At 39.5% G+C, this 58,394-nt stretch overlaps 3 protein-coding genes and 1 long non-coding RNA gene across 6 annotated transcripts in view; 1 reads left to right on the forward strand and 3 right to left on the reverse strand.

Moving 5' to 3' along the window:
• Positions 1–8,900: 8,900 nt before the first annotated feature.
• LOC131368360 (uncharacterized) lies at positions 8,901–11,190 on the reverse strand. Of its 2 annotated transcripts, XR_009207034.1 has the most exons (4): positions 10,876–11,190; positions 10,309–10,330; positions 10,024–10,212; positions 8,901–9,038 (listed from the first exon to the last, which is right to left on the reverse strand). It is a non-coding gene; the product is annotated as an uncharacterized LOC131368360 (long non-coding RNA). The 2 variants fall into 2 exon arrangements; XR_009207033.1 differs by lacking the exon at positions 10,309–10,330.
• Positions 11,191–13,398: 2,208 nt separating this feature from the next.
• On the reverse strand, positions 13,399–18,469 carry dlc (deltaC). Its single transcript, XM_058414493.1, has 9 exons — positions 18,178–18,469; positions 17,850–18,089; positions 17,557–17,617; positions 17,207–17,464; positions 16,318–16,679; positions 15,992–16,208; positions 14,851–15,553; positions 14,642–14,747; positions 13,399–14,538 (listed from the first exon to the last, which is right to left on the reverse strand). The coding sequence occupies exons 1-9, from the start codon at positions 18,235–18,237 to the stop codon at positions 14,533–14,535; spliced, it is 2,013 nt and encodes a 670-aa protein (XP_058270476.1). The 5' UTR covers positions 18,238–18,469; the 3' UTR covers positions 13,399–14,532.
• Positions 18,470–26,166: 7,697 nt separating this feature from the next.
• Positions 26,167–50,081, reverse strand: timm50 (translocase of inner mitochondrial membrane 50 homolog (S. cerevisiae)). The gene is made up of 11 exons (XM_058414179.1): positions 49,863–50,081; positions 46,563–46,722; positions 45,962–45,993; positions 37,509–37,530; positions 34,621–34,679; positions 34,415–34,534; positions 33,717–33,821; positions 32,603–32,701; positions 28,040–28,196; positions 27,838–27,944; positions 26,167–26,958 (listed from the first exon to the last, which is right to left on the reverse strand). Exons 1-11 carry the CDS (start codon positions 50,052–50,054, stop codon positions 26,860–26,862), a joined length of 1,152 nt encoding a protein of 383 aa, XP_058270162.1. The 5' UTR covers positions 50,055–50,081; the 3' UTR covers positions 26,167–26,859.
• A 1,928-nt stretch (positions 50,082–52,009) lies between these two features.
• Positions 52,010–58,394, forward strand: part of tnfaip1 (tumor necrosis factor, alpha-induced protein 1 (endothelial)) — a 6,600-nt gene continuing 215 nt past the window's right edge. The window contains exons 1-7 of one of the 2 annotated variants that reach the window (XM_058414557.1): positions 52,010–52,211; positions 53,615–53,966; positions 54,064–54,233; positions 55,665–55,748; positions 55,874–55,926; positions 56,009–56,204; positions 57,337–58,394. The exon at positions 57,337–58,394 is cut by the window's right edge and continues 214 nt beyond it. In XM_058414557.1, the coding sequence (XP_058270540.1) occupies positions 53,726–53,966; positions 54,064–54,233; positions 55,665–55,748; positions 55,874–55,926; positions 56,009–56,204; positions 57,337–57,555 (963 nt within the window). In that variant the 5' untranslated portion in view covers positions 52,010–52,211; positions 53,615–53,725 and the 3' untranslated portion in view covers positions 57,556–58,394. Of the gene's footprint in view, positions 52,212–52,288; positions 52,434–53,614; positions 53,967–54,063; positions 54,234–55,664; positions 55,749–55,873; positions 55,927–56,008; positions 56,205–57,336 lie in introns of those variants that run through there. The other variant, XM_058414558.1, reaches the window with a different exon arrangement.

Genomic DNA, 58,394 nt, shown 5'->3' on the forward strand with positions numbered 1-58,394 from the left:
TAGATTGCTTTGTTTTACGTTCCAAAAAGCAAATGAAACATGATACCTTATCCTAATTCAGCTTCAGGCTTAACATGCCTGAGGTTCACAGTGGTGGGAGGAAATATTGTCGGAAATATCGATTTCATTTGATATTGAGGCTAAACACAGACTGCAAATTCACAACAAATGAGTACATCATTGGTGTGTACAAAGATAAAAAGGTAAATGTTAGGAGTGGACTACACGGTTCCATTGTTTGTTTGTTTTTATTATTCAATCGAATCAATTACTTATATCTCTGGAGCTCAGGTTCCTGAGACAGTGTTGTCAAAGCTGTGGATAAAGCATCAGTCAGAAACATTTTGTGCTGCAGAAGTCTCTTTGATGCCAAGCTCCACTCCTCTCACAACTCTCCCGAGGTGTGACTGGAGGGAAGGAGAGGATCACTGCTGCGAGAAAAAGCCTTACCCCCTCGTCTCTGTCTGCTGTTCACACTTCATTTAGTCTTTCATGTTCATGGGAAAAGTCTCTTGTAGACAGAGAGACACTTCCCCCCTACTTCCCAAGTACAGCAGACCTACCTCACTTTATTACTGAGAAGAAATGAAAATGTGGATGTTTTAACGTAATCTGACACACAGCCAATACATTTCTGAGACTGAAATGATTTCACTGTGACTCACTTTCAATAAATATGAAACTTAATCTGTGGAAGTGTTATCTGGCCAACCTAAACATTTTCCTTATTATATTATTAACTCACCATTTGGATTTTTTTCCCCTATGCTACATTTGGATCAAACTTTATAAAGTGTACACAGTCTGTCAGCTTTCCCTAGGTAGGTCTGATCCATTTCTATTAAACATTAACTGTTTGTGAATAGATGTGCTTGCTGAAACACAGTTGTTTCTCATTTATGAGAATTTATATAAATTATAAACTAGAGTAATGAATGTAAATGCTTGTACTGAAAAAAGGACAATGAAACCTGAATAAGTAAACGCTTTCCCCCCTGAGTGAAAGTTCTTCAAACTTCTGTTCTTTCAGCAGTTAAATGCATTATTTAACTAATATTTAATTAATATTTAATATTTAACTAATTATTTAACTAATCTGTTATGGGAAATTCACATGAATTACACGTGGTTATCTGAGCAATATTTGATGATGTGAAAATAAACTAATCGTTTGTAAAATAAATAAAATGAACATAATTAATTAATGAAATAATTAAAATAAAATATCATATGGATTAATATTAATATTATTATTATTATTATTATTATTATTATTATTATTATTATTATTATTATTATCATCATCATCATCATCATTATTATTATTATTATGTGAGCAATATGTCATCACGTGAAAATAAATAAACGTGTAAAAAATAAATAAATAAAATAAAAACAAAATAAAACAATATTAAAGGAATGTCATAGCCCGTGTGAAAAATTGTGCAACATCTAAAAATAATGTGTTATTCATGTGTGGTTTGTGTAATGTTTCTGTAAGAGTTGTAGAGTGGTATAGCATCCATAAAAAATGAACAGTATGTATGATGTGTCTCTCTGTATCTGATCAACACCATCACCAGTTTGGCAAAACTGCTTTATTCAGAATTTCTTTCTAAATGGGAAAAAACTGCTACACACCAAAACAGAAAATCAATTGCTTCCTAAATTTTTTATTTGTGTAAAAATAGCTATTATTTCTTCTCATATGCAGCAGCTTAACTTATGTCACTCTCTCCAGAATAGTCTCTCAATGTCTCTTTGGTGTTAGTAAAGGGGAGTTTTGACTGCAGTACTTACTGGATCGCATAGAAAATCTTTTCACCACTATATTTATACTTTGGAAAATCTCTTATGAAATCACATTCACACAATCACATAATATTGAAATCTGAAAAAATTTGGTATTTTATTTATATTACATATTGATCACATGAAAAACATGCTCATGTTTAATCCATGGGATTTTTGGAAGGTAGAAGGAGAAGGTGCATTTCATCACGTAATGCCCTGATATTGTATATTCAAATTAAACACATGACATCATGTGAATAACAAATGTTTTGTGAATAAAACCACGTCTTATTCATATGAAAAAATGTACAAAATGTAAAAGCATGTAAATGTTTTGATTTGTTTTTTCCCATGTGAACATTGTTTGGGTTTTCTGTAGAGGAAGTAATACTTCATATTTTGGACTTTTTATTTTGGTTCTACAAAAATGTTCGCTTGTATTGGAGTGTTTATGTCATTGCTTGCATAAGAAAATAATGAGACAGCAGTAATGAAGTTTTTAGCACAGAGTCACACTCAGCGATTGTGGATTTGTCTCCTGGACACAGACTAAACCATGAGATGAACAGGAATCTGTTGATTAATCGTTGTTGAGAATTGTTGTTTTTTCCCGTCACTGCTATAAAGAGTCACGAAGATTGGTTTGAAAGAACCTTTTGAATGTCACTTAAGAATTTAGCAGCATCATTATTATAGGTTAAACCTTTTGTAAAATACCCAAAGTTTCAGGACTCAGCACTGGGGTCAAGGAAAGCCATCACTTCTGCATGGATCTACTCTGGGAAAATCACCCTGCTGGGCACAATAGATTCTTATCATGATTTTTCTGAGAACAAGTTCCTTCCTCTTCTCCTTGTCCTTCTTTCCCACACTGTGCAATGAATTGCTTATCAGTGCCTTGCTGCTTAGTTAGTAATATACTGATTCGGGGGTACTACAGACTGATACCTGTGATTCAAGGTTGTGGCAAGAGTGAAAAATAAAGAAACAGTTATTCTGTTTCTCAGTGAATCACAGCAATGATTAATTAGCATCCTGTTTAGATACACTTTGCTTATCTCTTGTATCCTGTTTATTAATACAGTCATCAGCTATTTCAAACACACTGACTTTTCCACCTTGAAGCCATATGACTTGTTGAATTTGACAAAACATTTGAAAGAGTTGTTGGGACTTGTTGAGGACTTTAAGAGCTCAACCATCTCTTCTGATTTAAGGTCTTAAGCAGCAGCTTGTCATATTCATGATGACATGATTGAGAGCCATCTGTTTAATTCCCTCTTTTCATGTTTGACCAACACTGCCTTTGTAAGGGAGATGGGTGAGAGACAGGAGGTGCTGTACTGTATGGTTCTCTCCCACCCCCACCCCCCCACCCCTTGGGAAAGAGCAGCTCTTTGGGTCTTCTCTGTCTAGAGGAGAGAGGAGGGGGACAGGTGTTCAGTCAGGTCTGCTAAAGTCATCTGTGTTAATGCGCTCGGTCACGCCGGCTCCCGGACCACACTTTCCCACGCTGCCGGGGGTCAAGAGTGGAGCAAGATAGTGGATGTTGGGCTCCCACAAACCCTTGTGCCAAGCAGTGGACCCTCAGGTAGCATCCAAAATGCTGTCTTCACACCGCACTCCATCACTGGCATCTTGTCCCAAAAGAATCTGAGAGCACTAGTAATATGCTTCTTTTCCTCATGTACTTTCTAACTTAATTCTGATCATATGCAAGGGTAATATCAGAACATTTAATAGTGACCTAACCTAGAATATTGGGTATTTTTAAATATTGAACATTTGGGTTCGTTGGTATATTTTTGGATTCCATGGTTAAAACGTGAAGAAATGGAAAAGACCTTTCAAACGACTTCCCAACATAAAAGAGGATCCAGTAAACACAAAAAAGTGACTGATTCCCTCCTTACGTAAACACTCTTGTGTTCAGACCTTTAAAGACCAAACCAGGATTTCACCATGACCTCTTTGAGCCTGACACCAGGATGTGGTAAAACATGGTGAACGTCATAATGATCAAGCACATGTGTGTGTGTGTGTGTGTGTTCATATCCATATCCATGGGTTGCACACACAAAGCCCCATGGACTGAGAGATAGGAAAAGACAGCTCGTAACTCTTTACCTGCCATTATAACATGTCTGAGGGCACAGCGAGGCAGCAGGAAGCTCAACACTGCTTGAACACGTTGATTTACAACCTCATCCATCCTAACCAAGACCTCAGTCAGCCTCGAGAGGGGCTGTGGAGGGGGATTCAGCTTTCTCGGCCTTCGGTTTTTGTTTTTTCTTTATGTGAATGAGGACTTACCGCTATTGTTTTTTTAGGGCTGCAGGGTATAGACAAGATAATTCCATCTGTTCCTGAAGGAAATAACGAGAAACTGTGAGAAAAGCAATCTAACTAACACAATGGGCATGTCCTGGGACTCTCTGCCTGCCACAAGATGTTCTTGTAGAGAGAATTTTTTGGTGGTGGAATAATAATAATAAATCTGAGCCCTTAGAAATACTACACATTTAAAAGAAAAGGGTCCTATAAGGACAGTTAACGATTCAAGTATTATAAAATACTTATACAACACACTTTACTATAAGATCCACAAATAAGTAAGATCCTAATATTTAACTAACGTTTTTATAACGATGAATTTAATACATGCTGAATAATTCTGAAGTCTGAGACTAGTGAATGTTCTTAATATTAACCTGTTACTGCCGTTAATGTCTATTCTCTATTATCAGTTTCTTCATGCATCACTGTTTTCAGATGAACTAACAATTAATGCATGCATTATTTCAGCGTTATGAAAGAATGAGTTAAGTATGAATATATTACTTAGATTCTGGACCTCACTAGTCGTATGACTGCTATTAAAATATAATTCTTAATTTATAAAATGATTTTAAACATATTTATATTATTGAAGAAAAAAAAACACTCCATAGGGACAAACTAAACAACCCTTCAGGGTGCTTGATAGATCCTTTATTCCCCGAGAGCATTGTATTAATGAGGTCATTCTCACTTACATTAACATTAGAAGTCTCAGAACACACTGGCTCGTTAGCCTCTTTAGGCTTCAGAGTTTCCTTGTTAACAATTGTAGGAAATTCTCAGTCTGTACAATCTGTTATGTTTACCTTTTCCTTTAAATCTCACATGAGACAAAACGCAGTGTAAATCTTGTGCATACCTCAGCTATGTGAGAGGAAAGAAAATGTGCCTTTGATTACGATGAAAAGAAGAAGGCTAGCACTTTGTTTTCTTTTTGAAATGAGTTTTGTTGACTTGGTCCCTCATATGGTTTTTCAGTCTGTTTTGCTACTATACAGGCTACGGTAGCCTTCACCCTCCCCCACATCCCTTTTCCTCTCTGCACATCCCCTCCGCAAGACCACTCAGTTGGGCCTATATTTGTGTTGGTCACTTCCTAGTTGTTCCGACCTTTGACATCTGGGGTAACAGCAGCTGAGGAGTAGAGGGTGGTGTCAGATCCTGACCTCTGAAACGGCTCTGCGGATCTACAGCGTATAAGAATCCACTTTCTAATCCTAATCAACCACAACTTCTGTCTAAGTGAGGCTAAAAAAAATACATGTGAAACAGGTTGAGATTTGGATTGTTCAAATAGAAAAACAAATAAAGTAATATGGAAAAAACGAATCTAATCCTATACACGCTGTGCATGCCGTGTGCAGAGTGTGTGAGTGAACATGTGTGCTGGGTTGTGGGTGGCCAGGAAAGTGCTTCCTTTCCTCGAAAAGAAAGAATGGGGTCTGAGGAGTGATGAGTGTGCCAGAATAAGGTTCACTTCCCTTCCCATGTCAGGACCTATAAATATGCTGAAAACAGGAAACTAACAGGAAAAGAACTGTGGGCAAACGTTAGTCCTAGATAGACACACTAGCCCGATATCGCATGTGCAACCCCCAGGCACATCACTACACAAAGCGGTGCATGCAAATGTCAAGCCTTTTTTCCCACGAACTCGTGTTCATACCTTTGCTTTTGGGAACACTCAGAATGTTTAGAATTTCTTAGCTGATCTCCGGAAAAATGTTCATGCAAGATTAACAATGCATTTTTTAACCTTGAGCTTCTATGCAGAACCATGTGTACTGTGAGTACTGTGCATAAAGATGAGGGTGTGGAGATGATTATCATCAGAAACAGAAGCAGAACAGCAAGTGGGGTGTCATTCTTTACACACTTCTGTTTTATTTTTGGTTGTGTGTTTTGTGTGTTGATTCTGCAATTTGCACCTATTTAAAATGCAATTTAGAACAGAGTCAGATTTATTGCCAAGTACTGTGGGTTTTACACGTACAAGGAATTTGCCTTGGTGTATTGGTGCACAACAATAAAACATATAAACATAAAAATATAAAGAAAAGTCTAGGAATTTTAAGTAAGGTTAACTTTGTAGAAAATATAGATAAATGTGTAAACTATTATAATGTATATAAAGTGAACCAGTACAAACAATTAAATTACCAATGCTATACTCAGATGTAGATGCAGTGAAAACTTTCCAGTAACTGCAAATTTTCTGCTACTCCACAGGATTATCTCCAGATTTTTGTGCTCTCACTTTGGCTGGATTTTGCTGGTGTGCACTAATTTCTATCTGTATGAACTCTGAACTGAAATACATTTAATATGGTGCTTCCAAATAGCGAGATAGCCGTGTATTCCAGGCCACATCCAGTTGTGTCAGCGCATGTGAGCCATTACTGGCAAGGACCAATTGTATTGTGGGTCAAAGGTGACTCAATTATAAGCTGCCAGTTCGATTGGTATTTGGAATCTGAGAAAAATGAATAATGCAAGCAGTAGCTATGTTGCGTTTCAGCTTTAGGATGAAAGTGAGACAACTTTAAGCTCTCCTCTGAGATACAGATTTATTAGTTATGTTTACATTTATGGGATTTTGGAGACACCCTTATCCAGAGTGACGTACAAAAGGTGCTTTGAAGTCTCTATCAATGAATACATAAATACTGGTTTGCTAGGTCACACACTAAGGATACCATCAGCCTCCACTAAGGATACCATCCTGGGAGGAACTATAGCATGTTTTTTAAATACACAGAAAAAAAATATTGCTAGTCATTTATCATGGCTGTGTTACATGAGGCAGATTTAAAATTCTAATTTGTTACTTCAGATGAGTAGAGTAGAACAATTTAGAAGAATTACACAATATTTGGATAAGGATACTGGGATAAGGTTAGGGTTAAGGTTTTCAATGACCTGAATATGTTTCATCTATGACTGGCTAGCTAGTAGGAAGAAGGAAGCATTACACAAAACAGAGGACAGCCCCTCAGGTTGAAGCTGTTCATGCAGTTTCTTTTTTTTTTCGTCATATTTGGACTTGGATTTCTGGACACTGCAAGTTGAAACAAGCAGAAACTAATTTGTAAAAATTGTGAATATTGTGTGGAAATAAATATTTATTGTTCTTGCATCATCATTTCAAAACAAGGTGTTGTAGTCTTGACAGTGCAGGTGTTTAGGGGAGGTAGCTTTAGATTTCACAATACAATACAAAGTCACAATACAAACATAACTCACTCCCAGAAACCCTTTATGGCAGAGTGACGGGAATGAGACAATGAAAGCGCTATAATAAGCCAGCACTGGCACATGCACAGATGAACTCCAGTCTATTGTGGAATATCTGTAGAACATTTACAGTAAGAACTTTGACCTAGATTTGGAAGCGAAAGTCTAAACTTCACTGTGAGCTGTCAAGTGCATTATTGTCACTGACAAAAAAACAAGCAATGTATACACCAGAAGTCAATTCATGCTGTTATGCTGACAGAATCACTGAACAATGATTGAAAATTTGGCTAAATAATGATTTACATTACACTTATACTTAAATGTTATTATTACATAACATAGTTACATGACAGTTACATAAAAGGAAGTTTTTCTGTCAGCATTCTGACAATCAAATGAGTCAAATGTAACATATAAAGTAAAAGAAAGGATGGAATAAAAGTGCGGTGTAATGTGTGTTTTGTGCAGAAGTGCTGCTGACTTTGGACACACAATCGACTGTTGGCAGCTTCCTTGTGTTGTTAGTTTCCCTGCTCTAAGGTCATACAGGATTGAAAGCAGACATGGTGTGATTGGAGACGTAGAGTGTTGAAATCAGCAATGATGAAGTGATGACAGGTGTGACTTTTTATCTGTGTGGCTTTTTTACTGCTCCCTTTTCCTTTTCCCTTCTCGACTTTAACAAATGCACTTCTGGTGAATTGAAACAAGCGTTGGGTTTCCGAATATGATGCATTAAATGTTTTTTTTTTTGTAGTGAATAAAATGTTCATGATGTATAAAGGAAGTTACTCTTGTGCTCATGGGTAAAGTACAGAGGCAGTGAGGTGGCAGTGGTTCTGAACAGTGCAGCGATGACAGCGTTACTCATCAGTGCTGTGAAAACTTTATTTTAGTCACTTTACAAACCTGCATCTGCACATTCCAGGCTAAATATTTATGTACAAGAGCGATAAAAAAAAGCCCTACAAAGTGCCGTCCAACTCATCATCAAGGATATATATGTATATGTGTAGATAATAAGCCAAACAAAAGGGAAACTGTTATGATGGGAAACCATTAACACGTGATAAATGCCCTTAATTTGTTTTGCCTCATGAGCAATGAGTAAAACATTTCTTATGGCACAGCGCTGTCGAATTCTCAAATCGAATAAATTCTGATGAAAATCTATTGAAAAAGCTGTTGATTAATATTCTATAACAGCACCGCCCTAAAAACAGTGCCAGTTGGTTTATATTAATTGGTTGGTTATTATATTAAGTTTGTTTGAACATGTTATCGTTTCCATTGTAGCAGCTTACTCATAGGAACATACATTTAATAATGGATTAATATAAAGTTTAATTTTAAACTTTGAATTGTATATACTCCTATATTCACTCCTGTATACACTCCTATATCACTAAGCTGCTTACAAATACAGTATAATAATAGTAATAATAATAATAATAATAATAATAATAATAATAATAATAATAATAATAATAATAATAATAGTAAACAGAAAAAATATATTTAACCAATTAATTGAATAATGGTCGATATGGTAAAGGTTTCTGTAGGGAAAGGTTTATGTGACATTTAACATTTATAGAAGAAGTCTCAGGTGTCATTTCTTTGTAAAAGTAAGTCTGCCATTTGTCTCCTGAACTTTACATCATCACCTGAAATGTAATTATAAAGCATTGTGTCAGCATATATACCAGATTGCTGTGGAATAAGAAGAATAAATAAATTCATCATCTTGGAGCATTACATTCCAAGCATTCATTATTTTTCTATAACAGTATTCCCCTTCTTGTTTTACTCCTGCAGCTACAATATTCTACAAACTTTAGGTACACTACCAGTCAAAAGTTTGGACACATCTTCTAATTTCATGATCTTTCCTGATGTTTATTTCTTTCTACATTGTAAAACAATGCTGAAGGCGGCCGAAATACACAATAATCTCGTTTGAACAGTTGATATGGAGATATGTCTGCTACTGATGCTCTGTAAAGCCTTCATAACGGCTCTAATCTGAGATGCTGTTAACTGGTGATTTCTGAGGCTGGTCACTCTAAATGAACTTCTCCTCTGCAGCAGAGGTAAGTTTTGGTCTTGCTTTACTGGGATGGTCTTCATGTGAGCCAGTTTCATCATGGTGCTTGATGGGTTTTGCAAATGCACTTGACGATACTGTTCTTGCAAGAACTATTCCAGAACACCTGACCTTCGTGTCTTAAAATAACAACTGACTGTTTTTTGTTGTCATTACATATGGATTACTTAAGTCCATGTGTGTTATTTCGTAGTTTTGAAATCTCTAGTATTGTTCTAGAATGTAGAAAATAAATCCCTAAACAAAAAACATTAAATTAAAAGGTGTGTCCAAACTTTTGACTGGTAGTGTAGGTTTTTTTATTCTTCTATTTGCTTTGTACTGAAATTCTCCAGAAAATCAGTGCTTTTGTTTTGTACTGAAACATGAGGGTGCTTAAATAGATTCCTTCTCAAAGGTTCTTTTTGTGTCATGTCCTTAAAAACAATACAGCATCCACTTCCAAAAGGGTCAGCCTCAGACCTTGATTTGTTTTCGAGTGGCTTTGAACGTGAAAGGACAGCAGGGAGAGGTGACGCAGAGTTATCAGACAGAGGAAACCTTACCTCCTTTTCTGAGGCCTGTTCACTCTGAGTATCTCCTCACGAGGTAAACAGGACCCTGAAGATGCCCCTGCTCCAGCTGGCTGATCCCTGCTGCGTATACACAAGTGCATCCTGTTTTTGCTTGGCCAGAAAGATCTGGATGAACACCTTCCTGCTCCTGTAAGGCCTGCGGTCCAGCTGACTCAGGAGCTGAGTGTGATAAGGTATAATGAAAGGTTTAACTGACAGGGTGAGAGCAGGTGGAAACCACAGGCAGGTGTGTGTAAAGTGTGTGTTCTTCCACACCTGGTACCTGAAGACCATCCGTCTGTGAAGAATGTAGTAAATAATTAAACAGGTGAGTTTTCCATATACACCAGTTGCAGGATTATAGAGAATAGACCTCAGAAAAACAACATTAAACTGTTCCTTGACCTCAAGGTACCTTTCTTTCACCCAGAAATGTGGGTATAGTGTGGAAATTAATTATACTTAAGTATACTTGGGTAAATAATTTGTCTAGTTTTAAATAAATAAATAACCCGATGAAATGAAGTTATTGTTGTGAAAACATTTATTATTTATTCAAAATGAATTACAGAAGCATTTTAAGCAAATGTGACATTTTTCTGCAGCTATTGTTTAATCTCTGTAAGCTTGCTTGTCATATGCATGACTAACATTACATATTTCACAAATGAATTACTCAGAAGTAAAATATCATCATGTAAATATTTGCTATTATCCAGAATTTGATTTGCTAACTGTAATCTATTATGTTAACTACAGGAACCAATGCTAGTGTAGCCTGGCATTAGAAAACATGCTATCTTGATTAGCAATTTATATTTATAGCAAATTAATGAAACTTACCTGTTTTAACATGCTTCTTCAGGTTATATGGAGCTCATGTCTTTTAAGAAGGCAAAAGTTATGCCTCATTTGCTATGAGTCTTTGCTTACTCCTGCATAATGAAACACTTTACTGATGTAGGGCCAGGATCATTCTCCTCAGGTTCAACAGTTTTGTTGGTGCACCCCATGCACCTTTCTAGGTTAAAGAATCATAGTGAAAGTGCAAAAGGTGTACCCTTTAGTCCATTAACTCAGTGGCAAGGAATGGTACAGTTAGGTTTCCTTTTTTCTGAAACTTTACTGAAAATTAGGATGTACTACAGACTGGGCAAAGTCCAGCGTTTCCTTTTGTGCAAATCATATGCTATGTGACATAAAGAGGAAAACAGGTCGAGTTGGCTGGATTTAAATGCTGGAAGAGGGTTAAAGGGGAAACTGAAAGCAGTTTCTGTGTGTGGAACAGGAAAGACCAGAAAAGTCTTATCTACACATAATCTATTATGTACTCTTTGTTCCACTCTCTTTGTTTTTGCTCCATGTCCAGGGTGGAGAGCAACCATGATTAACTCTCTGTGCATAACCACACACAGTGTGTAAACCAGCAACGCTAAGCAATACTGCAAAGACTGTACACAATTCCGCCGTTAATTCAACACTGATTTTACAATACGCAGTCACGGCCATGCCTCGTCCATAGTGCAGTCAGCTTGAGTCAGCAACGAGGTGAGCAGCAGGTGTGTGCTTATCTGCATGCCAGTTTTACACAAGGAGGTTTATTCAAGCAAGTCAGCTGCTGATTAAAGAGGAAAAGAAAATCCAATCCAATTTTTTTAGACATCACCAAAAATCCATTGTTTGTAAATCCCCAGGTATGAAATGTCACGTCATCAACGAGTTTTAGCGTGACTGGACAGAGATGTGGGTTAAATCACAGATCTGTCATATTGCTGTAGCCTAGTGCTGTGGGCCCATCACATAGACCCTGTGTTTTTTGTGGCAACACATAAAAGTAAGTAATGGCATTTAAAAGTACTGTTCTCAAACACAATGACACGTTCTTTATTAATTTTATTCTCTTTATTACCCCTCTATCTTGTTTATGCTTTGAAATGTTCAGACTATTGATTGGTCTGCTACACTGACATTGCATAAAGCACCAAAGGTGGCTCTTCTTGACTGAAATCACCATCATAAGGCATCTGAAGAGAAAGGATCATGCCTTTTTGTGATCAAGGATCCCTTGATTCATTTCCATTGTTCATTTTTCTTTTTAATTTGTAAATTTCATAAATTGTACATTTCACTACCTTGCTTTCTCTGTGCAACACTGATCACAGCAAATAGTAGTCCTGTCTTATGAGCAGACTTGACAGGAATCTGTGTTAAATCACAAAACTGTCCATCAGATCCATCAGATGGCCCTTGTGTTTTCATGTGGGAAAACCTAAAAGCCCTTAAAAGCTCTTTCCCAAATCCAATGACACATTCTTTACTATATTGTACCCCTCTTTTTAAATGCTGATACATGTGAGTGATATAGGGTGGTGGAAGAGATAGTTCTGACTGAGGCGGTTGGTGGGATTGATGGGGCAGAGGACAGGTGCCAGGCTCCCGGGGGAGACCAGTGTGGGAGTCCACCCTCCCCCTATTAAAGACTGAGATTCAGTTTTTCTGTAGCAGCAGCAGGAGGAGGAGGAGGAGGTACAGGAAGGGTAAAGGCTTATGAGTGACAGGTGATATCAGTCTGAAAGCCAATAACATTGAGGACATGACAGTGTGTGAAAAACAGTAAGAGCTTCTAAAATTCACAGATGATTCAAACCGATGTTTACGAAATGAAACTGTCTACGTAATTTCTGTGAAGAGGAAGTGGGCTGCTCTGTGTTTGAGAGTGTTTGGGAAGCATAAATATACACAAGCTATGAGGTGATGGATTAAAGCTGGTTTTTAGAGCCTGGCAAGTTATGCTGTGGAAACTCTCCCAGAGGCTTTAGGGAATTTGCTGTTTAAGATTTTCATCCATCATTCATTTCTCAATAAATAATCATCCAGCTGTTAGCAAAATCTGCACTCTAACCCAAGTATTAAAAGCTTCCTCAATATTTCAAACAGTGACATTACTTTAGGAGCTGAGTCATTTAGTGATGATGCATCCATTGTTAACATTTCCCCCGCCTCAACTCCACAATAACACATTTGTTTATTTCAGTTTTTATACACCCCTATAAAGAAAGGTAGAATAGGGAAGTGGACTGGGAAAGTGACGACAAATAATTTTTTAACCACTTCCATTAAACTGAACAAGACACAAGAGACTGATATAGATTTTAAGATTTATTTTAAGAAAAATATATATATATATATATATATATATTTCTGACTTTGTGATAATAGGTTTATAACATTGACATATATACAATTTTGTTCATAAATACAAATTATTTACAAATTAAATAGAACACTGCATTGTTAAATTAAGAAGGATATGAATATAACATATAACAAGTTGTCTATTTGGTATAAAGTGAAAAAATATATATATTTAAAAAAAACTCTTTAGTGGTCTTTTTTTTTTCTTTTTTCTTTTTTTCTTTTTTTTTTTTTTTTAAAGACTCCGATGCAGAACTTCAACAAACCAGGAAATCTTAACAAGTATGAATCTATTTGCCTGAAAGAAGTCACGGGATGTAGGAAATAGCTTACTGATTGTGGGCTGCGGCAGGATGAAACTATGTGGTAGAACAATATAATCCACCAAACCCTGCTAGACAAACATCTCTGAGTGTGTTAAGGGAAAATTACTATTCTGCATACCGCAAATATATTTCTAGTTTATCTTTTACAAGTTCTAAAGTTACAAATACGATTCAGTGTGTCTAATAAGTACCTGAATACCTCTTCGTTCAGGCATGGCATTTAAGACTAGGCACTTGTTTGGATTGACTTTGCTTTCACTGATAGTCAAGACCATTACAAACATCAGGTGTTGTGTAACAGAACCTGATTACACAATATTTTCAATCATTTCCCATGAGCAGTGTTCAGTGTTCCCTTCCCTGCAGCACCGGTGCTTTGTTCAGTTTGATTTGTTCAGTTTGTCATCCTCATTCTGTATTCCATGGTCAGCCTCTCGAATCGTTCCGCTACATTTACATTGCCTCTTTAGCTTTGATTGACTGGATGCAAGGCCTCATTTGGTATAAAGTGTCTCTTCTTGATTGAGATGCACCATTTTGTTTTCCATTGTAAGGCATCTGGAGAGAAAAGGTCCTGCCTTTTTTGGGATTAAGGATCCTTTGATTCATTTCCATTGTTCCATAGAGTTCATTTAGTTCATTTTTCATTTAAAAGGCTCATATATATATATATATATATATATAAATATATATATATATATATATATATATATATATATATATATATATATATATATATATACATATATATGCAATTTATGAGCAAATTATGCAATTTCGCCCCTCTTAAAGCTCATTCCTTGCCTGCACAACATTGTCCACAGGAAAAAGTAGTCCTCTCATTTGAGCAGCATCAATAAATATTAAATATATCAATGTAATATATATATATAGTCTCTTCAATTGTTCTTTAAAACCATGTAAACATGTTCAGGCGAGGCCTGGTGATGATTGAGGTGCTCCAGATTAGACAATACTGTTAAACCTGATGAGAGAGAAAGAGAGGGAGAAAAAGAGAGTGTTAAAGTCATTCTTAAAGCATTAGCCAAACTGCTCTAAGAGATATTTTTTTTAAGAATGATGCTTACCTCAGTAGCAAATACATGTGGTTCAGGAATGATGTATACAGGATGATACAAGTCACCTTTAGAGAAGCTCAAAGGGGGGACTAATATAGAAGACTCTGAGTTTTTCCTGAAGAGAAGACAAACAAAAAAAAAACAGGTTAGACCAAGTTCAGTTTTGCCTAGTTATGCAGGAAGAAAGTTTAAGACCGAAAGAAGGAGGAAACACTTACAGGTCTAGCTTATCTTTTGTATTTTTCTCATCTTTGGCAAGATTGTATTCCAACATCTTTTGCTTGTTGTTAGCCTTATCGTTACAAAGGGTATCCATGATGCCAGAGCTAAACGCTGCATCCTTATTGGACACCTTGAACGGCCCACCAGGGATGAGGAAAGCTTCTTTCTCTTTGTAGCTGCACTGAGTGTTGGAGATCACTGAGTTGCGATTGTTGATGGTGTCCAGGTCGTTGCGCACTGCGGAAAACACAGATTCGTTGCCACGTCTCATTTGCTTAAGGAGGATGATGGCAGCACACAGCACTAGCATCAGCGTGATGAGGACCAGTGTAAAGGAGACGGCCAGGGCTACAGGGAAACTAGGTGGAGCAGGAGTATTTGTGGTTGGTTGGGTGTACTCGCAGCGTGATCCCATGAATCCTGGTGGACAATTGCACACAGGCCCGGTGAAGTGAGTGTAGCATTTGCCGCCATTCTTGCAGTGCAGGAGGCTGCATGTGTCAGTGCGCACATTGCAATCCTTGCCTGTGAAGCCCAGTGTGCACTTGCATGTGTAGTCATTAATGCCATCCACACAGGTGCCCGCATTGCGACATGGGTTGCGGGCGCACTCGTCGATGTTGATCTCACAGCGCAGTCCTTTGAAGCCAGGGCGGCATTGGCACACGACTCTGTGACCCAGGTCTAGACAGTGGCCTCCTTTCATAAAGAAACAGGGGAAAGGAAATGTTATACATTGAAACACAATTTGTATGCAGAGATGTTATAGCTTATTTATAGGAAACATTAGCAGCAGACTTGTAATATTTAAACAGTACACATGGGAAAAGTGTGTTAAATTTCTTTCGCAATAGGACTCCTGTGCTCATGACAGGTCTATCTTCCACACTATATCAGCATGTGAGACAAACTGGCGTCTTTCCTATCCTGTCTGAGCAGCAATCTTGATTGGGCTGGCAGTCACGCTAAATGGATGGATCTCAAGCTACACATAGTGGGCTGCCTCTCAGGCAGAATATGTTGACAGCTCAGAAATGCCAGTGCAGCATATTTTCTTGCATTTTTCTGATAAGAGCTTCATAGAAACCCAGTTTACTGTGTCTGTTTTCCTATGTTGTTAAGGGCTGTGGGGCTTACCGTTGGCACAGGGGTCACTGCTGCAGCGGTCAATTTTCTTCTCGCAGTTGGAGCCTATGTAACCAGGAAGACAGCGGCAGGAGTAACTTCCAGTTGCTGTCTCCACACAGGTTCCACTGTTGAAACATGGTGTATCAGCACAGGTCATAGCGCTGACCTCACAATTCTTTCCATAGAAGCCCTGGGGGCAAGTGCACGAGTAGTCGTTCACCAAATCCTACAAAGAAGAAGGGTGGAAAAATATAAATGACCTGCCACCTTTTCTGGTACACCAAAAGACACAAGATCAAGATAATACTGTTCTAGGCATGAATGTGGGCACTTACGTTACAGCTGCCGCCGTTCTTGCATGGATTGCTGTTGCACTCATTCGTCTCAATCTCACAGTTGGTGCCAGTGAAGCCAGGCTTGCAGGTGCAGGTGTAGCTCCCCTGGCCAGTGTTTGTGCATGTGGCATCATTCTTGCAAGGTTTATGATTGGTGCAGAAGTTAAGGTCTTGGTCACAAAACAGGCCACCCCAGCCTTCCTTGCAGTTGCACTGAAATGGCTGGTCACAGGTTCCATGCACGCACCCGGGGTGCCGCTGGCACTCATCGCAGAGGGGGCCCTGCCACCCGAGGCGACACTTGCACTCACCAGGGGTCTTACAATCACCGTTCTTCTCACTGCAGCCAGGCGAGCAGATGGCTGTTAGAAACGAGAGGCAAAGAAAAGGGGGGAAATTAGAATGAGGGTTCCTCTTGCACTAAAACAAACACACACACAAACCCCTCCCCTTTACCTTCCCAAGGCGCGGGTACGTCAAGTATTTGTTAAGTACTAAACTAAGCAGCTGGGACGCAGACAAAGGAAACACATGCCGTCTTTTCACGCAACCCCGAGCACATTACGTTAAATCTTTAGTCTTTAGTCCTCCTTAGGCTTGATTGTTAGAGGAACATAAAGAGATTCGAGTTAAGATTTTTTCCATTGACCCAAACGGACACGTTAAAGTCGTTGAGTTAACTGACCACAGAAGCACAATTCATCCAAGCCTGCTATTGTATATTGTAAACAATCAGAGTTACACTATAAACTGCAGATGCGGTGTGATAAACTATTTTATAAGAAAACACAGAATTGAGGGAAATTTGAAACAGAGCGCTTATTCTTTTCTCCTTTTTTTCTTCTTTTCTTAAAACGGAGGCAGTTAAATTATAAGCAAAGATACTCACGCTCAGTGCAGTATTCGCCTTTCCAACCAGATAAACATATCCTCTGTCCGGCGGAGTCGCAGGTGTAGTGACCGAATGTGTCGTTGCGCGGGCGGCAGTAGTCCGAGCAGCTCTCTCCGTAGTAAAACTCATCACACATGACGTGGTAAGAGTAGCGCAGTTCACTCTTCTCCCCCAGTCTCTCGTCCTGCAGAGAGTTCTCCCCAGCTGTAAGACTCCTTTTAGTGGCCAAGAGGCTGATCCTGTTGCTTTGGTTTTCTACAAACACACACAGAGACACAGAGTGGTTATTCACAAGAATCTTGATGTTAAAGCTCTTCTGGAGAGATAAACACAGGACAGGGGTTTACCTGTGGACTGCTCGGATGAGGCATCTGCGTGCCAAGCTTCAATGATCACTGAAAACTTTGACTGTGAGAGAGAAAAAACACAAGAAATCCATAAATACAAATAAATAGGATATTAAATACGAATGAAAAGTTTTAATGAATATAGTGCCAAATATGATCATAGTGCCTAATGGGTGTGTTTTTAATATTTAACATTTAATTACATTGAAATAGGATAGAACTGAAATGAATGAAGGATGCATCAAGTAAGAAAGGTGTAAATCCAGTATTAGGTCTATATTATAAAAACTCACCGGCCATTTGAAAGTGAAGTTTATTTTGATAGGGGCGCTGCTGGCGATGGAGCTCGGGTCTGCGCTCAGGTTGGCCGTCCGTCCGGAGCCGTAAGCACACCGAGGATCAGCCGACATCACCTCCTGAGAGTGTTTCAGACACACACGGAAGAAGATGAGGCAGTTCGGCGAGTCCTTACACACTCCGCTCGGGCTGGTAAACGAGTGCACTTTCAGCTCGAATACGCCGGACGAGTCGACCTGCGTAAAAGGAAACGGGGTAAATAAATACGCTCGGGTTCAAAAGGCGCGCTCCAAGCACCTCAACAACCACAATGAGATTACTCACCAGGTGGGACGATATCAAAATAAGCATGCACGTTGATAAAAAATTAGCCATTTTCCTCATGGTCTGCCAAAACAGCAGACAGGACTGGAGCAGGTATCCGATAGAAGTTGTCCGATGTCTGGGTTCCAAGTAAAAAATGCGCAAAATTGGAAAAAAAGCCTTAATTGGAAACCAGTAGAGCGATGTTAAGTATACAAATAACCTGCGAACTACTCTTATCTTGACCTGGAGCTTACAAACACTAAACTAACCTATGTGCTCCACGATTTGTGTTCTTTGAACCTGTGTGTTTCAGTTTAGTAGAGCAGAGTGCAAGCGCCTAGGCTTTTAAAGTCGCTGCGCTGAAGGGCGGCGCTTATATGCAAATGACCTGTTATCAAATGAAGTAATTTGTAACTTTGACTTCTAATATAAACGAAAATAAAGAAAAAAATGAGATTGTCTGACTGGAAAAGCACTAAAAAAACCGGAGAAAAATCCAGTTGAACTCGTGTAACAAATACAAAATAGGATATATTCATTATTTATCATTATCCATAGAGTTTCTCATAGAACAGTTATAGAAAGGATTGTAGAAATCTTTTGAACGGTCTTATTGCTTCTTTGTAGGATTTCTGAATTGTATCATAATATTTATTAAAACAGGATTTGCACGTGCACGGTGTGGAAGTTAGCATCCCCCCCCCACACACACACAGTATTTCCCCTCTTTTTGCCGCGTGCCGGGCTTTTTCATATGTATGTTTTTGAGCTCTTTTTGCTCGGGGGAGGGTTGCAGAGGTTGTTTGCGCTCGCCCCTTTTAATTCAGCTCTACGTGTGTCATTGTTCCGACGCGTGTGAGTCGTTAAACCGGCGCGCCGTTTATTGTGCCTTTAAGATCCGGGGGCTTCTTTTGTTCTCAGGGCTTCACTCGTGGGCCTCAGGGGGCTGAAAATTACACATAATTGCTTTTGTGAATTGTGTTGTGTTGTGTGTGTGTGTGTGTGTGTGTGTGTAGGGGCACTGTACTGACCACAGCTGTATGCTAAATCAGCACCTGGCGAGACTGTGTCTCACACGCGCCACCTCGTCACCAATTCTCCCGTAATGAACACCTTCGTCTCAATTAGTCTCAGAGAGCCATTAATGCGTGGCTCGGGATGTACAAAATAAGCTCTAGTGGGGTAATTAAGCCACTCTAACCGTCTGAGGTTGACCTAAGGGTTCTCTTCAAGAATTTCAGCTAAATAATCAATGCCTAATCAGCTTGGATAGAAACGCTCGCCCTGCTCTGTCCCTTAGTGTGTGTGTGTGTGTGCCAGCCATATGCCGTGTTCACTGAACGTTGCACTCCCTGGTACTCGATTACACCACACTCAAGCCAGGTAAACAGACTTATTTGCAGAAATACGAGAGCATGAGATCTACAAGCCTCACTTTTTGCCAGCCAGGATTTGGGTTGAATGTGTAGGTCTGGGATATAGCCTCCGGATGTAGTTAATGAGATCTATGCTACTTTTTTGGATATAAATATGCATTTCAACATGCAGATAAAAGTCATTTCGCTGGCGGTAAAAAAAAAAAAGATTATGTGATGGAGAATGAACAGAGAAGGACAAAAAACTGCTTTCCAAACTGTTGCTCCTCTCTAGCGGCTGCCTGTTGTTATGCTAATGAGCGCAGCGCGTGCCTCTGCTGGCACGCTTCGCCTGCGTCACGAAGGCTTTATTCATCAAGAGACTGAATTGGACCTCGTTTTCTCTGTTTTAGCTCATAAACAATCGTATATAACGAGCTAATATTCAGCGACGAGCTAAGTATTTAACAAGGAAATAGTGAACTTTAGGCGGATCACTTTATCAGCTTTATCTAACGGCGTTTTGTTTAACATTAGATCTTTAGCAAAAATCAATTAAGGTTATAGATAGGCTATAGATAATGCTAATATATTTTTTTTCAAATAAGCAACGATAGTATATGGCTTTATTTATTATAGCCGTAGCAGTTGTTCCGTGTCTTGTTAATAGACCTCATTTGGTATTGATGCAGATCTATAGACGCAAAAAAAAAATGAGGGGTCACGTGAACGAGGAAACGTATTAATTAAACAAATCGATGGCCATCTGGTGTAATCGAAAGCGCACGCGACGCACGTCTAATGTTTGCAGACGCATATATAATGATCAATAATCTCCCTTGATCGATAAAACGTAAGATACCAACTAGTATCCAGAGGAAGTGTTATATTCTGTATGGACACAGACATAGGAAATTTGAAACATCACGAATATTAGTTTTCTCTCTGCCGGTGTATCACCTAAAAAAATCATCCACGTGTCCAGCGGTGTAAGAATCAACGCTTGGGGCCAAGGCGGCGTTGTGTCTCCTCTGGTGTGAGGATCAGGAGGAGGAGGAGGATTAGTGGGAGATCAGAATAGTCGGAAAGGCACACTCCGACTTTTGGGAAGGTGTGAAGCGGTGGCAGAAGGCACGGTGTGTCCACAAATGTGAATCTGTCGAGGTGTTAGGTACGACACCTGGCGCTCGAGCCTCGCTGGTTCCCACACCCTCCTCCTGCACGTGCACGGGGATCTGAAGTGTTACTCTGGCGCATGGCTTTTGTTCACAGCTTCGGCCTGCAGTTTGGTTGTTGTGGGAGATTGTAGCTTGCAGGCTGAGTAGTTATTAAAACATGCTTAGTGAAATGAATAAAAAAAAGATATAATGCAGAAGAAATAAACTTATGCAACTTATTACATAATCACTATGTTTTGCCTTCTATATGTCCAATATGCGTACGAGTGAAAATTAACACCGGTTTTTGCTGTGTGGTTCATTCCTGCTTTTCCATTATGTATAGCTAAATATATAAAATGTAGTGTACAATATACTACACTCAAAGCAAGTGATAATGTAAAATCGCAAACGCATTTAAAAGGAAAAAAAGGAACTAAAAATATGCTTAGTTGTAGTGGTGTGTGCACGCGCCTGAACTCTGCCCTAGGGCACTGTGGCACGTGGCCGTCTGTCGAGCTCCGAGGCGACAAACTAAAAACAAAAGTTAGACCTAACACCTAGACATTCGGTCACCAGCACCATAGTGCATAAAGAGATCTAAAACAAGCATGACGAGCTGAGAGAGACCTCTCATGGCCTTTTCACTAAGGTTGCATGGCAGACACCAATAAATAAATAAATAAATAAATAAAGCAACCAGCACATTATTAATCAGATCAAGAGATGGGATTTATACCCCATATACAAAAGCCAACTGTATTAATATCTGCTTATGACAGAAAGACATACAGCCATGATTTGCTTGGTTGGTAAGTAAAAGTCAGTGTAGTCCTGGATTTAACTAGCAAATGCTTAGTGGATCTGAAAGGTGTCTTGAAATCAATCAACTCATATAAGGTAGTGATTAGCTTAATAAAATCTGAAATAAAGCGTGGAGTATACCAAAATTTGTTAGATTGCTTTATGAATTTCTTTGAAGTGCTGATACTGGTCTATATGGTCTTTAAGAGTTTAATAACATTGTTATTATTATTGCAAATCTGACCAGCTTTCATTGAATTAGTGTACGTAAATATTGTATAATATGGAGTTTACACTCAAAATGATATTCAGCCTTATAGACTCAAGGTGAACTGAAAATACACCCACACTCACACGCATAAGTTGGCTGACATTTATTCTGAACCACAGAGCTTAGAACAAAATCTATCAGTAAAAGGCAATAAAATAGGGAAAAATGCTTGCAATATTTCCCTGCCTCTTTATGCTGTTATGTAGCCTTTGTGAGTGGGGACCTGACTGACTCTTTGTCCTCTCTGAACATGATCACAGGCTGAATCTGCTTTATTTGAAGCAGTTTTTGAGCAAAAGCAAAAGTGACCTGGTTGAAATGTCCAGAGTTTGACAGAATAGCCGTTCATGCATCTCCAGTAAGCGATTGATCCTGATCAGGATCTTAGTAAATCCCTTATCTTAGGAAACACTAGGCATGAAAATGAGCACCACACAAATTCACACCTGACACATGACTGTCACCAATCCATATACCAGCATGTTTTTGTAAAGGCTGGAGAAAACCTGGAACCAGAGAAAACACACAGCGTGAGAACACGTGAAACTCTACATGTGCAGATGGCAACCTGAACTCAGGATTGAACCCAAGACCCCAAAACTGTGAGGTGGCAATGCTACCTGCTGCAACACCATGCTGACTGTCAAAATGGTATCACTTAAAATGTGTGGGTAAGGATTTATAAATCACACCTTACGTGTTGCTTAATTCTCCGCCAAGTCATCAGTGACATACTTGTTGTGCAGATGTCAAGCTGTCTATCAGAAAGGTGTCAAATGGGGTAGAAGAGCAGAGGTTACTGAGAGTGCAGGCAAATGGTATTAGCCCAGTGTTGATCACATTCTGAGATGCCAGTGAAACTACTTTAAGTTAAAGAAAATCTTTGAAGAAGAGCATAATAAATGTAATTGGTAAATGCATTATTTGTTAACTGAAAGTATGTGTGTGTGTGAGCATGGTGTCATGTGATGCAACTTTTTCAAGATAGAATTCTTTCTCATGTCTAGTATTCCCAGCATCGAGACAGGTTCCAGACTCACCATGACCCTGACAAAGATAAAGCGGCATTTCATCTTTACATAAACAGAAGCGAACTTTTTTTACATATATTTTTTTATTCTATTTATAACCTCGGTGCTACCCGCATGTGATTTGAATTCTTGAATAAGCCTCACTATTGCTTACATGTTCTTCCATATCAGGAGAATTTATAACATTTCTCAGGAACCAAGCAATCTGGATGAAATCTGCGAGAGAAAAAGCACCATGCTGCCAAATGAAACTAAGCAAGAATTATGCATTTCCAAATATCTTAAACCACCCACTTGTTCCAAGGAAGAAGGTACTTCAATCTTCACTTCAATCTTTTTCCTTTTAAAGATCTCTGAATTAAAATCAAGCTATTCTGTCCTTGTTCAGTGCATCTCTGTATAGTATTTGTTTGATATTAATATTTATTTATTAAACCAGTGCATAACATTAGGGCAAAAAAAAGAAGTAAAAGACTGAATCCTTCATCAGTTCTGTTCCCACGTTTAATCAACACTGTACTCCTGTTTGAACATTCCAAAATTGTACACCAGTTGACTTACTGAACATTCATTATCATCAAGCTCAAGAGCATCCTAACCCTCCGGTTATCTTCGGGTCAATTTGACCTGGTGTAAAAAGTACTCAAAAATGGGGTATAATTTTATAAAAATGAGATTTATAATACTAAATATTAAAAAAAAAAGGTGCAAAATATTTGTTGGAAACAAGCTGACTAAAAAGGTGAAACAAAAAAAAAATGGTGATCATACATACCTCAAAACAGACCGGGTCAATTTGGCATGCGGAGAGAATAAGTGTATAATAAATGGGAGGTAAATACAAGGGTTCAGCACCTCATTAAAGTGTCTAATGGCTTAAAAATCCAACAGATCATGACTTCAGTATTTTCTGGGTAATTGAGACATATTAGAAATTTATTGAAGAAATGAGATCAATTAAAATGTAGAACATACACAGACATTTATAACCTTCTTATCTCATTAAATAACTAATAAGTTATTTAATGAGATAAGCTCAGCAGATAGGATTTGACACTTCCAAGTCCATATATTCCATTTATTTAAGTTTATTTTCCTTATTGTATTTTTCTAAAATAAGATATTTCTTCCTCTCTCTCTAACACTGCATATAGCTAGTTAATATCAAATATATATACACTATATTGCCAAAAGTATTCGCTCACCCATCCAAATAATCAGAATCAGGTGTTCCAATCACTTCCATGGCCACAGGTGTATAAAATCAAGCACCTAGGCATGCAGACTGTTTTTACAAACATTTGTGAAAGAATGGGTCGCTCTCAGGAGCTCAGTGAATTCCAGCGTGGAACTGTGATAGGATGCCGCCTGTGCAACAAATCCAGTCGTGAAATTTCCTCACTCCTAAATATTCCACAGTCAACTGTCAGCTGTATTATAAGAACGTGGAAGTGTTTGGGAACGACAGCAACTCAGCCAAGAAGTGGTAGGCCACGTAAACTGACAGAGCGGGGTCAGTGGATGCTGAGGCGCATAGTGCGAAGAGGTCGCCAACTTTCTGCAGAGTCAATCGCTACAGACCTCCAAACTTCATGTGGCCTTCAGATTAGCTCAAGAACAGTGCGCAGAGAGCTTCATGGAATGGGTTTCCATGGCCGAGCAGCTGCATCCAAGCCATACATCACCAAGTGCAATGCAAAGCGTCGGATGCAGTGGTGTAAAGCACGCCGCCACTGGACTCTAGAGCAGTGGAGACGCGTTCTCTGGAGTGACGAATCGCGCTTCTCCATCTGGCAATCTGATGGACGAGTCTGGGTTTGGCGGTTGCCAGGAGAACGGTACTTGTCTGACTGCATTGTGCCAAGTGTAAAGTTTGGTGGAGGGGGGATTATGGTGTGGGGTTGTTTTTCAGGAGCTGGGCTTGGCCCCTTAGTTCCAGTGAAAGGAACTCTGAATGCTTCAGCATACCAAGACATTTTGGACAATTCCATGCTCCCAACTTTGTGGGAACAGTTTGGAGCTGGCCCCTTCCTCTTCCAACATGACTGTGCACCAGTGACCAAAGCAAGGTCCATAAAGACATGGATGACAGAGTCTGGTGTGGATGAACTTGACTGGCCTGCACAGAGTCCTGACCTCAACCCGATAGAACACCTTTGGGATGAATTAGAGCGGAGACTGAGAGCCAGGCCTTCTCGTCCAACATCAGTGTGTGACCTCACAAATGCGCTTCTGGAAGAATGGTCAAAAATTCCCATAAACACACTCCTAAACCTTGTGGACAGCCTTCCCAGAAGAGTTGAAGCTGTTATAGCTGCAAAGGGTGGACCGACATCATATTGAACCCTATGGATTAGGAATGGGATGTCACTTAAGTTCATATGCGAGTCAAGGCAGGTGAGCGAATACTTTTGGCAATATAGTGTATATATATATATATATATATATATATGATGTATATTTGTTTTTCTGTTGCATTGAAGAATTTCTAATGTACCAGCCTGTGACTACTGTGTAAAATAAGCAAGTATGGTAGCTGCTACACCGGTTTTTATTACTCACACTCATTCATTCATCATTCAATCGCCTGGCAGCAGCACAATGGACAAAAGTCATGTAGATACAGGTCACGAGCTTGAGTCAATGTTTATATCAAACATCAGAATGGGGGAAAATGTGAGATCAATCAGTGACGGTGGTGTGGGCTGTTGCAAACTGGCTGGTTCAAGAATTTCTGAAACTGCTGATCTCCTGGGATTTACACGAGTGAAAAACTTTAATTGAGCAGTGGGTGTATGCGTGCGCAGAAATGTGTGTTTGATGAGAGAGGTCAGAGGAGCAATGGTCAGAAGCTTACAGGAAGTCTACAGTTTTTCAGTCTTTAAGCGTCCAGTTTCTGTGAGCCTGGGGATATCCACACAAAGTTTGAATACAAAAAAAAACATTCTCCCAAATATGACTGCAGGAGAATCAAAGTATCCTCAGGTTTACATCATAAACTAATTTTAGTTCTAAATGCCAGATAGAGCCTTATAATACTGAGGTCAAGTGTTATTAAGCCATGAGCATTTAACAAGCAGTTTGCTGTGAAACCAGAGCCAGTGTTATCAAATGACTGAAATGAAATCAGAAGATGCTGACTAGTTACAAACCTGAGGAAGGCTACTGAATTGTGTACATGGATAAAATTTCAATTACACAAAATTGTTTTCAGGGATACAGTTGAAAATGGGAACAAAATGTAGAAGTGTGTTCTTTGCGTTTATTCATCCACAAAACTAGCATGTCCTCTTTGAAAGTTGCATTTATCCAATGTTGTTCAGGTCTACTGCATGTTAATCATCAATAGCATAAGCAAAATTAGTGAAGTGTGGAAAAAATACCTCCAATTATAGAAAGTCAAACATACTTTGTTTATTGAAGGTCATTTAAGCGGTTCACATTAAATGCATTACACAAGCTCTTTAGATGTAATGTACCGTTGCAGTTAAAAACAGAAATGGCACCAGGTCAACGTCATCATTAGATGTGACTTCACTTAATATGAACTACAATCTGGCGTGCTGACACAGATTGCAGTCCTTACAGCAGCAAGAGTACACAACTCCAGCACATTACTCCTTAGGTAAATTGGATGGCTGCACCCCATCAGTGCTCCAGCACTAAACCGGGATTAATACAGTCTTCTAGTGAGCACTGATTGCGTCCAATGCAAGGTGTGGCTGATGATAATGGATGAGCTAAGAAGTGGAGAAAAATTGGTCCAGGTATACAGACCTTCGGAACGAATTTTTAGACACAAACACAACAACTGAGATCAGAGGAAGGCGTGCTGTAGGCTGTGGTCAGTCCAGACAATGCCTTCACCAGCACACAGGTACTAAATGGTCTTTTTGGAGTTCCCGACTCCTCTCCCACACCATGGCGGCAAGAGTTCAGTGGAAGGAACTGGATGTTTTTCCCCCTTTATTCTCCCTCCAATGCAGCCAGGGGTACCACCTGCCAGTGACTGTGGCTTTGCCCCACTGACCAGTCACTGCCCAGGGTGGCCCAGAACTGCCTGCCTTCAGAGAGGACAACCTTCACTGCTGCTTGCGGGACCAGAAACGGCCTGCAATGGAGCCTAAAGATAAGCCCTGCTTCTTCTGATGAGAAATATCTGCCAGCCTCTGCTCCTCCTCCTAAACACAAAAACAAGTGGCATTATAAAATACTGAAGAGGAAGATCGGGGGACAAAATCATATTAGGAACATTCCTGGAGTAATCAGATGTCCAGGTCAGAACACTAGATCAGCCATTGAAATAAAAATTTCAATTATTTCTGTTGTATTCAATTCTGATTGGTCAGTGGGCATTGATTAAGTTTTTATAACAGCAGACTGGACAAAGCTCAGTGGTAACAGAGGAATAATGGTGTCACAGGGTAATAATCTACATCAGGTGGTACACCAGCCTGTCTTTTCTTTATGTCCTGTTCTTTTATTACTTATGAATATTATGATGTGTATTAAAATATGTATGGAACTATACAACAGCTAAGATTTGAATTTAAGCGATTCAAGTGTCAAGTTTTTTAGTAAGTACTTGCTAATTAAACAGAGTAAAAAAAGCCAGGCAAATGGGATTAACGCTTGGCTATAGAGTTCAAAATATAAAGCTGCACTAAATTGTCAGCACTTATAGCTCCAGATCACAATGCCTGACAAAGTGCCTTGATAAAAACAATACATGAGCTCATTAGTAGCCTTCAAAAGACACAAGCTCTGTGATCTACATTGCATGAGAAAGTCAGGCATTTTAGGTCTGCTCCCAGCTACAAATGACACCTCGGGTGCTGCCTCGGTCCCCAGACTATAATCAGAGAGTGTGCGCGTCTGTGTAAAGTGTCAGCTTGTCTATTCCACCCATACTGGCAGGGGCTATTTTTTTCCATTTTGGATGCCATACTGATGTAATAAAGAGGGAAATAACTTCATATTTCAACTTCACTTTCCTCTTCATATTTTAACTCTACAGGTATTACAAGACAAGGTTACAAGAGGAAAAGTGTTCAGTGTACCAGTGCAAGCTGTGCTTGTCTCCTTTTAAAGGCCTCAATGGGGTCTTCCTCATGGGCGTAGTTTTCCAGTACAGTACGCACATCCTCCACACCATTCATGGCAATTGCTGTACAGGACAAAGAATCATTAGGACTGTGTGTGTGTTTATGCATGTGTGTATGTTTTCTTACAAACTCATCAGCAAGTATTCCACATACTTACTTTTAAGAAAGGAAGCCAAGTCATAGAGCGTGCGGTCCTCAGAGTTGCCGTCCCACTTGCGCAGTGCCATACCGTTAAAGGGCTGCAGGCTGAAGGCCTCTCGCTTGCAGTCCACTATAATTACTTTCGAGGTGTCTCTGTTCAGACAAGACACATCCTGTGAGGAAAAAAAAAGGGAAAATGAGAAAAGTATGAACGAGAAAGATTTAAAGACAGCTTCATGCCCTATTTTTTTAAAGCCAAATTAAGGATTTGAATCTGGATTTTTATTGAGAACTGCTTCAGTTTCTCAGGGTGCCATCTGTAAGACAATACAATGAGACCTAAAAATATGAGACCAGACTGAAAATTTGGGATTTAAAAATAACAAACAAACAAAATATGGGGGAAAAGGTTTTTTTTTTAAATCCTAAATAAATAGAAATGTACATTTTGACTATGTAATTTATAAGCTTCTATTTAAATATGAGTAAATTTGTGACATTGACCATTTTAACGGCTTTGAACAAAAGGTCAGATTTATCACAAATATTTTCCCTTCTACTGAAGCATATCAAAGTCAAAAGACAAAGAAGCTTTATTGTCACTTCAACCATATATAGCTGATGCAGTACACAGTGATGTGAAACAACGTTCCTCCTAGACCAAAGGTGCTACACATAAAGACAAAGTACAGTGATGCAAACAAACATAGAACTAAACAGAGATAAAACTAAACTATTCTTAAGGTGCAAAAAACTAGACACACAACAGAAGTGCACAGGATGACAAGACAAGACAGCGCACATAAACATATAGACCGACTCTGTTCAAAAGAACAGTGTTGACAGTGAGTGCAAATAAAGTTACCATGTAAACAGGATCAATATAATGTGCAGTATAATGTAAAGTGACGTGTGCAAACAGGACAATTTTTGTGTGTGTGTGTGTTTGTGTGTCTAGCACAGTATAGATCCCTGCTGAAAGCAGTTCTATGTATGTATGTGTCAGTTGTATGTATGTGTCTGTGTTCAGCACAGTTCAGTTCTCGTTGGGAACACAGTTCTCAGTTTTTATGCTTGTGTGTGTATGTGTGTGTCCGTGTCCAGCACAGTTCAGTTTCTCTGTTGAGATCAGATCTTGGTTGTGTGTGTGTGTCATACCAACTGATTTGATCTAACATGCATCAACAGTTTTTATACAAACTTGTGGAGTCCAAGCAAACTTTTTTTTTTTTTTTTAGGTGTCTACACTTTACACTACACTAAGTACTTTTGGTCAAAGGCTTTTGGACCCGACTGTGTTCATCTCCTTCTATGACACATTTCTTGTAAACAGATTAACGTGGGATTAATGGACGTCTTTGGAAAACTAGATGTGACACATGATGGTATTATCACATTTCTGCACTCAACACTCCATTTAGTAAACACTCTATTTCCGATATTGTGGAATGTGAATATAAAGTAAGCTCTGCGTCATTGTGCTTGATTATTTCTTACAGGCTCTGAGTAAAGACGTCATCTATGTTCTGTGTTCACCGGAACTGAGTCTGATTATGGCATTTCACAGGGTTGGTATGAATTAAGATGTTGGATGTTAGAAGTGGATGGTTTCAGCAATCAAGCAAGCCAGAGTATCAGGGTTGCCAGATTTGTGGCTTTAAAGTTAATCTGACTAGAATGAAAGCAGTGTCACAGAAGGCAAAAGATAGTGGGTTGCTTTTGTTTGTGTTTTACCTAATTCACACTGTGCTGGCGTTTCAAAATCATTTACTTTAGATGGCGTGAAATTGAACACTCTCTGAACAAAACCAAATTTCTTATCTTGCAACCTCATGAGTTTATTACAACATTTCAAAACATTTCTGTAGTGTGAACTGAAAAACAGATGAACAGAGACACAATGTCTCACGGGCTGTGTGCAGCTCAGCAAGTATACAAAGTATTTGCAAATGCTTAGTGTTTTATCAGTGCAGTCAACTGCATACAAAAGTCTAACTGCAACAAGATTGTGGATCTGTTTCCCATTAACTCTAGGTTGCAGCATTTTCCAGCCTGCTCTTATTCTTCCAGTGCTCCTTCAAAGAAGCGTTAAAAATTACATTACCCCAAACGCTCAGGGTTGCACAGTACTGTCGATACTATGACATCTCCGAAAAGTGGTATGTTGGTGCATGCAGGCCTAATGTGACCCTTACAAACAAACAAACAAACAAACAAACTCCCATACCCCTGTAATAAAACTGACATAAACCATATTCACACCTATGCATGTGTAAAGAGCTTTAAACTGTTAACACCCACTCATTGACCCCTGCAGTGTCTCTCTGTCTCTCACACGCATAACACACATTTTCTCTGTGGCAGCTGTCTCAGTTGTGGGCCCCAGGAACAGATGGACAGGGACGCTGTACTCTCCCTATCACTGAGGTCATCTGTATCCCCCTGAGGGGCTGAACACAGGGGCAAAGCAAGGGGGAAAAGAGAAGGAGAGTGACAGATAGATGAGAGAGTGTGAGCAAAAGAGAGAGAGAGAGAGAGAGATGGGTAAATATTGAATGAGCCAGCCCGAAAAGGAAACCCCTGTAGACCTATATACACACGCGACACGCTTCACGCCGATTTACGTGTTTGCCCTTCCAGGAGCCCACAGGGAGCTACGGTGCAGTGAGTACATGTTTGACTTGAGTGCATGTGTATTTAAGCAGTATTCAAGGTATTGGTGATTAGCAACGCTGTACCATACAGCCTGCAGTGTCTTAATACCTCAGTGTGTGTTTTGTTAGTAGGACTGTGTTAACTGGGAGCAGTGTAAGAGTATTAGGTTGCTGCATCAGACAAGCTCTAATCCCCTCAGGTGAAGTGTAAGAGGACGCGTGCCTCACACACACACACACAACGCTCAACACCTGCCAATCCAGTCTCTGTGTCCCCAGTGTGGCTGTTACTGGGAGCATGCCAGAAGTCAGAGTGCTGTTGATCATCCACTGGTGTCATGTCCACACACAGACTTCGCTTTGTTAAGTACTTGCAATGTTTTATGTATACCTGTAGCTAAAGAACACTGTGCCTACGCTTAACCCTGAGTTGAATTAAATACTGGTGAGTTTTTATTTTTTTACTCTTCAGCTTAGGCAAATTTCTTGTGTGTGGAAAATCACAAGTATGCCACAGTCCTGCAGAATAATCGCAAGACACAAATGAACATATTTAAGTGCTTTATAGTTTTCAAATAAAAGTTGAGTATTGTTTATGGTGACTATGCAAATGTTAACAGGAGGACCAAACTTTCATGAATGTATGCACTGTGCGGTCATCAAATCTTCACACTTCAAGTCTGATGCCTCCCGCCTTTCAGTATGCCAGATGGGAGGTGAGGGCGGGGGACATGGGGGAGGTGGCAAGGGGAAAGGAGGCAGTCAGTACAGGAGGTGAATGAGGGAGCGAGTGGCTGAATGAGGCGAGGTTGCAAGGCCAGTCCTTCACTAGTGAAATATGACCGCCAAGAGGGCAGCATATGCATGTGCACACACACACACACACACAATATTCCATCATTCACACATGCACTTACAGGTTCCAACAAGCAAAAGCAAAAAACTGGTTCAGAACTGACAAATTGTGATGTATGTTTACAGAACCAGCATATCTGCACGCATACATACAACACCCACATTTCATTCCACAAAATCGCTTAGCAGTTTAGAGTTACATTCAGAATGGACAGGATAGTGCACATGTTGGCATTTCATGTTTCTTTACGTCTTCCAGTTTAGCAATAAACACTGGTACAGTGGCTTGTTACCTGCATTAAGTAGTTCTTAGCCTCAGTGTAATTAACATCGAAAGAAAGAAAAGATATCTAGACATAAGGTTCCTCCCTTTACCTTGCTGAGATGTTCCTAGTGTTTGTGAAATGATCTACGACTATATTCTTTCAGACTAATCACTGTCTCCATTCTGTGCAGTAACACTGTAACACAGTAACACATCTGCTCTTACACTGGCACACAGAGAACGTAGCTTTGGTAACAAAGACCTAACAAAGTAGCTGAGAGGGACAGAAGGTTAATGAGGCACAAAAAGAGGGCGAGGAGAGGACCGTAAGAAACTGCTATTGTCCTGGGCTACTGAGAGAAGAAAAAGAGTGGGCATAGCATGGGGAAAAGAAAGGGGGAGAAAAAAAAAAATAAATCAATGGAGGAGCAGAAGGGCAGCACAGGGAAGAAACAAGGAGGCACTACAGCATTATGCCACCTGGGTCACTGTGGAGAAGAGGCCCATCAGAGGGGGATAGCACTGATAACGGGTGATAAATATGTTAGTACAGTATAGAGAGTGTAGAGAGACTTAACGGAAGCAACTGCAATGTTTGCAAGCCAGATCTTTCGGTTTAGATAAGGACAAAGACAGAGTGAGGACTGAAACAGAAAGCAACAATAGTTTAAAAATAGTTTCATTAATTTGAAGTTACACTGTCAGCTTCATTACTGGAATGGGATAGAAGAAGAAAACAGACACAAACCCACACACAAACAAACTGAGAACAACTCAAGGAAGCAAATTAACTCGTCAACTTCACCTTGACATGATGGCCCTCCATGTAGCGTGTGGCATCCCGGAAAAGACGGTACATGACAAAGCCCTGTGGGTCTATGCTGTCAATCAGGGGGTACGCCGTCTGAACAGATAAACAGATTCATTATTAACACTCAGGTGTCAGTTGGGTTTCAGACACACAGCTAGACACCCAGACAGACAGGCAGACCAATTTAGGACAAGCCTCGTAATGAGCTAATTTGTGTGTAATGTGTTACATAAATGAAAACAAAAACTAAATATGCAGGAAGTACTCTACAATTCTGAGAACTGCAAACTACCAGAACCTGAAATAATTTTCTGTTGAAGTATCAGTACCTGATCTGACAAGATTTCTTTAAGAATTCTTAAGAATATAAGATAATGCCATATGATTTGATGTTGCACACTGAGTAAATATGATTGAGTCAGATCACACTTCCCATAGCAAAAAAAAATACATAATGCATTTTAGTCAGTCCGATTTAATCGTCTAGTTTCTTTATCATCTCGGAATCTTAGTGCGGAATTAAAACCTGACGAGTTTGTTGGGCACCATATTCAGCAGAGTCTGTACTGTAGAGTTCGTCAGTGTGACGGGATACGCCACAACAAACATGGACAGACCACAACAGACTGCAAAAAGAAACCTAACTAGACTGTGTGTATGCCTCATTAGCATATCAATGTTGACATAATAAAGGCGCGTGCCCACTAGAAAAGCCTACACAAAACCCACAACAAGTCCGGTCGCATGGTGGGTGATCAGGTAAACAAGAGCGACTGATAACACAGCAAATGCAACGAAACAACAGCAACAACAACAAACACAAGGACAAAGCAGTGTGTATTGTCCATGTGTGTTGGGTCTACTATGGAATTAAAGCAACGTTATTTTTTGCAAAACGGGTTTTTGGCACAGATATAGAGACAAAAAAAACAAACAAAAAATTAGAAACAGCCAAAATCACTTCAAACCATCTTAAATAGGGCTGCATGAACACGCTTAACCTGAAGCAAGGTATTCCACGGTTATTGCGTTGCCCTCACTGACACAGATAATCTTTTTATCCGCTGATGAAGATCATCATGATGCTCCTCTACTTCATGCTACTCACCATGCCAGTTTCTGATGTGAAGATGACAATCTCATAAAGTGGTGCTAGTTGCTGGAACAGGTATTCGATGCCTGGGCGCTTCTTAAAACGCCAGCCTGTTGCCAACTACACACACCAAAACATTGAAAAGTTCATGTTAGTACCACAACAGAATGGGTGTGTTAACAGCTGTTCATTGTTTTTTAAAAAAACATAAATAGATAAAGTGTGATTTGGATGAAGTTTTTGGCCAAAACCTTTGCAACAGCAACAACGACATATGTAACATGTGGTATAACAGACTATTACCAGTTTTATAACTGTTATAAGCAGAAATGAGAAATATCAGAAAGAGAGTAAAATGATTGTGAATGTAATTATCTCAGCAGGTATACTAACAGAGTCATACTGCTTAGTGTCCTCAAACATTCTGCATATTTAAACACCAGCTCCACTGCAGCAGCTACAGGCTAGTCTTACAGAGGTTCACTTTTTATGGCACTTCACAGATGCAAAACATGGTGACCAACTAATTTTACTTTGTTAGGAAAAAAATACAAAATCACAGTCACTCGCAATGACCATGCAACAAACAGTGTGTCTACAAAAAGCAGAAAAATAACACAGACTGAACATATCTGAAAGGAACAAAAGGCAAAATGAGACCCAGAATGTGCCGGTCATGTCACTGGAGATATTAAAAGGTGGAAAAGACGTACCGACCATTCGGGATGAAGGAGAACATCAGTGAGTTCTAGCACCAGAGTGTATGGAGGCTGGTAATAAGGTTCTTTCAGTGGGTCGGGGAGAAGCTTCGGACTTGTGGGTTCAATGATCATCTGCGGCGACCAGAATCAGAACTGTTATCTTATTTAAACTCAAATAATTGTGTTGCATATAAAGGAGTCCAAAAGATTCGGCTCACCTGTCTGTAATCTTTGAAATACTTGAATGTTCTCTTGAGCTGCTGGATACCAGGTCCCTCTACATGAGCAGAAAATACAGAAGTAAACACAAAGACCACAAACAAAAAAAAAACCTGCATTCCTCCTTCTAGTAGAATAAATCACAAATAGTGGCATAAGTATAAAACATCTTGAGCCGCTATTATCACTATTATGAATGATTCAGAAGATGGGGTCATACAAAAAACAAACCTAAAAATAGATGAAGTATTGCAGAGGTAAAAAGTTGCAGAGGTTGAATACATCTAGTATAAAAGTATGTGGTGAGGTCTGCTGATCGGCTCCCGGCATATCATGCTTCACTCAATCCACCGATCACAAATATAAACATATAAGACATCTGAAGACTGCTAAGCCAGGTCTGTTTAAGTTCTGGATATTCAGATGGACAAATAAAAAAAAAAGGTACACAGCATGTTTTAAACTTGTTATTTATATCATCTTTGCTCTACACTCCGATGATTTCTGTGCTCTCTATGAGTAAAGGCTTGTTTTCCATTCTACCGTATTTCTGAGCACGAATAAAATGCTTTTCCTGTGTTTCAGCCACACACGCCAACATTATTTTTGCTAGTTCAATTACAAGCATCGTGAACAAAACCAACCAAAAGTATCGATTTTGGATGCCATAAACAGACTAAGAGGTGCAAAAGCAACCTTAAAAGATTCTTTTTTAATAGGTTTGGGAGAAATGTAAAGGTGGTATGAATAGAAAGCTGCATTGAAAAGCAAGGGAACTAAAAAGGAAAGAATGTTTGATCTTTGATCGCAGTAACCCAGAAAACCCCACTAACCATAACAAAACATCACATTCCTAATCGTTCGTTTAAGACTTTTGTCTGTCACAAGAGGTCAAGATCAACCCGAAAGAATGGACAGTTGCAAAGACCGTTAAAGCTGATCTGAGGAGACACCGGCGCAGGAAAAAAAAGTTCAGCGCAACAATTGGGTGTACTTTGAAGAGCCCCTTGTCCTAACCTTGTTTGTCAGTGTAATGGAGAGGCCTATTGTTGAGCTAGAGAGGCTCGGTGGCTCTCTGGAGGGACGTCCATTGAAATGCCGGATGGAGGGAGTGAGAGAAGGATCGATGGCTGGGCCTCTAGCCTCAACAAAAGCCTCAAAAGCCTTAATCTGGCACTAGCATAGCATATGCTCTGCTATTTTGCCAAAGGCCATTATTGCTCAATTGCCTTTCTTCTCCTCTACCTTTTTAGACACAGGGTTTTTTGTTGTCGATTTGCTTTCCATTTTATTGTCAGATGTGTTTTTGAAGGAAAGAAAAATACTGAAGGATAACAGCACTGGCACTCGCACACCTCTCTGAACTTGGAGCACACACTGATCAGCGTGGTCAGGCATTCAGGGCACGGTTTATTTGTTTTTGCTTTTGCTGGGGCTTTACTAGCTATCTGTGCCTGAGGACATACAAAGTGTTTAGTCGATACACAGGACACTGTTGACTTAAACAAAACTTAAGACAAATGCTGTGGTAGTAAGTTGTGTTCAGATTTTTGACAAAAAGTGACAGTCTTCAAATAAATCAATCAATAAATAAATAAAACTAAAACTTGGCAAAGGACGTAATATCTTTCTGCATCAAGCATACCAGCAGTTAGTAGGAAAAGAGTTTCATTACAGTGGAACAAAACATCCCACTACCTTCAAACTTGTTAGAACTTGATGTTGCTCAGTTTAGTGAAGCACTTTCGATTAAGCACACACAAACACATGTATGTTTGAAGGAATAGTCTCACTTGGCATGGAGCCAATGCTTTCAGAGGGACGCTTGCTTAGCTCCCCAAGGACTTCTCTGTTGAGAGGCTCGGCCCGCATCCCTCCGCCAACCTTCTGCTGATGAAGGGAAGGTTAGCGTGAGGCCAGAAGGCAGCTAGACCACATCCACACTCCCCTCAGGGACCTGGTGTTACACCGCAGTCTCTAAAGTAATTATCTGCCTTCGTTGTGACATTAAACGCTTTCATGTTGGACACTAGTGTCCTAAGCTGCGGAGGTTATAAATCTAAGTGGGGTGTGTGTGCGCATAGGTGAAGACTCCAGGACGTGCGTGCTGTTAATTAAGCGATTATTACAGCACTAGGTGAGCGTGGCGTGGATAGCTATCTTATTAGAAATCGGTCTGAAAGGAGAAAGGCACAGCTGGCTCTCCATTACTACAGCTATGTGACAACATCGCTTTCTCCATTTGCAGTCATTTCCTGGTCTGCTGTCCCAAGTATATCACACACTGCCATCTTAATTTAAACCATTTGTAACAGGACCATCCATCTGGATCTGGCCGGAAGATACAGCTCCAGTCGACATGCTATAACCTGGCCACAGTAATGATCGGCATCTGAGCCAGATGTTCTAGCTCAAATCCTGGGACAAGCAGTAGCTCTTTAAAACAAATCAAAACTGAAAAGAAAAAAAACAAAAAAAAACAAAATGACGACAAAAAGCCCACACACGACAGGGAATCAAATACATAAGACTCTTTGCACTTCTAAAGAAACTTCCTGCTAGTGTGCTATCTGATGTGCTGTGCAATATTCACAAAACCCCAAATGCTTACACAACCTTAAGGCTTTACTGTAACTAATTATGTCCTGCCTCTATAACTGGAAGGATGCGAGCTCTTGCGCTAAGTGTATACACATGTGAGACACTCAGCGGAGACAGACCATAAGAGCGATGAAAGATTTCACATTTGTGATGTTCCACATAAGCAACATTTAGTGTATTAAAATAGCTCGACAATCCCATCACACAAAAATCAGAGCCACCTGCTTTTGTCTTTCATCTGTGTCCACATGTACAAGAACAGATATGGAGGAAGAACTTGACTTACCCTTATCAAACTCGTCTGCTATCTGCAAGGGGGGAAAAAAACGATGGTCAGGTTATGACGATGAAACATGTCAGATGTGTGCAAATAAATCATTTAACTCTACATTTTCTTGATGCACATTACTGTAGAATGATTGTAGCTTAATAAGCCATGTAGAAAATTTCTTTACCTTAATGATCACAATAAAATAAAATAAAATCCTTCCTGACAGATAAAGAAACACCAAAGATTTCCAACTGCGAGTTTTAATTACTGCTTAAGTCTCTTGTCCCTGATCAGATGTATTAACCCTAAAGTTTAATAGTTTAACAAGAAGCTCAGTCGCTCAAAGGGATTTGGGAAAGGAGCCGTCATTGTAAATTCAATCTGCCTGGAAATTAGCATGTGATGGTGGGTTTCTATTTCAGTCACATTTATAAAAAAAAAAAAAAAAGACATGCTGGATCATGCATTGATAAACCATTGACCGGTTGAACAAGCGAATCAGTCACAAGTATTCATGAAACCACCACAAGCAGATAAGAGAAGGCAAATAACAGCTAGAGGTTAACGCAAATACAAACCAAAACCTCAAGCTCGAGTCAAACAGATTTCCATTTCCAGGTAGTGGACCCTCAGTTGTTGCTAGGCTGGATTAAACTATGGACAATGCAAAAATCAAATCTGCACCTGATGCAGTGCCAAATTAACCATACAGAAAGCCTTAGATAAACAAAAGCTTCATTAACATTATAAGCTCTGCCTCTGCTTGTTTCCTTCAATTAGCTGAGCAGAACACCAGCCAATTAATCAGTACTCAGATACACAACCAAGCTGATGAATATTCAGCTGCATCTGCCAGGATGGCCCTCATGGGTACCCTCTGCAACCCCGTGTGGCAGAACAGACACGTGGTGACTCTACAGACCTGCAACTGGACTGGAAGTGGAAACAGCAGTGCCACAAATGGACACATCTTTGTATCATCAACAAGCATCAATACATCTCCAGGTACTAGGATTTTTCCTCAATGTTTGGTTAAAAAAAAAAAAAAAAAAAAAACCTCACCACATTTTAGAACAGCTATAATAGTTGGAGTGTCCATCAGTCACTCTTAACTTCTACCCATATTTACATTTACATAATGTATTGCTAAAGAATACATGGTGTAATAGATATAATAGAGGTTGCACCTCTGATGGTGCTAGTTAGCCAGTATAATTACCTCTGAGCTACCCTTCATCTCAGTTTCACCCCCTTTAATCTAGGGAAGAGCTCCTGGTGGTAGGGAAGTGGCACAGATGTCACCCTGTGACCCCTGCAACCGGCCCTAGGATCCCTGCCTTTATCAGACAAACGCTGTCCTTTTCCACCTCTTCTGCTATCTCCTTCAAATGTCTTCCTCAATAAAATTCCTTGACATTCCAATTCCATGGAAAAATTGTAAAATTGCAATTACTCATGCTCATATTTTCCAGTTTCCTGCTTGGTACCTTAACTTTGAACTGCTTTGCATCCATCATGATGACTTCTGACCTCCTTTCTGTTGATCACATGTTATTTTCCCATGCATGTGCTCCCTGACTGGTTCCAATGGCTGCTAACAATTATCTGGCTAATAGGCTGGTTAATGGCTGATGTTGAACTTCACCCATGACTTATTCAGACCTGAAATTTGGCATTTCTTATGACCTGGTATGTCGACTTCTTCAGTTCCAAAGACAGTCTTCTGCTGCTCGCACCGCAGACAGAGGGAAGTGAGTGGAAACTGCTCTTTCCAAACAAGCCGGCATCTGAAAGTCATTGAGGTAGACTCAAGAACTTCTGAATAAACCACTTTGCCTTGAGGTCCATCTTGACTTGGCAGATGTGATGACCTTTCACCTTTTCAGGAGCCATAGCAGTCACTGATACAGGACAAATTAGTTGACCTTGAGTTTCCTAGGAGGTTGGCTTTTTCTATTGTCTCCAGGCCTTTCCCTGGAAGACCAAGCCTAAGGCAACCAGATCTAACCAGATGGTGGTGACAGTAAACTGTACATTTCCTTGTTGCTGGGGTGCTACTCTTCAAGGTACATTGTTATACCTGGGAATGTAATCTGTACAAGTGAATATGGTATAACTGAAATTGGTGTAAGTGAATTATATTCAAAAACATTTTAAAATAAATCCCTCAATAAGCAAACTTCAAGCATTATCTCAAGTAAAAGACATGTATTAAAAAGGTATAAATAATCAAGGATGCATCTCATTTTTTCCACTGGGAATAACATTCATTGTGATTATAAACAGTTGAATTAATAAAAAGGGATTGATAAGAGAATGTACTGTACAGCCTTTACACAAAGTTGATTTGGTCAAAGTCCATGAAAGATCTCTGCCTCTCTGTTGTGTTCCGCTTAGTCAGTATGACAGAATGGCTGGATAAACTACACTCAAACCCTTTCTTCCTCTCCTGACACCTACTGGAGATTTAGATATCACACAAACACACACACATTTTCCAACTACTTCGTGTTTACGTCCTTGTAAGGTCAGTATGTGGACTCACAACTTCCTGTTTGAGGATATTTCCAAAATTCCATAGTTATCAGGCACTAATAAACAGAAAAAGTGAGGAAGAATGAATTACAAAATCACCCCACATTATTGCTCGAGTTAGGCTTGATGAAAATTCATAATTCTTGGGACAAATTTGTTCCATCTCACTCCAGTGGCCATTTGGAATGCCAAATCCGGTCAAAATTTATGTACACAATTTTAATGACTTGTTTTTTTGGGGTAGTAAATGTTTGACTCGCTGTTTCAGATCAGATCAGTTACAAGCACAAGTATGCCACCTGCAGGTGAGTTTAAGTTACAACTACTGAACATTAATGCAACCTCCAAAGCAAAACAATAGAACAGAACCAAGTGAACAAAATGCTTAAGAAAGCAACTGAGTGTTAATAAATGAAAACAAATAAAAAAAGTAAATAAATGAAACAAATCAACTGCATTTAAAATAGTGCACAGCATAAGATTACTAGAATACTGATAATGGTAGAAATGTGGTTACTGTAGCCTGGTATTTCATTCTACAAAAATGTACAGATATTTTATTTATTATGTAAATTATGCTTATTATAACAGCAGAAGGGAATTAACATCAGGAATAGGATGTTCAAACATTTTAATTGTCAAGTGACAGGTTTCCACAAACCTTTCACCATATCGTGAATAAGTAAGTATAAAAGACATTGTCTTACATATAATTATAAACAGAGACATCACCAGGAAGCGAGACAGGACAGTACCAGGACAGTTCACTAAAGTGTGTTTCTACGGTGTGATAATCAACCCAGGGTTAATCACAGTCACTCATTTAAAAAAAAAAAGGCATATAGCTGAAATGTGAACATCATGAAGTGAACGGCTATTCATGAATAAATAGTTTCCAAACAAATGATAAGTACTTAGAACAAAAAAGGCTTACGAAAAACACCTCATGAAGCTTATTGAAAAGATGCAAAGAACGTGCACGGTTTCTCCAGGAATACTGCTGATGTACTGAACACTGGTCTTTGTTAATGCATAATTCAATACCTGTCATCTGAGTAATGTCTTCATTACTATTTAAAAAGTGGAGGTGTAGAACACAGAACATAACTGTAGCTTATTTCTGGCACAATTTATGAACAGTTGTCCAAGAAGTAGTCTAATGTGAAGCTTAACTAATATTTTAGTCAGGGTTATACTTTGATTTCTCTTTTGATTCTCCAAGTGGAGCCTCAGTGGTCAGTGATTTTAGTTCTAGTTGTGGAAATCGCAGCTCATTATACATAATTATTAATTAAATTTTAGATACTGTGTACAAAAAAAAAAAAAACAGAATTTTAAACACATTTTTCACCAAGTCTGTAACCAAGCAGGCAACACAATAGGAGAGACTGTGAAAGAATGCACGACATGAGGCTCTATTTCCTGATTACAACACCAGACTCCTGTGACCAGGACTCAGTTCCTGCTCCCACGCCATCACCTCGAGTCCTCCAATTAAATCCCAGAGGTGTTTAGAGCAGCACCTTTTCGCCATGGCACACTTCACATCCAGCTCCCTCCGGCTCTCAGCTGTCTGTTAGCTTCGCTCTTTCAACTCTGGCCCAAAAGGTGGATGACAGGAAAGAGTGCCTTTAAAGCAGACTCCATGCCAATTACAGAGGCCACACAAGGATAGCAGCTGGCTGAGAAGTGTGCCCATCACACCTCTGTGTGACACTCAACAGCCAATTAGCCGTCGGAATTACGAGAAACATGCTGTGAAGGACCCAGGCGTCCTCAGAACCTAAACAAAAATGTTCTACACCAGAAAAATATGATGCTGGAAATATAAGCAAACATGAACAAGAGTGTATGGACATATTAAAAGGAAACGTAGTGGGTTAATTAGAGGAAAACTGTTATTATGCCAATGCAATAATAAAAAAAAAAAAAAAATCTGCACACAGAATTAGAAAACAGTTCTGCTGTACTGTCAGTGTGACAGCAATTAGTCTAGTGACTCCGGTACATTTAACACCCACAGATCTGGCACACTCTTTACACGTCTGTTATGAAGTGTCAGTGGTACACTGCCTGAGAATTGTGCCCTAACAAGTACGCCTCAGAAACAAAAGGACTTGTGACGCAAACAAAGAAGTGTTGAATAAATCTTCTGATCGACGCACCCGCAGAGAACGGCTAGCACACGAGAGCAAAACACCAACACCAGATCTGATATCTAATCTCCAATGTCCTGCAGTGAAGCTACAAACTTTATATCATGTTTTGGGATTCAATACAGTTAATCAGTGTTATAATTATATGCCTCTAAATTTACCATTAGACAATGCAACAGTCAGATGATGTAAATAAAAGCATGTAGAATTCATTATAACTATATTAGAGGATGCAATTATCCATACACACGGACAGATTTTGCTGCAAGTGTATTTATGTAGAATCCGATCACATTTGTGTCCATTGGACAAATTGTTTGGACATGGCTCGTGTTTTCTCATGATTCCCATAATGCTTGCGGCTCACACACTCGCCTCTCATCACACCCATGACCACAAAATCTTCAACAAAGACACCAATAACAGTTCATACCAAATGTGTCATTATAAATGAAAACACATAAATATCAGGTATACCCAAGTTAAACTTGAAACAGCATCCTTTTTTCCTGCACATCTAATGGCCCCCTAATTAGTGACACCAAAAGGTCTGGCACACTTCGGTTCAGTCTCCTAATCAGTCTCGCCTGAATGAGAATTACGTCTTGAAAACACCTCAGTAGAAAGCTCTAAACAAAAAAAAAAAAACCCTTTCCCGAACACACCCCTAGCTCCCGGCACACGCCACATGTCACAGCAACGTGGCAAAGTGTGCACTTTAAAGACTGCAAGGTCATTATCCAAAGCAAGCTCTCGCCTTCATAAGTGTGACATTTTACCCATAAAGAACAAAGAATCATTGCATTTTAAAGTAATACAAACTGTGGATTCAGGGTTTTGGGAATTTCACATCAGGGTCGAATTAAAATTAAAAATTGTATACAATGGCATTATTAACTCAGCTCCAATCCATCAGCTCACTTAAACTGGTTTATATGATTTACATTGTGAGACTGGTCAATTCTGGTGGCTTAAATTTTTCAATATCGATGAATACTGCAGGCTAAATCCAGCTTAAAAATGGACAAGCTCATGCTTTCAAATATATGCAGTTTTGTATAGCATAATTTAGTTATTTATTAAATATCTTTCATAATAGCAACTAATACTTTCTTTCTTTTTTAACGCCATGCCAGCTTCTATGGCTATATTCATGGCGAGAGTCAGTTTTTGTTATTCAATATTAAAACTACATAAGATGTTTAAGATTAACTTTTTTTTTTAGGAACTTTAAAACCGAAGATGGATCAGCAACTAATTCAGAGACACTTAGATGGCAGGTGGAATATTTTCTGAACTTAAGAATAAATTTAACAGCAGTTCCTTCTGTGTCATCAGGAGTCTGTTCCAGTGAAACAGTTAAAGCCATTACTGTATAAAACTCACAGACGGGATGCCGGTTGCACATGACTGGTCACAGTGTCTCCTACCGCAGAGCCCTCAGATCTGGTGAACGAGGTGTGAACAAGCAGCACAGGCCCAATTCAACCCTCCACTCCAGGGAGATCACACTTCCATGAGAAGTGTGTCCTTTCAGGACGAGCCCTAAACACACAATCCAGTCGAACAGGAATTCCCGCAGCTCTCAGAGCAGCCTTGCTCTTTTGTGGTCACTTTCCCAGACCGACACCTTTGTACAGTGCAGAAGTCACACGGCCGTGAGAAATGCTCTTTGAAGTGGACTTAAGGAGAATTGCAGTTTGACAAAATCTCAGAAATTTAATGATCACTTTGGCTATTGTTCATTAACACTGAATAACAAAATGAGGATTTTCAGATTTTGCGATCAAATAAATTAATGCAAAATCAAGCAAACTCTTGGAAAATATTTGGAGGAAATTCCTGCATAAATGCATGATGTCATCACAACACATTCAGCTAAAGCCCTCTTTGATTCACACGCGTCAAACCTGAGTACAGATATTGGTAATTACATGTTTCTTCACTGTTAGTAGTTTCTGTGCTTGCAATTTCAATAATTCAAATCGTTTTCAGCAAACAAAATCATTTAAAAGAAATAAATAAATCTGCAGAATCCTGGAAGGGCTGTTTAAATTTTGCAAGTGAAATTCTAATATCTAGCCCAATGTCTGGAACCAAATCTGATCTCCCTTATTTTAAAAATCCCAGAGATGAAAATCTACTCCTCACTGCATGCTGTAAATAAATGAACAGGTCTGTTTTTGGAAAGAACCCAAAAGAATCCCACATGAACAAGGGGAGACAATGTAAAATGTATTAGCTGAGACGAGACAAGTGAATGGTTTAAAGTGCTTGTACAGTCTTGTGTTGTGGTTGCTCGGATGTGTAATTAACTAATAAGCTGTAACCAATGTAATTTACCTCAAAAGTATGACAAGCTAATTATATGCATTAATAAAGATTATGAAAAGCAAGCAAGTTGGATCTTGAATGCATGGGAGAGGGAAATTAAAATCCTCTCTCTCATGACAAAGCTAAATAAATAAATAAATAAATAAATAAAGGAATAAAGGAATATAATAATAATAATAATAATAATAATAATAATAATAAAAGCCAAGTATAAAATTTCGGCTATGAGCTGGAGTGTTCTTTCAGTGTATTCACTGTATAACGTACTATAAAACTATGCAACAAATTAAACAACATTCCAGTTGTGCATACACGAAAAATAAGCTTTAACCTTTTTTGATTCCTTAAATTAATATATTTATGTAGTCCATACATTAGGAAATGTGTGGGCACTCAATACAAGTTTGTGGAAGCCTGACCACACCACATATGTCCTTGTTGAACATGCCATTCCTGATTTAATCCAATCTTTAGTGTGATAAAGATAAACATTGGAGGGTTGGGGTCCGAGTGCAGGGTCAGTCATGATGCAGTGCCCCTGGAGCAGAGGAGGTTAGGGGCCTTGCTCAGGGGCCCAACAATGGCAGCGCTGGGACTTGATCTTATCTTCCAGAGCCTTAACCACTTCAGCTACCACTGCCCCTTGTATTAGTAAACTCAAGCGCTGACGTCGAGTAAGGAGGCCTGGGTGCAGTCACCATACCAGTTCACCCAAACTGTGTGCATCTAACTTTGCAGTTTGTTGAAGAAGCACGTGTGTGATACTGGCATACATACACTTGACTATTGAAGTCCAAATGCAAAATCAGAAACAGTGAAAATAGCATATATGCATTTCTACAGAGTGCTTAAACAGCTGAACAATAGCATGATGACTACACATGAGCATGCAATTCCACCATAAATGCTACAATAAAATGCTACTTTAATCTCACACCACCCTTCTCCCTTTACAAATCCTGTGTGAAATTCCTTCTGAAGTAGCCATGTCATCTAACTCATTACCATAACACAAGACTACTCCTCAAGAGGAAGGACAGGTACGAGATCAGACACCAGCGCTCCTGGCACACTCCGCTCGTCTCCTGCACTTCCCTGTGAAGTGTGCCAAATGAATCTCACCTTCAGAAGTGTGAGAAGTGTGCTCTTGGAGAAGGCTACCTACACTCATTCACACTGACCTGAGAAGTGTGCCCCAACACCTTTGAGCAGACCACCAGCAACTTCTAACAAAAATACAGACTCCCATCTGAGGTGCGGGACACAGACGCCCTGGGATAGATAATAGAAGTCTGGAGGAAGTGCGTGATAGTGGCACACTTCCTCACCCAATTAACTCCAACACCTGTCAGAAATACTACACTGACTAGCTCTGGATTATTTGTACATTTAAACATTGATGGGCTTCAAACCATATTTTTCCACTTTAGATTTTGTACATACCTTATTTCCATGTTCATCTACTGAGTTGCTACCTACAACAGCAAAGAAAATATTAGTCACAGACTGTATAGTGAGTTTTTACTTTAGACAGCTCTTGATACAAAGAATATAGTAGCGATGTAAAAAACATATCAAACAATTAATTATCAAAAATATCCAACAACTCAAATCCTAAAATTTAAAGTACACTGCAGGCAAAGCTATTCAATGAATAATCATTCACATATATCATATATGATGTGTGCGTGTATATTTTATATATATATATATATATATATATATATATATATATATATATATATACACATATATATATATACATATATATATATATATATATATATATATATATACATACACACACACACATACATACACAAGCACAGACAGACCACTTGCTTAAATATGAAATTAAATATTCAATAGTAACATTACTTTTTTTTTGCCATCTTCATTTAATTTCCCTTGATGTAAATTAATCCAAAGTACAGCTTACTCCACTCGTCCATCAGGTCAACACCAAAGTATTTCCAATATACGCCTTCTGTTTAAAACCCATTCAGTCTCCTGACTGAGGATTCATCCCAGAGGATCAACTCACCAAAGATGTAGACCATGCCGACTGCGCTGCCGAGTCCCATAAGCCCCGCCAAGCGAAGCACCACCTTCTTTGCATACGCCGTGTTCTCTTTCTGCTTCTTGTCCTCACCTTGATTATCCTGCTGCTCAGAGCTTCCCTCCCCTGTAGGAGGAGATTGACTCTGCAAGCACCAAAAAAAGTATGTCTCTGTAAAAGCTACTCAGGAATATTTGAGACTTAGTAGTAGGGTTAGGCTGAGGATCTATCGTTTCACTAAATTCAGTATAATGACATGCACGTTTAAAGAAAAAAAATCCACCTGAGCTTCTGATATGTTTAGGATCATGAGCATCAGAGTGCAGCTTATACATTTAGATCCACAGAAAAACTTCTACTCATAATGATTGAGGACAGGATCCACTGCCAAGTCTCTCAAATCTCATCTCTGCATCTCTCAGGTCTACATATTTAGAGATGTCCCAGGGTGTCATGGTGGGTAGTATTGTTGCCTCTCAGCTCCAGGTTTCTAAAGCTCAGGCTTCTGTCTATGCAGAGTCTGCACTTCCTTTGTGTGAGTGCTTCTGCGTTCTCTGGTTGGTCCTTCTCCCAACTCTTAAAGCAAAAACATGCCAGTAGATAAACTGTCTTTTTGTATGAATTTAAGTGTCTCCCTGGAATAGATGTCTTATTCAGGGTGTATACCCACCATACCCCCAGCGTTCTTGACACAGGCTGTGACCCCCCACGACCCTGACCAGGATCAGTCGCTTACTGAAGATGTATCTAATTAGTGACTTTTATGGGATACACACAGCTGAGCTACTTGCAAATACAGAAAACCCTCCATGCTCCAAAACGATAGTGTACAGTGCCGGACAATCTAATGCCATGATGCTCAAAGAGACATATTTATATTATAATTTCTCATTAGGACTGTGTATGTATATTTATTTATCATTTCCGCATAGATCGTGCTAGAATGGATTTCAGACTTTATTTAGAACATAAAGCTATTATGTCACATACATAGTTACATTACAGTATAATTCTTTCTTCATTTATCCCAGATTAACCTTCAGATCAGTAGCCCAGAGAATTTCACCACACTACACAGCCAAAAGTATGTGGACACCTAACCATCGTAACCATACGTGCTTCTTCCCTTAACTGTTGCCACAAAGTTAAAAGGCAAACAATTGTATAGAATGACTGTGTGTAGCATTACAATTTCCTTTTGCCTTAACTAAGAGGGCCAAAGCTGACAACGCCCCTGTGCACAACCTGTGCTCCATCCCAAATTCACCTACATATACTATGCACTAAAAGTCTTTTACTGAAGAAAAAGTATATTATTTTGAGTGTGTAGCAAAAGAGTATGCAAGTACTGGAACATACTAACATCTCATGTAATGAAACACACACTGTCACTGTAAACAAACTTTCATCATTCATTACACAGGCAAACTGAAACTGAGCAATGGTTCAAGCAAACCTCAACTTTAACCTCAATCCCAGTGAACACCTTCGGTATGAATTAGAACACTGACTGCACAAAGACCTTGGGCAAATCCAGCGGTTACACTCCAAAATCTAGGGGAAAGGCTTCCTAGAAGACTGAAGGTTATTGTGACAGCAAATGGAGACTAAATCTGAAATGGGATGTTCAATAAGCATCATTTTAATAGTGAATAACTATGTTTTGCATTACATCCCTTCCATAAATACAGCTGCCACATTTCCATGATGACCAGTTGGTGACTAGTGATCATAGTGTAATCAGTCGACAGACAGACAGACAGACAGACAGACAGACACTTTATTCATCCCAAAGGGAAATTCACAGTTCTTACACACAAAATTTCTCACAAAAAAGTTCTCACAGAAATTTTGTTTTGCCAAAAAAGGTCGCAGACTTTACAGAAACGGGATAGAACAAGACACTAAAAAAGCACTGGTCTACTTGTTGGCCAGTTTCTCACAAAATGTGACTCTGTTCGTGTCTGAAATTCGAAAGGCCACAGACAAGCAGAACTAAACTACGACATCAGGAAAAGACTGTAGGTTAACTACATAACTTTGCGTGAACAAGGAAAGGTAAGAATTTTTTTCATTGATATTTGACTGGGACGTCTGCCTTTACATGCAGCTATAACAGCTTCAACTCTTCTGGGAAGGCTTTACACAAGGTTTAGGAGTGTGTTTATGGGAATTTTTGACCATACCTCTAGAAGTGCATTTTGTGAGGTCAGGCACTGATGTTGGACGAGAAGGCCTGGCTCACAGTCTCCACTCTAATTTATCTTAAAGGTTTTCTATCAGGTTGAGGTCAGGACTCTGTTTAGGCCAGTAAAGTTCCTCCACACCAAACTCTCTCATACGTGTCTTTATAGACCTTGCCTTGTGCATTGGTGTGCAGTCATGTTGGAACAGGAAGGGGTCATCCCCAAACTGTTCCCACAAAGTTGGGAGCATGAAATTGTCCAAAATGTCTTAGTATGCTGAAGCATTAAGAGTTCCTTTCACTGGAATTAAGGGGCCAAACCCAACCCCTGAATTCAATGATCTGGAGGGTGTCCCAAAACTTTTGGCAATAGTGTATCTCCACATATTGGATAGCGAGATGTGAAATGGGTTTTGGGGTTTCTCATGTAATTTACAGATCATTATTTACAGACTTTAAAGCTGGAAATATCTAATCAATAAAAATACTCACTACAGGAAACTGGACTCAAGTAAAAGTACCCTGAAAAAGGTACAGTGAACCATGTACTCGAGTACTGTAAATGAGAATACACATAGTCTGATACTTTACACTCATTTCAAACACTTCTATATTAAACGAAGTGAAGCTCCAGGTACTTTTTCCACCCTGCTTCAGGGTTTACACATTAAACACTGGCTCTGCTAATGAGTAGGTGTTAAAAGATACACAGGGATCACTGCAGACAGAGATACACCTCCATGCTGTTCCAACATCATAGTAAAAGAACTTTATGTGTGCACTATATAGGGTGTAAAGTAGCGGTGCACACAGTCTGTGTAGTGCACTAAATGTTGTACATGGAGATATCTGAAGCTCAGCCGGTTGCTCGGTCACGTCAACGCTAAATTCCTCCCTAGAAGCATGACTCCATTCAAACTGATAACCGGTACACCGTCAACGATAAAACACAATATATTGTAAAATATTTTGTATACCTTCGAGTAGGAATTGTAGTTTATATGCAGGTCCGTTTTAAGTTTTGAGAGAACCTGTCTAGTGTGGACTATGTATGAATGTCAAAGCCGGCGAATAGCGCTAACGTGAACTGCTAGCCTTACCTGCTGCTGAAGTCTCTTTTGTAGAATAGCCTGAGCCAAGCCCTCTGTGGCGCCGCTCTGTTCCCCTTTTCCCGGGGCAACAGAGAAATTTCTTACTAAAACCGCCGCTGCGGAAGACGAGGCTTCACCCCTCAACCTGAGGAGGCCCCTACTCACCCGGACACACATGGGATACACACACACCGCCGACATCTTGAATAGAAAGTAACCCGTCGCTCTAGCGTGAGTGGGAAAGGACAAACGAACACGATTGGTTAAATATCATGTGATTGACAGGCAAGATAACCAACCGCAGTTTTTCAAAGCGGAGACGGAGGCGGGACTTCTGTTTATACCAGCGACCATCTGGAGCAGATAAAAGTCGCTGTGATGGTGTGTAAGAGTTCACTCACTGCTTGCTGGTGTTTATACACCAAAGAGTGATTTATTTTTCACTAAACGAAACATTTTTCTTTTTGCTCTGTATTTAAAATTGCTATATATCAAAGTGTCCCAAATAAAATGACTAATATGTATAATTTAAATCATTTAGGCTGCTCCGGGCTCTCATATTATTTACCCTGTTATTTTTTTTTACATTAGTTATTATACATTAGTTATTTTTAAGAGAACAGCAGTTCTCTTTCTAAATGTCCCTTAAGTGGGACATTTAGAAAACATCAAACTAACAAAAGTGTGCATTAGTCTCAATAAAAGATTGAGTCCTTGTCCAGATTTCTTTTTTTTCCAAAAGGGGCCAAATTATTAATAAATAATTAATAATAAATTATAAATAATTAATAATCTTAAAAAATTCTATATATTGTTTATGAAAATGCATTTTGGTTACGCAATTACAAAAAGAATATCTATTTTCAGGTTTAAAAAATGTAGCACAGTATATTGGACTTAACTAGTAAATAATGTTTACATGCTCAACTGGATCAAAAGTAAGCAAGACAAACTAACATTAACAAATTAAATGGTCATTTTTAAGAATTGATTGTAAATCCTTTTAGTTTTTTAGCCCTAGAGCTGGACTGTGGACATTTCTGAGCTAAACTCTACCAGCCGGACCAGCTGGACTTGTGTCTTAGCAGCTTGTAGCTGGATTTTTCCACAGGGTGGAGACACAGTAAAGCACAGATTGCAGTTTTCTGGTTTTCTATCAACTCAGTTTACTTTGCTCTTTATAAATGTACGATCAAGTGTACAAGGCAGTTTATGGTTTGTGGCAGCACAATGATACAGTGAATAGTGTTACCGCATCAGAACTGCAGGATCTGTCTTCCCAAAACATGCCAGTATGTGGATTAGCAAATCTAATTTGACTTGAGGTCTGAACGAGTGTGGTAATGTGTATGTACAAGGTGCTCAGCGAGACTGCCGTCAAATCAAGGGTGTGTTCCCGTGAGTAGACTCTGAATGCACTGCATTTATTATCTTGTATTTTGTTGTCTATTTACACTATAATTAGCACGTCATAGTTTAATGTTCAGAAAGTGTGTAAAGCATGTGGATTAGTTGTAAGCATGTTCCTTGCTCCTCTGAGGTTGATAGGTTCAGTAGAGTTTGCATGTTCACCCCCATGCTTTATGAGTTTCCTCAGAATTCTCTTATTTCCTCCCCAGTCCAATGACATGACTTGTACAGGCTGACTGCCATTGTGTGGTGTGTATGTGCATATCATTATTTGTCACATAAACATTACTGCACAGTGAAATTCTTCACATATCCCATCCTTGGGGGTTGGGGTCAGAGCGCAGGGTCAGCCATGATACAGCACCCCTGGAGCAGGGTGGTTTGGGGGCCTTGCTCAAGGGCCCAACAGTGGCAGCTTCCGGTCATAGCCTTAACCACTTGAGCTACCACTATGTCTGTCTGTGTGATTGCAATGGGTTGGCTTGTCCAGAGTGTGCCCAGAGTCCTTGTGTAGGTGTAGGACAAGCGTTACAGAAAATGGATGAATATATGGGATGAAATTAAAAACAGATAATTAAGTATGTTAAGTAGTGGATTAAAATGGAGTAAGAACTTTTTGGTTAAATAAAATGTAAGTAACTCGCTGACATCGATGGTGTAGTAGATTTAATTTTCTTTCGCACCATCATTATTTTCACAGCACTGGTCAACAGAGGGCAGCAGGAAATCATTCAACTTTCTGTGGCTCGTGTAAACATTACATAGAAGAAGAGAAAAAGACGGAGAAGGCGTTTCGGTTACAGGCTACAACGTCGTTGTAAAAAAATAAACCCTTTTTGTATGTGGCTGAATTAAGTCATTATATTTGTTAAATTGAATGTATTTAGCTGTCGGTCTTCTCTACTGGAAATATGAGCAGAAAAGAGAGACTCGCTGATCAGACCCGAGGTCAGTGTTCATGTCTATGCTAGCGACTACTACACTAAAGTTTGTTATTATTATTATTATTATTGACTTCTCAGCGCTTTTACAGGCCTTTGTATTCATTCGTTAAGTGTTTTATTAAGGTTTACTTCTAAAAGCGGGTTCAAACTAACTTTTGACAAAAGTTGAAAACGTGGGATTATCTAGTTTTCTAACGCTGAAGGGCTGACGACATAGCAGGACGAGGTGGGTGTGTGTGTGTGTGTGTGTGTGTGTGTGAGAGAGAGAGAGAGAGCTGTTAACTTTTATGTTAGATTAGTTATTAGTCTATTCAGTTAACTTTAGGTAAATTAACTTGTAGTAAACTAGAAGTAAACTAACTAGTAGTAACATCATTTGTGAACAACTTCTGTCACTTGCACAAACCCCAGCATCCATTAGTTTATCCATATTGTCAATGCTCAGTGGTACAATTTTAGATAGATAGATAGATAGATAGATAGATAGATAGATAGATAGATAGATAGATAGATAGATATACTTTAAGGTTAAGGCTCTGGGTCGTTGACCAGAAGATCAGGGTTCAAGCCCCAGCACCACCAAGCTGCCACTGTTGGGTCCTTGAGCAAGGCTCCCAATGCACCCTGCTCCAGGGGCGCTGCATCATGACTGACCCTGAGCTCTGACCCCAACCTCCAAGGATGGGATATGCAAAGAAAGAATTTCACTGTGCAGTAATGTATATGTGATACATAAAGGCTACTAAACTGTGTTGCAGCAGCTTAGTCAGTTACAAGATCCAACACACAACAATATAAAATGTAAAATTTTATATGTACACTAACCTTTCTAACACTCTCTTTCAGTTCTAACAATGAATATCAATTTACTGTCAACAACATTGCTGTGTCTTATTCATTTCATCCCCAGGGTGTGCAAACCTTTGCACTCAGCCAGAATGTTTTTCATCTTCAGTTTGTGGCTTACTTTAGTTAATGGCTGAGTGCCATTTTTCTAAAATGACTAAAATGTCAGCATAAAAGTATTATGAAGCTACTCATAGATGCACTGAGCTCAGGGGCTTAACTACACCACATCAGAATAACAATGAGGCCAGTGCCAAACCTCGGAGAAGACAAAAAGTAATGTGGAAGAGCTTTAGTGTGTGGAGAAGCAGTGTGTGCGCTCTGTGTGTTGCAGAAGTGTACACATCACGTGTGTGCAGAAGGGTGAAAAAGCTATATTATTTCATGTTATTGCAACAAAGAATAATAATAATCAAGAAGAACGAGATTATTGTTAGTTAGTTTCGGTCATGTTGTCTACAGCACAGTAATTTAGACTTGCCATATAGTTTTTAAATTCAGTTTGCTGTTACTGATCTGTGTATAGTGCATAATGTACATAAAACATGCTTGTGTTTATAGCTATGTGAGGCAGTACAGAGGCTTGCACTGGCAGCTTCTGCAGCGGCATTCACCACGGCGGGAAACATCAAGCCTACCGTGTGCAGGGTGGTCATCTACCTCCAGAGGGACATGTCAGGAGAGAGCTGCCTGCACCCGCTACGGCCTCAGGCCGACCCAATCCTCACCATCTCTTCAACACAGTGTCCCAAGATTAAGAGTTGTAGCCAGCGTGGAACGGCAGGAAGCAAATACGTCCGCCTTAACATAGGAGGAACGCTCTACTATTCCACTGTGCAAGTGCTTACGCGGCAGGACACATTGCTTAAGTCCATGTTTAGCGGCAAGATGGAGGTCTTCACCGACAAGGAAGGTGAATGTTGTAGAAGGATCACTTGACTGATATTATTTCCTATGCTTTTATACAATACGCACAGTATAGTGATGTGTCAGTGTTCTGTTTGTCTCAGGTTGGATTTTGATAGACCGCTGTGGGAAACACTTCGGTTTGATTCTCAGCTACTTGCGTGATGGAAGTGTAACTTTGCCGAAGAGCAGGCAGGGTGTCATGGAGGTCTTCACTGAGGCAAAGTATTATCAGATCCAGGGACTGGTGGACTTGTGTCAACGTGCGCTACAGGTAAGGAAAACATGTTAGGTCCAAAATTAGTCTCAGGGCTGTATGAGTTTATGAATGTTACATTTTATTGCATAGATATTCATCTCGTTGTCTGGCAGTGGATGCATTGTGTCCTATATGAAGCAACCAGAACAGACAGCAAACAAAGTCTCTGATTTCACTGCAGCATAGGGAAAAACGACTCTATCTAATAAAAGGACAATTTTACAATTTCGACTTCAGGTTCCTGTGCAGCAGTATTACCCTGAACTTTCCTGCACACCTCCAGATCTTCACCCAATGCTTTCACATTAATTCATTTTCATCTCTGTTGTGCTATTTTTAAGGAATGGTTTATATACGAATGTGCTTCTAGCATTGCACCACTTCAGACTGCTCCACTGTGCTGGAGTGATAATTCTGATTTGGGTCTCATCCTTACCCCAGTGATCCCACACGCATGTCCCTAATTAACTAAACAGCATTTACAGGAAGTGGAGTGGTAGACATTTGCGAAACGTGCACTCCGCCTACACTCAGAATATACACTGTGACGTGAGACAGATGAGATTGTGTGCATCTGTAGACATCAGGCTTAAATCTTTTTTCTGGTTTGCTTTGTCTATGTTCAGCATTGAATTTCTTTGTCATGTCACACTCCACAGTGGTGTTTAATGACTCATATGAAAGTAGACACTCAGTCTTTTCAGAATTTATATAAGTATTTCTGTTTTTAGCTAGCCTACTAGGGACAATATATTCACAGCTTTATTAAAAAAAAAAAAAAAGCAGTTTTTTTTGTACATAAATGTTTAAAGTAAATGATGATATCAAACCCATTTCTGCTCTCTGAGATGCTCCAAGTGCTTAATAATCATCTGAAATTTGAAGGTGTTATCTTTAACCACTAAAATTCTGTATGTTATGTTATCCCAACAGAGGTAAAAACACATGCCTCACACTAAAAGCCAACAGTTTCCTGACTCATTTTATATCAGACCTGCGGCGATAAAATAATTCATTTGTTTACACTGATCTGAAAAGTCTGAAAGCAAGTGTACAGGTGAAAAGGGGGAAATCTGATGTGACCAAATATCTTTTTTACCTTGTAGTGTATAGCTTCAAGGTAGAAGTGCTAGATCCCAGAGCTGCCACTGTGTTTATCATTCATAGTTAAAGATGTAACTGATTCCCCCATCCATTCCCATTCCATGCGCATTGAGGCAGTGTAAAATCTTCAGTTTCACAACAGCAAAATTTGGCTCGCCTCCGGCGAAAATCACTAACTATATATTGAACAAAAGAGTAAAGAAATTTACAATGAGATTAGTGAGACATAATGACATCAATCAGACACAAGTTGGCCATAGACAATCAGGTAAACATGCTGTAAATCAATCTAGCGTTAAAAAATAATTGACTTTCATAAAAGCAAAGGTTTCTTCTTTACAGGACAATATGCAGAAAGCTCTGTGCGTTATCCCCATCATCACCTCCCAGAAGGAAGAGGAGAAATTGATCCAGGGCTGTACGAGGGTGAGGCTCTGCTCATCTTCAAATGACAGAATAATGATTCATTTACACTAGAAATGCTTGATTTGAACTCCAGAAAAAAAATCATACATTGCAATATTCTGTTACTGTTCATTTTTCTGTTCCAGCCTGCAGTCAAGCTACTCTACAATCGAGGCAATAACAAATATTCCTACACCAGGTAAAAATTCACCCGGATTTCCTGACCGCTTTGCTTGGCATTTCCCTGTTGACTCATGTATTCATGTTCTGTTTTCTGAAAGCAACTCGGATGACAACTTGCTCAAGAACATCGAACTGTTCGAGAAGCTGTCCCTGAGCTACAACGGACGCGTGCTGTTCATTAAGGACGTCATCGGCGATGAGATCTGTTGCTGGTCCTTCTACGGGCAGGGTCGCAAATTAGCCGAAGTTTGCTGCACATCCATTGTCTATGCTACTGAGAAAAAGCAGACCAAGGTAGCGTGATAATTCTGTACCACTGCATGATGAGAACTTTGCATGTCGCATTGGTTGTCTGTCATTATCTACATCCAGAGATGTATGTATTTATGGCCTCCTGGTGGTCCAGTGGCAGGATCCTGCGCTCTCATTGCCGCAGCCTGGGTTTGATTCCCGGGTAGGGCGCCAACCCAGCCACCGAAGAGTTAACTCTCAGTGCCGGAGGGTTGCGACAGGAAGAGCACCCCGCATAAAACCTGTGCCAAATCATGCAGATCAAATGATCCACTAGACAGCGGACCCTGCAATTGCACGGGACAAACGCTAGGATAAAAAGAAAAGATGTATGTATTTAGGAGATGACTGTATTCCAAGCAAGCGACAAGGGAATATTTGGTTTTTATTTTATAGAGATCGTTTTTATAAATCATTTGTTATTGTTCTGTATTTTACATTTATTCATTTTGGCAGATTTTCGTTTGGCAGATGTTTGTATGTTAAGGGGATGTGGTAGCTTAGTGGGACTACTGCTCCGAAGGTTATGAGGTCAAATCCCAGGTCATCAAGCTGCTACAGCTGGGCCCTTGAGCAAGCCCTCAAAATTGTTCAGTTGTATAAAATGAGATAAAAATGTAAGTCACTGTGGATGAAGGTGTCTGCCAAATGCCAGAAAAGTAAATGTAAGTGATTTTAAAATTGATGGTGTAGTGTAGTTTATGTGCATTCAGTCAAGCCACATTTAAATCCTGACCTTCAGCACAAGCTTTTACCCCGTCCATCAACCTCCAAAAAACCTGAAATTCTTAATTCACATATTTTACGCATTATTTTAGAAGGCAGGTACCAACTATAATCTGTTTTCCTATTACATTTAGTGTTTCCATTTCTTTTTACTAGTCCTCTGGAGTTTCTAGATTAGTAAATAATTGAATATGAGGTCAGAATGTTTGATTTAGGACAGCAGCCTATGACGATGGAAAGCACTGTCTTGTATATGGACTGCACCATGCACAAAAGTGATTCATTCCTGGTGCACCAGTGTTACATTTAAGAGATTTGTTGCTGGAAAATTTCTCAAATTGCTGCATGTGTCTGAAAATGAAGCCAGAACACTGACGTGATCCTCCTGTGATCTGCTGCTTTGTCTCAGGTGGAGTTTCCCGAGGCTCGTATCTACGAAGAGACACTAAACGCTCTGCTTTACGAGACACTCCCGGTTCCTGACAACTCTCTCCTGGAGGCCACGCGCAGACGAGCTCACTGCTGCTCACACAGCGAGGAAGACGAGAGCGTGGAGCTGAGAGAGCGAGTACGGCGCATACACGTTAAGAGATACAGCACCTACGACGACAGACCACTGGGACATTAGCTGAGAACCAAGAGTCTTCACTAAAGGGCGAAAGCTTGCACAATCTACTGAGATCTCACGTACACACGGTTAGGACACTTTGTTGAGTGTGAGGAAGAATGATAACACTATATTCACTCTGTGAGCAATGAATGATCAGACTGGGGTGGCATGTTAGTCCATTTCATTCAGATACTGATGAAAAGATCATCTTGACTGGTACTTGTACTTATTTTCGGGGGGAGATGCACACTTGCCAGATTTCTGGTGACGTATACTTAAGTGTACTGAACAGCATGAAAGTGTGAGCTTTCGCCCACTGGAAATTCTGTGAGAAATATAACACTACAGGCAACTCTCTTCTTGACAATATTTAACCACTGTTTTAACTCGGCCATAGCACAGTGATGAATCCTGACAATCTGACCAGATAACTGTCAGATTTCTTCTGGTCAGCTGTGTAGTGAAAAAAGGACCAGCACCTTTGTAGAATGATAGCTGGTTTTTTTTTCTTCTTCTTTTCTCTCTCTCTCTTTTTTTTTTAACTCCTTTATTTGCTTTTGGGGTGTGTGGTGTTTCCTTTTTCTTTTTCTTTTTCATTAAAGAAAGCTCTGTATAGACACTAGAATTGCAATGACTGATATACCACTTCTCGAACAACCAGCATTGTTTTTTTTTAAAACCCTAATCCAATAATGTGAACACAACTAGCAAGGCTTGCTGGTGTTTTAAAAAATTTTATTTATTTATCTCACAATTGTAATACTGGCAATTTTTTTCAAAGTGAAACTAATTTAATTTGCAAACTAATTTAGAAAACAAAAAAATTGCTGCACCTTGAGTCTTTTTCTCTCCATTGA

Source organism: Hemibagrus wyckioides, linkage group LG17 (assembly GCF_019097595.1).
Source record: "Hemibagrus wyckioides isolate EC202008001 linkage group LG17, SWU_Hwy_1.0, whole genome shotgun sequence".
Taxonomy (NCBI): Eukaryota; Metazoa; Chordata; class Actinopteri; order Siluriformes; family Bagridae; genus Hemibagrus; species Hemibagrus wyckioides.

Coding starts and splice junctions, on each gene's coding strand:
- dlc (XM_058414493.1), bottom strand. CDS start 18,237: ATGAGGAAAATGGCTAATTTTTTATCAACGTGCATGCTTATTTTGATA. Junction 17,465..17,556: donor CTCATCCGAGCAGTCCACAG/GTAAACCCCTGT, acceptor GTGTGTTTGTAG/AAAACCAAAGCAACAGGATC. Junction 14,748..14,850: donor ACAAAAGATAAGCTAGACCT/GTAAGTGTTTCC, acceptor TCTTCTCTTCAG/GAAAAACTCAGAGTCTTCTA.
- timm50 (XM_058414179.1), bottom strand. CDS start 50,054: ATGTCGGCGGTGTGTGTGTATCCCATGTGTGTCCGGGTGAGTAGGGGC. Junction 34,535..34,620: donor ATTTCAAAGATTACAGACAG/GTGAGCCGAATC, acceptor TGGTCGCCGCAG/ATGATCATTGAACCCACAAG. Junction 27,945..28,039: donor CTTGGCTTCCTTTCTTAAAA/GTAAGTATGTGG, acceptor TGTCCTGTACAG/CAATTGCCATGAATGGTGTG.